Source organism: Vicia villosa, linkage group LG6 (assembly GCF_029867415.1).
Source record: "Vicia villosa cultivar HV-30 ecotype Madison, WI linkage group LG6, Vvil1.0, whole genome shotgun sequence".
Lineage (NCBI taxonomy): Eukaryota > Viridiplantae > Streptophyta > Magnoliopsida > Fabales > Fabaceae > Vicia > Vicia villosa.
Window position 1 is genome coordinate 36,459,582 of NC_081185.1, and position 72,089 is coordinate 36,531,670.

The 72,089-nt window shown below is 33.4% G+C and overlaps 3 protein-coding genes across 3 annotated transcripts; 1 reads left to right on the plus strand and 2 right to left on the minus strand.

Moving 5' to 3' along the window:
- Positions 1-14,114: 14,114 nt before the first annotated feature.
- LOC131613536 (uncharacterized) lies at positions 14,115-15,074 on the minus strand. The gene has a single exon (XM_058885196.1). The coding sequence runs from the start codon at positions 15,072-15,074 to the stop codon at positions 14,115-14,117; it is 960 nt and encodes a 319-aa protein (XP_058741179.1).
- A 17,236-nt stretch (positions 15,075-32,310) lies between these two features.
- Positions 32,311-34,020, plus strand: LOC131613537 (uncharacterized). Its single transcript, XM_058885198.1, has 2 exons — positions 32,311-33,400; positions 33,515-34,020. Exons 1-2 carry the CDS (start codon positions 32,311-32,313, stop codon positions 34,018-34,020), a joined length of 1,596 nt encoding a protein of 531 aa, XP_058741181.1.
- A 12,645-nt stretch (positions 34,021-46,665) lies between these two features.
- Positions 46,666-50,828, minus strand: LOC131609108 (monodehydroascorbate reductase 4, peroxisomal-like). The gene is made up of 7 exons (XM_058880764.1): positions 50,576-50,828; positions 49,863-49,914; positions 49,234-49,314; positions 48,526-48,644; positions 47,940-48,159; positions 47,668-47,786; positions 46,666-47,585 (listed from the first exon to the last, which is right to left on the minus strand). Exons 1-7 carry the CDS (start codon positions 50,693-50,695, stop codon positions 46,845-46,847), a joined length of 1,452 nt encoding a protein of 483 aa, XP_058736747.1. The 5' UTR covers positions 50,696-50,828; the 3' UTR covers positions 46,666-46,844.
- Between the last annotated feature and the right edge of the window lie 21,261 nt (positions 50,829-72,089).

Genomic DNA, 72,089 nt, shown 5'->3' on the forward strand with positions numbered 1-72,089 from the left:
TGACTCAATCCCTAAACCTATCATATGACTCAATCGACCCGAATTCTACATCTATTCAGCATTATCAACCCCCTAGCCCGATAATAGATGATAATCAGACAAGTCCCCCCTTACCTTAAATTTTCTTGATTCTTGGTCTCTCCCTCTACCGTTCTCCTTCACGTTCCTCGTTCTTCAGACTTCTGTTCTTTCACGTTCTTTCTTTGCTTTTCCCAAACCAAATGTTTTATGAAAACAAATAATAAAATTAGTAAAAAGGATTATTAAATCACCCCTCCTTCTTTTACTATTTCCTCATATGGCCCAAATGCCAAAACCATTATTTATTCATTATTTTCACAAAATCCTTAATAATTCTAATTATTAATTCAATATTCCTATTAAATTAATATTAAAATTATACGGGCGTTACAACTCTCCCCCACTAAAAGAGTTTTCGTCCTCGAAAACATACCTCAAGCAAAGAGTTCCGGATAGGAATCTTTCATCTGGCTTTCTAACTCCCAGGTGACGTTTCCATCAGCTGGTCCTCCCCAAGCTACTTTGACTAAAGCTATTTCTTTACCCCGCAATTGCTTCAGTCTTCTATCTTCAATCCTCACAGGCAACGATTCAACCGTTAAGTTGTCTTTAACCTGTACATCATCCACTTGGATCACATGGGACGGATCTGAAATGTATTTCCTCAACTGAGACACATGAAACACATCGTGCAAGTTTGCAAGCACCGGCGGTAAAGCGACACAATATGCCACTTCTCCCACTTTTTCAGAAATTTGGAATGGTCCAATAAAACGTGGAGTCAACTTCTTTGACTTCAATGCCCGACCAATACCCGTCATAGGAGTAACCTTCATAAACACATGATCTCCCTCTTGAAACTCAAGTGTCTTTCTTCTTCTATCATAATAACTCTTCTGACGACTCTGAGAAGCTCTCATCTTCTCTTGAATCATCTTAATCTTCTCTGTAGTCTGTTGTACAATTTCTGGTCCAATTACAGCACTCTCACCAGCTTCGTACCAACACAATGGTGTTCTACATCTCCTACCATACAATGCCTCAAACGGAGCCATACCTATACTCGAATGAAAACTGTTGTTGTAGGTAAATTCAATCAAAGGCAGATAACTATCCCAAGTACCTCCTTTTTCTAGCACACAAGCTCTCAACAAATCCTCTAATGACTGAATCGTCCTCTCAGTCTGTCCATCAGTCTGCGGATGATAAGCAGAACTCAGTCTTAGCTTAGTACCCAAAGCCTTCTGCAAACCTTCCCAGAACTTAGACGTAAACCTCGGATCTCTGTCTGACACGATACTTGAAGGAATACCATGTAGACTAACTATCTTCTCAATATACAACTGAGCTAGCTTCTCCATCGGATAGTCCATCCTCATCGGTATAAAATGTGCAGACTTCGTCAACCTATCTACCACGACCCAGATAGCTTCACAATTTCTGACAGTTCTCGGTAAACCCGACACAAAATCCATTGATATGCTATCCCACTTCCACTCAGGAATAAACATCGGTTGCATTAATCCAGACGGTTTCTGATGCTCAATCTTCGACTTCTGGCAAATCAAACAAGAGTACACAAACTCGGCAATTTCCTTCTTCATTCCCGGCCACCAGAACAACTTTTTCAAGTCATGATACATCTTGGTGGCACCAGGATGAATACTCAATCCACTACGGTGTCCTTCCTCTAAAATGCGTTTTCGGAGTTCAGCAATATCAGGGACACAAACTCGGTCATTAAACCTCAGTATACCATTCTCGTCAATTCTGAATTCACCACTCTTGCCTTGATTAATCAAAGTCAACTTATCAATCAATCCAACATCGGCTTTCTGACCTTCTCTGATTTCTTCAAGAATACCACTAGTCAGCTTCAGCATACCCAACTTAACACTAGCAGGACCTTCGCACACTAAACTCAAGTCTCTAAATTGTTCAATCAAATCCAATTCCTTCACCATCATCATAGACATATATAAGGTCTTCCTACTCAATGCATCAGCAACTACATTTGCTTTACCCGGATGATAATTCAAACCAAAATCATAATCTTTCAAAAATTCTAACCACCTTCTCTGCCTCATATTCAACTCTTTCTGATCAAAGAGATACTTCAGGCTCTTATGATCACTGAATACCTCAAATCTCGAGCCATACAAATAGTGCCGCCACAACTTCAAAACAAAAACTACAGCTGCCAACTCCAAATCATGAGTCGGATAATTCTTTTCATGTGCTTTGAGTTGTCTCGACGCATAAGCGACTACTTGTTGATTTTGCATCAATACGCCACCTAAACCCATCAGTGATGCATCACAATAAACCACAAATGATTCTGTCGGATTTGGCAAAATCAATATAGGAGCACTAGTCAACCTCCTCTTCAGCTCTTGGAATCCTTCTTCACACTTTGCATCCCAAATAAAAGCTTGTCCCTTCCTGGTTAGTTTAGTTAACGGCAATGCTAACTTTGCAAATCCTTCAATAAACTTTCTATAGTAACCTGCAAGGCCGAGAAAACTACGAATCTCTGACACTGACTTCAGAGCTTCCCACTGTGACACAGCTTCTATCTTTGCAGGATCAACAGCGATACCATTCTTAGAAATCACATGTCCAAGAAAACTGACTTCCTCTAACCAGAATTCACACTTCAATAGTTTGGCAAAAAGTTGCTTCTCTTTTAACAGTTCTAATACCGTTCTGAGATGTTCAGCATGTTCTTCCTCATTCTTAGAGTATATTAGGATGTCATCTATAAACACCACCACGAACTTATCGAGATAAGGATGAAAGATCCTGTTCATATACTCCATAAAAACACCAGGTGCATTAGTAACTCCAAACGGCATTACAGAATACTCATAATGTCCATACCTTGTTCTAAAAGCAGTCTTCTGAATATCGTCATCTTTCACACGTATCTGATGATACCCAGACCTCAGATCAATTTTGCTAAACACACTCGCTCCAACCAACTGATCCATCAAATCATCAATCCTCGGCAAAGGATACCGATTCTTGATAGTAACCTTGTTCAATTGTCTGTAATCCACACACAACCTCATCGAACCCTCTTTCTTCTTTACTAGTAACACAGGCGCACCCCACGGAGAAACACTAGGACGAATGAATTTCTTCTCCAGCAATTCTTCTAACTGCTTCTTCAGTTCGGCCAACTCAGATGGCGACATACGATACGGTGCCATCGACACTGGGCTAGTTCCCGGAATTAAATCAATAGAAAACTCCACTTCTCTTTCCGGTGGTAATTCATTCACATCTTCTGGAAAAACTTCTGGAAATTCACACACAACAGGTAATTCGCTACTCGCCACTTTTTCTTTCACATTCATCAATGCGAACAACATAAACACTGTTGCACCATCCCCAATAGCCTCATTCACCTGTCTAGCTGTCGTTTCCAGACTATCAGTACTAACCTCTTCAGGAAAATTTACCGTCTTCGCAAAACAATTGATATGAACACGGTTGAATTCTAACCAGTTCATTCCCAGGATTACATCGAGTTGTTTCAATGGAAGGCACACTAAGATTCTGGTCACAACGACCGACTATGCTCTGATACCACTATTGTAACACCCCTCTAATAACCCGCGACAAATAAACAATTATTAAATCAGAGTAACATGTAGAGAGGTATCACAATTCATAAATAATGAAAAAAGCACACGTCAGTATAAGTCATGCATTCACTGAAACACCTGAGATCATAACTCATTAATCAAATTCATGTGTTACACAGCGGAAATACTTCATCAAGTCAACATTATATCCCTAATGTATCAGACTTCAACCAAAACAAATAAATATAGAGTTACAATCAAAACTCCAAAACAAGCGTTCTCAGTGTTACAACTATCAGAGCATGACACCTGACGCTAACTAAAACACTGACTCATGAGCTAATCCTCACCGAGTCGAACAACCGCTATCCTCAATCTGAAAATGACAACATGTAAGGGTGAGTCTCTTCAAAATTAACAAATGTTATAAGTTTATAAAGCAATAAAACGTCACAGTTGCATCATTCACCCAATTGTTTCATAACAGACATTCAAAACAAGTCAAACAACAACCAACGCTACAACACTGGAATACATCCAATCATGTCATAAATTATGCATATGAATGAACTGACACTATGCATGTGGTACCAACATCATCCAATGGGAATAACCCATTACCGATCCAACATCATCCAGATACGGCCCTGTCAGCACAGATTCCACACAATGGGAATCATGCCCTTTACTGATCCAACACACCCTTATGGATACAGTATCGTCAATGAATATGAATGAATGCAACATATATAACATACTTATACCATCATCACCATCATCATCATCAATATCATCATCATCATCAAGTATGTTCATATATATTAACATCATTCAATCACAATTCTATCATCATCATATAGAAAACATACACGTATTTGCACCAATCATCATCATCAATAAAAAATAGCATACATGTATTCTCATCATTCTAAGATCAATCAATCATTATCATATAGATTATTCTATAAGGTTCGTTTAGCTCAAAACGGCACATTAAACGGACCAACAGTTAAAAAATTATGCATCTTTGAATTTTTCAAATATCTCAAAACAATCAACAGCACGCGGCGCCATCTCAGTTCACGGCGCGAACTGAACGTCCCAGAAATCCTTGGCTCTCTGCCAAGCTATTCGCGGCACAAACATCTACACGCGGCGCGAAGCGAGGAAAAGTTACGCCTTCGCGGCGCCAACACGGGTACGCGGCGCGACCTGTGCGTATCACAAATTCCTGGCATTCTGTCCAATTGTTCGCGGCGCACCCTATGTACGCGGCGCGAACCGGTAATTTCAGAAACCCCAACCTGCAGAAAACAGCATTCTACACATTCCAAACTCACCCAATTCATACCAGTACGAACCTAGGGAAATAGAATGCTCAAACAACACGAAAAACACCTCATAATACATCAATCACGCATCAATTGAGACCATAACAACATAGATATCATGGATTCCAAATATAAGGATCAAACATCACACAATTTGACTCAATCCCTAAACCTATCATATGACTCAATCGACCCGAATTCTACATCTATTCAGCATTATCAACCCCCTAACCCGATAATAGATGATAATCAGACAAGTCCCCCCTTACCTTAGACAATTTTCTTGATTCTTGGTCTCTCCCTCTACCGTTCTCCTTCACGTTCCTCGTTCTTCAGACTTCTGTTCTTTCACGTTCTTTCTTTGCTTTTCCCAAACCAAATGTTTTATGAAAACAAATAATAAAATTAGTAAAAAGGATTATTAAATCACCCCTCCTTCTTTTACTATTTCCTCATATGGCCCAAATGCCAAAACCATTATTTATTCATTATTTTCACAAAATCCTTAATAATTCTAATTATTAATTCAATATTCCGATTAAATTAATATTAAAATTATACGGGCGTTACAGTTGTGGTGAATGTTATTGTGTTGATTGGTAAAATGATCATTTGGTGATTTGTGTGTTAAGTTGAGTAAGATGCTTATGACGTGTATGTTGAGTGATAATGTGACTTTGATGAATACTTGAATGATGATGCCATTTTGACTAGCCGGGGTTGTTGACTTTTGTGAAGTTGAGTATCATGCATTCATAGCAAAATTGTAGGACGAAAGTATAGTGATGTTGTAGGACCTTGGTATGTTAAATGAAGTTCATGTCATTCTATAGATGTAAGTTGTGAATTCCGCTGCGAGATAATTTGTTTTGTGTTGCTATGTTAAATGAAGTTCAGTTTTAAATAAATGTTGAGAACTCGTGTTACGGAGTAGGACTATTGATTGTGAAGTTTATAAGATGATGTGACACCCTTATTGGTGATTTGTATTTGATGTAATTCATATTATCTTACGAATATTCTTTGTGGGTTAGAAGGGTGTTACATCAAAGACAAAATTCAATCCAAGACTAAGCTGGAGAGAGACATCCAAACAAGGCATTTCCCAATGAGAAATAAGCTCAAATGGAGGTTCATCCTATCCAATTATGGATGAAGAAGTTGAAACAAAATTTTTCCACGAGAAACAAACTCAGTGGGGAAACACAAAGATATAGGTCTTTTTGCCTAAAGCTGACACTTTAATGGAGGGAGTAAAGCCATCACTTAGGGAATAAGAACAATCATAATAAAGGGTTTCTCATATGTCAAGGGAATGCAAATTTGCATGTATAGAGAAAATATGAATGGATAAATGGATTTTATGCATATGTTAAAAAACATACTCATAAATTAACAGATATGACAACACTTGGGACGACAAAACAACACCGGGGTACAACCAAGTACTCAGCCAATCATCGGTAGCATCTTCTGTAGAGGCATATACCTCACTGGGGATAGATTACACTCTCTCATATCAATCGTCATGTAAAAAGGATTCATTCCGAGAAGAAAACCTGTTTGAAAGGATACATTCCGAGAAGAAAACCTGCACTTAGCCAGAGACAATCGCATCAAGACTTAGTCGCTTCACAGAGGATACCACTCTTCAATGCTTGGTTTCACATTTCAAAGTTTAATTTCCCTTGGAACAAATGTCAACATTTCCTTTTGTACTCACGAGTTTTAAGAAAATATTCTATTATTTATTTTGAAAGTGGAATTTTAACTTTGTTTCAGACATTATTTCAAAAGCATTTTTGCAATATATAGAATAAAAGTAAGAATTCCAACAATTGGATAAGGCTCAAATTTTATAGATAGAATGGTAGTCCGCAAATGGCGTCACTCCATGGATCATTACAAAGTTTTGAAAAATGGTAACTTAAAGGGAAAATGTTACATCAAAATACAATAATCATTATTTTCCCTAACAACTTTGAATATCGACCGTATACTATTGTCAGTTGAAAGTCCTTAGAAGGCATTTCTTCAATATGGCCAGGTCATATCAGATGTGGTTTACTTGCCATAATCCCTAACTTTTGCATAGATTGCCTTTACATGCGTATTTCTTTTGATTATATGTATGTGAACAAGTTTATAATCAATATATATATATATATATATATATATATATATATATATATATATGTGTGTGTGTGTGTGTGTGTGTGTGTGTGTGTGTGTGTGTGTGTGTGTGTGTGTGTGTGTGTGTGTGTGTGTGTGTGTGTGTGTGTTAATCTTTTGCTTTTATGGTTGTCTTTTTGTCTTGGATCATTATTGAGAAATAAGTTCAAGTTTTGACCTAAGTTTTTCATCTATCAACAATCAATTCTAGAGATAGTTTTGTGAGTTGATATTCACTTGTATTAAGATTTCAAAGTTACCATATTGATAGTTAGGATGAGATTTCCTCTAAGGATCAATATGGTAAAACTCACAATATCGCTTTAGAGAAAAACGGTATTGATAGGATATGTGATTGTATTGATTATTGATAAGTTCACATGCTAGAGCATTAGAATACATATGAAATAGGTTAATGAACTTTAATCTTGACATGCTTTTTAATCCGTTAAAACTTAATCTTTTTCACCATTGTTAACTAAATCTCATGCAAACGAAACTTTCTATTACCGAAACCTCTTATGAAACCTTACTCAAATCACATTAATCTATAGAACGGCGGTAATATCACATCAATCCCTATGGAAATGATAAAACAAATACTTGTCCTATAAAGTATTTTAAAAAATGGCATGTTGCTGGGGATTAGCGTTTAGATATTACAAGCATTGAAATAGTTTTATTGTTTGGAGAGTTACTTGTATTATTACTATTAAAATTTGATTCCTAGTCTTTGCTCACTTGTTTGGTTAGTGTTTCAGCTTTTTGTTTATGTGAGGAAGTGTACCTGTAGATCAACTCCCTTTTTATCCTGAGATTGAAAGGACTGTTCGTAGACTTAATAGAAAAACCAGGATGAGGAGACAACTAGACAAGGAAAGGAGACTAAGACGAGAAGCTGCTATCGGGATATGAAATGAATCTGTCAATCGGGCTATGAGTATGAGAATCTCATGAATCAAGACCTAAAGATAGTATCTGATATATTGGAACTAGGGAGAGTTACCTAGAAAAGTTCATAATCAGGATATCTGATCTTTACCAACTCTTTAACTCAGGGGGGGTATCTCTACAAAGGATAAGCACCCCTTATCTTTTCGTTTCTGATACTTGTATGATTATGTGCAAAATTGTGTCATCAAAATACATAGTTTTGTCATCATCAAAAAGGGGAAGATTGTTAGAACAAGATTTGGTTCTGCAATATGTCTTTGAGTTTTGATGATAACAAATGTGTATGAGCAATTTTGTTATACTAACGTTTATTATTGTTGAGTACTTAACAAACAGGTTTGATTCTGATTAGAAGGCGTGGCCAAAACATCAAAAGCCATCAGGTTATATTTCCGCACTACAAGGTTCTACTGAACAGTAGTAATAACTTCAGAAGCATAAGCATATGAAGTAATCACTTTGATAGAAGTTCTGAAGACTAAGTGCTGAAACACTCTGAAGACGTTGAAGACTTAAAGATATGAAGAATCAAGTTTCTGAAGACAAAAGGATTCTGAAGACCAAGTGTTGAAGACTCTGAAGACGCGGTTTTTAAGACTCTGAAGACTTGAAGTTCTGAAGAATTCAAAGATCTTTCTTTTTCTTCCAACTCATGCTGAGAGTCTCTGAAGTTCAAGAAGAAAAAGTTAACGTTATACTATAGTACATAGTATAAGGTACAGACGAATGTTTCGCTCCATTTCAAGAAAAAGGATGGACGTTGCGTACTATCTTGTCTCCCACTACAAGCAAGCCACCAACATTCAATAAGATTTAGTATGTGCCCTCCAAGAGTTATATTTTTCATTGGCTATAAAAAGGGCTTGAAGACTCAAAGAAGAAGTTGAACCTTAACGAACAAACTCACTCTGTATAGATTGTTAATAGCTTCATTTTTCTTTTAGTCTTAGATTTGAAAAAGAAAGTTTACATCCTGCTTGTGTAGAAGCATTTATACTATAAACAAATCGTGATCAAAGTTTGTTTGATCGTTCGTTGAAAGACCGAATGAAGCTCAATTGTCTCAAGAAGTCTAGGACTAGAGAGTCTTAAAGGTTGTTAGTCACAAGGGTTGCCTGTGTAGGTTGTTAGTCACAGGGGTTGCCTGTGCAAGTCGTTAGTAACAGGTGTTGTCTGTGCAAACGTTAGACACTGGCTATTGCCCGTGCAATTTTAATCGGTTCGGTTATAGTGGATTAAGTTCTCGGTTGAGAGAGGCAAAATCACCTCAGAAGGGTGGACTGGACTAGCTTGAAGGTTTCTCAAGTGAACAAGTATAAAAATAACCTGTTCTTTCCTTTCTGCATCTTTAGTTATTATCAATAGCAAAGAACTTGTTATTTCAAGGAAAGGGGAAATGTTTTTATAAAAACCTTTGTGTTTTAAAAACCCTATTCAAACCCCCCCCCTTTCTAGTATTTTTTGCACCTTCATTTAGAAGATTAATCCATGCATGATTGATTTAACATTCCTAGATCAGTTCTTTGAAAAGAAGTTTTCTTTAAAAAGTGGTTTTTTTTAAATATCTACCAGTTGATTTGATGAGGATATAAAAACAATTACACAATCCCCTTTCTTGATATTATCCCTAATAAAATGGTGCCTAATCTCAATGTGTTTAGTTCGAGAATGAGGTATCAAATTTTTCATTAGATTTATGGCATTAGTGTTCTCTCATTTTATCGGTCCAGTTTCCAGATTAACTCCAAAATTACTTAACTGTTATTTCGTCCAAATAAATTGAACACAACAACTACCTACAATAACGTATTCTTCTTCGGTTGTGGAATAAAGTAATACTTGCTTGCTTCTTTCTATGCCAAAAGACGAGTGAGTTTCCAATAAAATGACACGTGTATCGGGTACTTTTCCTATCCAATTTGCACCTAAAAATATTGAAGTTACATTACCTAAATAAAGTACAATTCATATCTTTGGGGCATTATAAACCTATACATGGTGTGCTAGTGAGATACATCATGATGCATTTGATTGCAATAAGGTGTGATTCTTTGGGGTTTTCTTGAAACTATGCACACAATTAACAGTAAACATAATATCAGAAGGAAATGAAGTAAGATAAAAGACAAAGCCTATCATGCCTCGAGATTTTCTCTTGTCTATCGATTTTCTTTCTTTGTCCTTGTCTAAACACGATAACATGCTTATTGGGCTTGAGATTGGCTTTGCTTTATCCATTTCAAATCATTTTAGCAACTAGTTGCACTATTTTGCTTTATTGATGAAGGTTCCTTCCTTTGATTGATGAATTTGCAATCCAAGAAAGTACCACATCTCATCATAAACAATTTGAATTCACTCTACAAGATATTAGAAAATTCCTTGCACAAATATTATTTATTAGCACCGAAAATGATATCATCGACATAAATTTACACAAGTCAAATGTTATGCTTAATTTTCTTAATAAAGATGGTTGTATCAACATTCCCTATTTTAAAATTGTTTTCAAGATGAAACTTGTTCAACTAATCGTACCAAGCCCAATGGGCTTGTTTCAAACCATATAGAGTCTTTTTAGCTTGAAAACATGACTAGGAATAGAAGAATTTAAAACCAGGTAGTTTGATCAACATACACTTCCTCTCGGATGTAAATGTTCAAGAACACGTTCTTTACATCTATTGTAAGAGTTTAAATCCAAAATGGCTGAGAAGGATAAAAGCATTCATATGGCCTATAATCTAGCTATAGGAGTATAGGTTTCACCGAAATGTATAGCTTCTTATTGATAGTAACATTTTGCAATGAGTCTCACTTTTTTTTTAATAATTCGATTTTCATCAAGCTTGTTGCGAAATACCCTTTTGGCTAAATTAGGTGAAGATTTTGGAATAAGTTTCAAAATATTGTTTCTCGGAATTGATAACTCTTATTTCATAGAAAGATATCAATGTTCCTCATTGAGAGCTTCATTGACGTTCTTTGGCTCAATTTAGGAAACTAAAGCCATACGGTTACATATCTGGTTAAAGTAGTGTCGAGTTGTGACTCTCTTAGAAATATCTCCAATGAAATTATAGATTGCATGATTTCTTGTGATCTTCCATTCTCAGGGATGATCTTGATGATGAATGTTTGAATCTTCACGTTTATGATCTTCTAATTTATTCTAATCATTATCTTGTCTTGGGGAAGAATATGGGCTCAAATAATCTACAAAATAGGTGATAGACCTTTCCTAAAAAGAGAAAACAAGATTGTTTACTTTTTGAAAATCAGAGTTCGATAAAAATCAGTCAATATAGTAGAATTTGGTACAAAATATGTGTCTTTGGATCGATCATAATATACACTTAATTAGAAACAAAATGGGTGATGGATGAATAGACTAAATTAGTCAAGGGTGTGTAAATAAAACTTTTCAATTGAAAATTAAATCTAATATTACAGTTTTCAAGCTTAATCAAAAGTAAGACTATTTAGGATCTCAATCTAACACAGACCTAAATGTTATACACAAATCTCTACTAATGCAGTAAAGTATAACATCTTGATTCTAAGAAAACATTAAACCTAAACATACAATTCTAAGCAAAATATAAAAAGAGAGAGAAGGAAATATAGTACGCCGAATTTATAGTGGTTTGGCTCATTTTCCTTGCATGTGCCTACTCCATTCTTTAATGGTTTTCATTGAAATTTTTGTATTCTTCCATTATAGTTTTGACAATATTTCACTGAATCTTTTAATGTAATCACAGTTCAAGATAATGCTAAAAATAAACAATATCATATCTAAATCCTATTTGACTGTATACAACTTCTAATACTGGATTACACGAAATATTTACTCGATCTCGACTTCTATCTTTCATATTCAAGAATTCGGATCCAAGTGTTTGTTCTGCAGCGACTGTTACTCAATCCTAATGGTTCCTTCTCTAAGCCTTAAACAGTTCGAAGATGAAAAAAATATAGCTTTGTTTGTAATATCTTCCATACAACTCCACTAAAGCAATCTTGGAGAAAAGAACCTCCTTATTTTTCACATATGGATTGTCAATATCAGCCACAACCTCACAAAGATTCTAATATGAAATCTTAAAAACTTCATTACAAAACGTTAATCGCAAAACAATTCTCCTTACACATATCACACACCGTAGGTTTAAAATCTAATCTAAGCAACAATAGAAGAAGCTAATAGTTGAAGATGAAGATATATTCAGTTGCAAACTCAAAAATACACTCAAAATAATTTTTGAAAGTCTGAGAAAAAAATGATGTGTGTAGCGGTGAAATTTGTGAGACTAAAGCCATTGAATTGACTTAGCTCGTATGTTTTAAACAGAGTCGCCACCGCGCTTTATCGTTTCCAAGGGAAATGGGAGAAAGAGTGAATAAAACCCACAGAAGCTTTTAAAATTAAAACTAAAAAAATAAATAGAGATTTGGGTAAGGGGGTTTGTTATGCAAGGGGAAGGTTTTAAGCACCCCTCACATCTATGGTACTCCATAGGAACTCTTTGAAAATATTATTATTATTGTTGTTATTATTATAAAATGTCTTTGTATGTTTTTTTTAAATAAAGTGGGGGGATGAGAAAAGAAGGTTTTTAAAAGTGAGCTCGATAAGATATCGCATCTTAGGCCTACATACCCTTGTAAGTGCAACAGGGAAGTCAGAGTTTTTGTAGTTCCTCTTAAAAGGAAAAATAAAGAGCCAAGTGGCAAAATCCTTTTGGGTGTTGAGCTTTAACAATATTCAATGGGTTTTAAAAATGTTAGGCTTTAACATTATTTAACAAGTTTTAATAAAAGAGCCAAGCTTTAACAATACGGGGCTAGAGTTTAAAAGAAGTTGGTTAAGCTTTAAGAATACAAAACCAAGGGTTGATTTAAAAAGGTTGAGCTTTAACAATACAAAATCATTTTCAAAACAAGTGGGGTGCAAAGTTTTAACAATACTAAGCACAAAGATAAAGAGTTTGGAAGAGAGATTGAGTACCTTTACAATTTTAGTCAATACCATTCCAATTCCTTTGGATATTTAGTAACAACTCAAGAAATCAATAAATGATGAATATATCAAGTGATTTGTGTGATAATATGTGTACCATGGATGTAAAAAAGTGAGTATAATAAAGATATCAATGTAGAATACTCAAGTATAAGAGATGATGGATAAAAGGATGTCATACCTCAAGATCATTTCATGTATGTATGAATTTTTTGTGATGAATGACGGATAACATCTTATGTATGTGGGTTAGTAAACAATGTATGTATATATATATAATGATAATACTATAAACAAGGTATAAATGTACATATGAAGGGACAAGGTTTATCGAGGGACAATCGAGGGTCATCGAGGGACAATCGAGGGTCATCAAAGTACCAATTTTCTCAATAGTTTACAAAGGGCAAAGGGACGTCCAAGATACAAAATACTTTCAAGAGTTAAAAGATAGAAATAATAAAGAAAGCTAGTAAGATCCTATAGTAATCATAAGAGCTCAATGTGAAGTATCCATGTCATCTTGAGTCTTCTTCTTCAGCTTAACCTTTTCTAGTTTCTCAATGATACTCTTCCATGCATTTTCTTCAGGAGAGGGTACTTATTCTTGCTTCCTTTTCTTTTATTTTGCATACTTAGCAATGGTAGCATCCTTTTCCATAAGCCATCTATCTTGGAGGAAAATTAAGTCTTCTTTCTCTTTCATTTGCTCATCAAAGATATCTTTCATTATACCTTTCTCACATTCTGAGTACTCAAACTTTTTCTTCCAATGGTCACTTGATTTCTTCATCTCCTTCAAACCTAATTGGAGATATTCCATTGTTGGAGGAGAAAAAATAGGTGCAACAGGCTTTTCAATAGGGGGTGGAGATGTCTTAGGGAGATAAGGCATCATGAGTTCAGCAGCTCTCGAACTAATCCATTCCATAAAAGGTTCAAGTGAGAGATCCCCTTTGGTCTTCCAATCTTTAATTTCTCTTCTATGAATTGGATTCCAAGCATTACAATCCTTTCTCTAAACTATTTGTTTGCAATTCCCTCCTCGAGGAAAAATCCATCCAATAAGATATTCCTTGGTCTTTTGTCCATAGGTAACCCAAATTGACGACGAGCTAACACAGGGTTATAACTGATTCCTCTTTTTGTACCAAGAAGGGGCACATTAGGGAAATCACCACAACTATCCAAAGTCTTCATCCTACAAAAGTAGTTGTTGGTCCAATCAATATCAGTGTTGGTGAGAGTCATAATCTTTTGTGACCATCTTTGTCCTTCTTGGAGGTTCCAAAAATCACTGGTATTTGGAAAATGAGAGATGTACCACTTGTATAGCAAAGGAGTACAGTAAGTAATCATTCTCTTTCCATAGGAATTCCTCAAATGGGTGAAGTAGTAAGTGTCCCCTAGCAAGGTAGGAATAGGGTTTCCTTTCATAAAGATCTTGCTGGCATTCATATCAACAAAGTTGTCAATATTTGGGAACAAGAACAATCCATATACAAGAAAGGAAAAGACAGCTTCAAAGTCATCTTCCTTTCTTTCTTGTGACGAGGAGATAGCTTTCTCTATTAAAAACAGAGCAGGTAGTCCAACTAATCCTCCTTTGGTAACCATATTCTTCTCAATCTCATCCTTCTTTAAGTGGGTAAACTTTGCAATGTCATGAGACTTGGGATCTTCTTCTAACCCAGTAAAGGGAATCCTTCCAGTAATGGGCAACCCTGTGATACTTGAATATTCTTCCAATGTTGGCAATAGTTGATAATCAGGAAAGGTGAAACAATGATACAAGGGATCATATAATTGGATAAATGTAGAGAGAATTCCTTCCTTCATATTTGTTTTGAGGAGATACAATATCCTTCCATACTTGTTACAGAACTTATCTTGATCAACAATCAAGGATCCTAGCTTTCTCAACTCTTCTACCTTTAAACTCTTGAAAGTATACTTCTTGGTCTTTCTTCTTTCAAGTTCCATTCTTATAATGTTTACAAAAATGGTTTCTTTTAATTCCTTGAATGATGTTTTGGTTTTAAAATGCATGGATGCATGAATGCAAACATAGTAAAAACATGGGGTTCAAGGGTTCAACGTCACAAGCATGGAGCCAAAGGTCTACCCATCCCAAAGGTGTGTATTATGGTTATTTTGTACCTTTAGAACAAGGTTCTAAAAAGTTTCCAGACTTAAACAGTTCAACTTGGAAATTATAAAAGTAGCAATTAACTCGCTTATTTGAATAATATTCCAAGAGATCCTCATCTGAGTGTAGTATCATGTAACAACCATTCTAGAATTGAATCCAAATACAGTTTCCATACTACGTCCTAATGGCCAAGATTGGTTAAGGTGTTTCTAGGTCCCCAGCTTCTACAACCAAGTTGAACGTAATGATGTTTTTCCAATTAACTTGGTCAACAACGATTACTTTCAAAGTGGTCTCCACTGAGTGATGGATCTCAAATTGACTTCTTTGAGATTACTCGCTCGAGATCAAAATGACTATACTATATCCTATCATAAGTGAACTCAAACCCAAGTTAGGATTTATCTCACCACAAGGGGGAATCAAGCCTTTTCCCAGTACAACCTAGAAAACATAACAAGTATTCACATAGGAAGTTTATAATAACAGTATATACATCAATAACAATAATATAAACAAAGATAGGGTCAAACCTTCTTAGGAACAATGAATGTCCCCAGCAGAGTCGCCACTTTTCTATAGGGGTGAAATTTGTGAGACTAAAGCCATTAAATTGACTTAGCTCATATGTTTTAAACAGAGTCGTCACCATGCTTTATTGTTTCCAAAGGAAATGGGAGAAAGAGAGAATAAAACCCAGAGAAGTTTTTAAAATCAAAACTAATAAAATAAACAGATATTTGGGTAAGGGGGTTTGTTATGCAAGGGGAAGGTTTTAAGCACCCCTCACATCTATGGTACTCCATAGGAACCTCTTTGAAAATATTATTATTATTATTGTTGTTATTATTATAAAATTCCTTTGTGTGTTTTAGTTTAAATATAGTGGGGGGATGAGAAAATAAGGTTTTTAAAAGTGAGCTCGATAAGATATCGCATCTTAGGCCTACATACCCCTTTAAGTGCAATAGGGAAGTTAGAGCTTTTGTAGTTCCTCTTAAAAGGAAAAATAAAGAGCCAAGTGGAAAAATATTTTTGGGTGTTGAGCTTTAACAATATTCAACGGGTTTTTAAAATGTTAAGCTTTAACAATACTTAACAAGTTTTAATAAAAGAACCAAGCTTTTACAATACAAGGCTAGAGTTTAAAAGAAGTTGGTTGAGCTTTAACAATACAAAACCAAGGGTTGATTTAAAAATATTGAGATTTAAAAATACAAAACCATTTTCAAAATAAGTGGGGTGCAAAGCTTTAACAATACTAAGCACAAAGATAAAGAGTTTGGAAGAGAGATTGAGTACCTTGACAATTTTAGTCAATACCATTCCCATTCCTTTGGATATTTCAACAACAACTTAAGCAATCAATCATGGATGCGTAAAGTGTTTGTGTGTGTATGATAACATGTGTCACAAAAGTAAACAAGTGAGTATAACAAAGAGATCAATGTAAACTCAAATGATAATGGATAAAGGATGTTTGTACCTTTAGGATCATTTCGTGTATGAATGAATATGATAGCTGATGGATGGATAAATATCTCATGCATATGGTTAGTAAACAAAGTATATATACAATGATAATACCATAAAATAATGTACAAGGGTACAAGGATAAAAATCAACAAGTATATGTACAAAGACAAAGAAAGAGATCAAAGCAACAAGTTGTATCAACATGGTGAAGTAAAAAGTTGTATCAACAAGTATATGTACAAAGACAAAGAAAGAGATCAAATATTCAAATTAGGGTTTTCAAATATTAGGGATTTTAGAACCAGACCTAAACCTAATTTATTTTAAAATGATTTAAATACCAAACTCTAAAGGAGAGTGGTTTTAACTGTACATGGTATCATTCAAGAGATTTTCACCTAACCTTAAATAAATTCACACAAAAATAACAAGAGTTTACTTGGTATGATTCAATGAATTGGATAGCTTTTATATGTTGTATAGAAGGTATCTGGATTGGTAGTTTGGACAATGTGTGAACAAAATGAAAGTTTGATGGTTAAGGTTCAAGAATGCTCATTAATTGAGGTTTAATGGTGATGTATGGTTTGGGGTGATTTTGAGGGTTGTGATTATGATGAACAGCTTCTAAATGATGTATAGAAGCTACCTCAAAGGTTGTTTGACACTCAAAAACTCTAGAACTTGAAATGGCTCAAAAAGTGCAAATGGCTAAAAATGAGAATCTCAAGTGAGGGGAGAGGCAATGCTCTCCTTTTATAGGCCAAAATTAGGGTTTGTGGGTGAAAGAATCACAGAATTTGGAGTTCACATATGAGTTATGTTACTTTGCTTCATGGTGAAGTTATTTTGCAAACATGGTTCCAATGCAAAGTACAAGCAAGCTTGGTCTAGACTTTACGTTGAGTGTATGCAGAAAGAACAAGTTGGGAGCTCATGGAGAGTGGAATTTATGATTAAAGCTTCTTTATGAAAATGGAAGTCACCACTTTTGGACATAAATGGAATGAATAATTGGACATAGCTTAGAACACTTGGATTATAGCTCAAAAGCAAGTGTAATCTTCTGATTATGGTGCTCCAAACAAGTTATAGGACCTATAATGCTTTGATTCTTGCAGATTTGGATAAGCTTGAAACTTTGTTCTTCATTTCCATGGCTTGAATTCAAGTGTTATGGTGCCCTATTCACAAATTCATAACTCATGGCTCAAGTGTTAAAATTTCATGCTAATGGTCTCTTTGGAAAGCCCTTGCTACATACTTCAATCCAGTTGATGGAAGTTTTCTCAAAATCATTTTGGGTCTTTGTGAAAAATGGCCACAAATTTGGAAAAAAAAATCTAGGTTAAAACATTTAGAAAATTTCTAAGTCTTTTGTTGGAAATTTCATGATCCCATAACTCTCAAATGATTCATTTTTTGGGAAAATTTTATATTTGAAAAAGTTATTCATTGGATCAAGATCTACAACTTTAATGTTGGAAGTTGTTTCAGTTGCATACTTGAAATTTGAAGTTATTTTCCCGTGAAGTTATGACTAAAACACTTCAAAATACTTAGAATTTTTCTAAGTCTTGAAATTTTCCAACTTTGACTTTTGTTGACTTTTTGATTCTTGATTGATTTTCTTGATTTTATTTGATCAAATGACTTGAATAGTCATATGTTGATGATTTTGATCTTCAAAAGTCCATAGTTGACCAAATTTCTCAAAAGTCAAAGGTTGACCTGCACAACTGACTTTTCCAAATGAACTACAATCTTGTGGATTTCAATAGAATCAAGCTCTTCTCTTCAAATGGATAATGTGAGTGGATTATAATGTTGAACTGAAGATCCTTGAATCATAGTTTGATCCATGGAGCCATGTCCTAATTAAAAGTCAACTCCCTAGATGAATTTTGTCAAAACCCTAATTTGTGCACCAGATGAATATGGAAGTTGTTGATTTTAAAGGGAGACATTCTTGGACTTTGATTTTCATGGGTTTAATCATTTGATCATATGAGAATGCTTTAACTCCTTTGTGGGTTTCAAAACCCTAATTTTCTTAGTCTCCTTGTGACTAGTCTCCTGTCTTGGAACACAAGCAACAAGCAATAGTATTTTTGGTATTTTAGTTAGCAAATAACATATGCATGATGATAATGATAATGATGATGATCCTACTATTTAAAATGGGGTGCGATTTTGGTGGTCAAAAATTGGGGTACAACAGTGTGTTATAAATCAAATAATGTTTTTAGACTAATTTGGAAGAATCATCTATATATGTGTTGGAGATAAGGCACAAAAATAAGAGAAAATACATATTTTCTCCGAGTAAAGAGAAAATGATGAGTCTGATCAAGAGAGAGAATAATTTCAGTTAAGCATCAAGAACCAAGAACAATACTCATATGATTTGAATCAAACTTTTTATGATTCGAGTCATGTGATTTAAAATATGTCAAATCATGGTTCAAATCAAGATTATAAAACCAAAATCCAAAATTTTCAACCAAATTTTGATTCTAGTCATGCCTTTTCATGATACGATCACAGTACTCTCTATGATTCGAGTCATGTTTTATCCTGATTTAAATTAAACTCACGGAAGAAAAATCATATTTTTTAGAACCAAATTTGAAGGTGATAAAAATATACAAGAATGGGGGGTTGAATTGTGTATGGTGGAATATTATGCCTCTTTAAAAAAAATAGCTTCTGAAACTGAATAAGTTCATAATCAAACCAAGAATAGATAGTAGCGGAAATAGTTAAAGAACACGCATAATCCTGGTTCCTCTACAACCGAGAGTAGTCCAGACCCCTTGTCGCACAAGATATTTTCCACTATAATCAAAACCTGGTTAGAACCTGCTTAAGCAAAACAACTTAAGACTTTCTTGCTCAATCAACCTAGAAAGAGACTTCCGCTCAATCAACCTTGCAAGAGACTTCCTTTGCTCAAGAAACCTAGCAAGAGACATCCACTAAACCTCTAAACAAATAGTTTAGATGAATAGACAACAAAAAGCACTTGATATATAATCAGAGGTGCACAAAGAATACAAGACAAATAAAGATTATGTTACTTGAGATTTTTAAGATATACAAAAATAAGAAATCTCAAGAGTATGTGCAATAAACAAATATATATAAAAGCTTAGTGATCATATCAGTTCTTGTTCTTGTTGTAATATCTTGTTATATTTTTTCTTGAATCTCTAGCCCTTTATGCAGAGGAAGTAAAAGATTCGTTGGAGATGACTTGAACAAGTTTCTATGCTGATAAGAAGTTTCCAAGAAAGGGACATTGGAGGTTGATATTGTGAAGATCTTCAAGTTCTGAGTAAAAGCTTTATCTATGGTGTCTTTCTCAAACATGGCGACCATAAGGATGTTAGACAGACTAAAATGGTCATGTCAAAATGCCTTGAGCCTTGCACTAGAAATCCTGGTTGAATTTCTCCATAACTAGATTTTGCCAAGATAGAACTGCTTAGCACACATAGTTGATAAGTGCCAAAATTTCATTATTTTCACTATTGATTTGTGGCACTTATCGATTCGTTTGTATTGTATTCTTTGAATAAATCCCCCACTTTTTGTATAATTATGTATAAATAGGATTTAATCAAGTTTTAATGTATTTGTGTACCGTTTGGTAGTTTTCTATTCATTTTGTAGGTATTGATGTTGTAGCAACCTGCTTAAAAATTTACGTTCAAACGAGAGTCGCCACCCACTTTATTTGGGCAAGTGAGAAACCCTTAAAAATTATAAGAGATTTGGGTAAGTAGGTTAATTAGGCAAAGGGAAGGTGTTAGGCACCCCTTGCCTCCCTTGTACTCAAGGGGACCCATTTAGCCTTTAGGTTTTTATAAAAAAGGTTTTTATAATTGTCGACTAATAGATTTTAAAAAAAGGTAGACCTTTGGCCAGGGGGCAAAACCTTAAAGGTTTTGATAGAGCCATTGTCAGTTCGAGACAACAATGACTATAGGCCAAAGACCATGTATGGAAAAGAGGGCAAAACCTCAAAGGTTTTGATAAGGCCATTAAAAGGCAAAACCTCAAAGGTTTTGATAAGGTCATTGTCAGATCGAGACGACAATGACCATGGCTAAACCAAAATACGTGTATAGTATATAAAAATACGGCCTCAATGCATCATTGGCCAAAAAACCTTTAAAAGATAAAAAAACGTTAAAATTCAACAGAAACCTCAGATGTTCATCATTGGCCAAAACAAAGATTTTTAAAAGGGGGGCCTCATATTAAATCATTGGCCAAAAGTTTTAAAAAAAAGTTTTAAGAGAGGGAGACCTCATAGATTAATCATCGGCCAAAAATGTTTGAGTTTGTGATTGAGTTTGAATGATTTGAAATCGTGTTTGAGTGGTTTGAAAATTACGTTTGAAAGGCGAAAGGGTTTGTCGGCTCTTGTCAGTTAATCGACAATGGCGGATTAGGGATGTTCAAGACAAACCCTCAAAGGGAGAAGAGAAAAAGTGTAGAAGACAAGTACGTGAAATTGAAAAAAAAAAACCTCAATAGGATTGTCAAACGTCCTATTTATAATGTTAGAAATTAGGTTAAAAATCCCAAAAGGGAAATAACCCAATAAAAAAAGCCCAAAAAACTATCTTGGTCATCAAGATTACGAACCTGGACATAATTGTGTCCAGGTACAAAGGGTTTAAGAAAAAAGCCAAAAAAATAACCAAAGTGCACCAAGCAAGATTCGAACCCGTAACCTTTTGTTTGCAAGCCTTGCTTCCTTACCAATTGTGCTATCTTATTTATTTGAAATAAAAAGTCAATTGAAAGTGTATGAAGCATAGGCAAATATTTTCTATTTATTAAAATATAAATAGTTTAAGAGTAAACTATTATACTTTTAATAATTATAAAATCCAAAATATTGTAAATAAACCAGGAAATTTTATAAAACCCAAGTTTAAAAATAATTTTGAATTTTGAAATTGGGCCTTATATTTTATGAATAATAAGCCCAATTAAATACACCCCTTTATGTAATGTATACCCCCATCTTTAATTGAAAAAATGGTTTATAAAAGAATGGGTTTAACAATAGAGATGTTAAACCCCATGACCCTTATTTTAATACCCCTGATGACGTAGATTTGATTGGACAAATTTTGGGGTATGACAGCTGCCCCTGTTCAATCTTCTTAAACCTGAAGAGTCAGATAGGCACGTCTGCCTATCGTGATCTAAAGGTAGAAGATGATTGAACATTGAAATGCCTTAAAATTTGCATGCGATTGGGAAGAAATTCCGTGGGAGATGGGCTTAAAGATTCCATCCAAGGTAAATACCCCTTCTTTTAGAATGTGAAGCAGATGCTCTTTTTTTTTTTTGGAAGGAACCACATGTTTTGGTTGTAGCATGGCCTGAAAAGGCAACCTTAATTTTATGCAATGTCATGATGCATGTGATGTATGATGCAGTGAGCTTCTCAAAATAAATGAGGGCTATGTATGAATATGCATTATGTATGAATGAGGTATGCAATTGAATGATGCATGACTGTTAGTTATGTTAGTTGAAGTATGTTAGTAAATTTGGAAAAGAAAAATACAACCCTTGCTTGTTATTGATGAAGTTTTGGAGAACATCGCTGCCGAGGGACTAACGTGATAAACTCAATTGAGGAACCCTTTGAAAAACCTTGTTGTAAAACCCTTTGTATTTTCGAAGAAGATCACTGCCGAGGGACTAACGTGAATTACCCGATTGAAGAACCCTTTGTAAAAATCCTTTGTAAAACCCTTTGTAATTTGTGAAAACCCTTTGTAATTTGTGAAACCCCACTTACTATAGTTCTAGTAAGTTCTCGTAGTTTGTGTAACACCAAAAAAGATCACTTCCTATAGTTCTAGCAAGTTCACCTGCACCAATAGGATCACTTGTCCTGGTTCGGACAAATTTACCTGCACCAATAGGATCCCTTGTCCTGGTTCAGACAAGTTCACCTGCACCAATATGAGTCATTTTCCCTGGTTCGGACAAATTTACCTGCACCAATAGGATCCCTTGCACTAGTTCTGACAAGTTCACCTGCTCCAATAAGAGTCACTTGCCCTGGTTCGAACAAGTTTACCTGCACCAATAGGATCCCTCGCCCGGGTTCGGACAAGTTCACCTGCACCAATAGGATCCCTTGCCCTGGTTCGGACAAGTTCACCTGCACCAATAGGGTCCCTCGCCCGGGTTCGGACGAGTTCATCTGCACCAATAGGAGTCGCTTTCCCTGGTTCAGACAAGTTCACCTGCACCAATAGGATCCCTCGCCCGGGTTCGGACGAGTTCACCTGCACCAATAGGAGTCGCTTGCCCTTGTTCGGACAAGTTTACCTGCACCAATAGGAGTCACTTGCCCTTGTTCGGACAAGCTTACCTGCACCAATAGGAGTCACTTGCCCTGGTTCGGACAAGCTTACCTGCACCAATAGGAGTCACTTTCCCTGGTTCGGACAAGCTTACGTGCACCAATAGGAGTCACTTGCCCTGGTTCGGACAAGCTTACCTGCACCAATAGGAGTCACTTGCCCTGGTTCGGACAAGCTTACCTGCACCAATAGGAGTCACTTTCCCTGGTTCGGACAAGCTTACCTGCACCAATAGGAGTCACTTGCCCTGGTTCGGACAAGCTTACCTGCACCAATAGGAGTCACTTGCCCTGGTTCGGACAAGCTTACCTGCACCAATAGGAGTCACTTGCCCTTGTTCGGACAAGCTTACCTGCACTAATAGGAGTCACTTGCCCTTGTTCGGACAAGCTTACCTACACCAATAGGAGTCACTTGCCCTTGTTCGGACAAGCTTACCTGCACCAATAGGAGTCACTTGCCCTTGTTCGGACAAGCTTACCTGCACCAATAGGAGTCACTTGCCCTTGTTCGGACAAGCTTACCTGCACCAATAGGAGTCAATTAACCTTGTTCGGGCAAGCTTACCTGCATGAAAAAGATTCACTTGCTATAGCGCTAGCAAGTTTATCCGCATAAAGTCCTTGACGGTATCCTGTAGATGTATGAAGATGATGCTCGCGACTCGAGGGTCGGAAAGAAAACAATATGTTTAGAAACTCACGATTTGAGGGTCTGGCATTCACGACTCGAGGGTCGGAAAACAAACCAATCACAACACGAGGGTTGGAAACTCACGACTCGAGGGTCGAAAAACAAACCAATCACAACACGAGGGTTGGAAACTCATGACTCGAGGGACGGAAACTGGGCTTTGATAGTATGTGAATGCACTAGATGATATGTATATGCCAATGCGTATGTATGTATGCTGATGCAATCCCGAGAATTTTATCTCCTTAAGCCCCTTGAACCTGTTTAAACCATATTTGCACCTATGTCACGGCTATGCTTATGACGGCTTGGTAATAATTTATGTATGTGGATAATGCTTATGCTTATGTATATGTTGATTGATGTAACGAGTGGAACGAAATAATGTCTTCTATAAGACTACCTGAAAAGGTTTCTAGAATGGATGTGAAAATTTGTCTTAAAGAAGACTTCCTGAAGAGGTTCTTAGAAAGGATAAAATTTGTCTTAAAGAAGACTACCTGAAAAGGTTTTTTTTAGCAAAGGATAAGGAATGTCTTAAAGAAGACTACCTGGAAAGGCTGAAAGATGTCTTAAAAAGACTACCTAAAAAGGTTCTTGGAAATGACAATAAATGTCTTATAAAAGACTACCTAGAAAGGTTCTTAGAAAAATAATGTCTTAAAGAAGACTACCTGGAGAGGTTCCTGGAAAGGATGACAATTTGTCTTAGATAAGACTGTCTAAAGAGGTTCCTAGAAAGGATCGTAAGAATTGTCCTAAAGAAGACTACCTAAAAAAAGGTGTGGTGTAATGTATCAACCAATGTGTGTAATGCATTATTTATATGTATTTGCATGATGCTCCAATGATAGGTTGTTGATAACCAAAGCGTATATAACTTGCTAATGTTGGATGGTTTGTTTGATAAGGTGGGGTGTGATGCTAGCGCGACTTCCCAATCCCTGTTTTTTTGAATTTTGAAGATCATAGTTAGGAGAAAGATTTGTTCGATGTTGTAAAGTGTGAGAACGCCTTTTCCTTATGTTGTGCGCCTTGCCCCAGTTTGGCCCTTTGAATTACTCCACGCCTTTGAATTTTCGGAGTCCTCCATGTCTTTCACCTTTTGCAATTCGCACCTTTAACCTTTCCGAGATTCTCCACACCTTTAACCTTTTGAGGTTCTCCACACTTTTAACCTTTTGAATTGTTTACCTTATAGATTTGATATCCAATGCCCCAATGTTTAGTGGAAAAGATGCCTATGATCTCCAAGCCATGAAGGAAGTTCCCCGAGAAATAACCTTGTCATATGCTTCGACGTTTAGATTGAAGGGTATGCCCTTGATCTCCAGGATATGGAGGGCTATCCATAGTGTTCTATCCTTTTGAATTTGAATTCGTCCCGTGTTTGACATGCCCCTGGTTGTTATTTCTTTGAGATGTGACCCAAGTCGATTGAACCTTTAGGATGAATGCCCCTAGTTAATAGGATCCTTGATCGCATGCCCCTGTAATCCTTGAAATTTTGCCCCTGTTTAGGAGAACCCTCTGGATGTGGTTCCCCCATTCCAGAGTCTTTATAAGTATACTCTTGTTGGTGAATGTTGGCTAAACATGTTGATCTCGGATTAGCTCTTTAATTACAAATCTTCTCTTTTCAACTTGCGTATCCAATATTCACCAACTTTCTCTTTTTGTATGATAATAGTTGTATGTGTTCATACTTGTACATTTATGTTTTCTTTTATGTTTGTGTAATTGTTGTATATATTTGTATCCATAACGTTTGTTAAGTGTGTGGTTAGGACACTTTTTTAGGTTTGCGCGGTGAGACCTCACCATGGCATGACGAGAGGAAGCTATTTGCTAAACACCGAAACAATAAAGGCGTCGAGCTAATGACATAAAACAAGTGCTTGTTGGGAGACACCCAAAGGTTTTGACTTTTGTAAATTCTGTTAGTTGTGTAAAATGAGATGTGTAGGTGTTAAGTGGAGGCTACACCAGTTGTGAAGTCTTCTGGATTGGTTTATGTTTTTCTAGTGTAGCACTAACCGTGCTTAGCGCGCTCTGCTATGTTCAGCCTGTGACTTTTATTGTATGTCACTTGGCTCCCCTCATTTTTCTCGCTTACACCTAGGCTCTTTAGTAGTAATCAATAGTAATATGTTTAATTCTTTTTGTCATTTATTGGACTCAAATTTTGGCCCGATCGCTTGAAGTAGCATTTGGTGATTCTCCGAATTTAATTATTTCAACATGCCAATTGTATGGTAATTATATTGTTCAAAGTTGTACGTGCAAGGTACTCGTTTATCTCTAATTATATTGTTCAAAGTTTTACTTGTCATTTGTACATTTTTCATGTCATTCATTCTTTCTGCATTACTTGTTCATGATTGAATCACTTTAGTCCCTTTTTCCACCTTTTGTGAGGAAGCTTTCCGTTGTTCATATATGTAGGAGACCAACAATTCTTGTTTTAACTGGATATTATTATGTTGAATCTTTTGTTTGTATTGATTTTGTGAAAGTATGAAAGTGATCAAGGAATTTGTTTGATTTTGAGCACAACAACCCTAGCCAAATAGTCAATTCACCTTGTGAGTGTGTGATTTTTTGTATCCCTTTTGAGCCTTTTTATCAATGTACATGTTGTTTTTGTTAAATGCTTACTTATAAGTGTTCGGTTTTCAATTTTTGCATGGAAATTGATTCTTTGTTTTCTTGAACCCTCAACCTTGTGTTGATGTATGAGTTTTCACCTTGCCTTAGAAAGAAGGGAGCATTCACACATTAATGTTGGTTGAATTCAAGTTAGGGAGAGATTGGTTACTTGCTTATCTGGTTGGTTACTTTGAGGTTGAGAAAAGAAACGAAAAGAAAAAGAAGAAAAAAGAGAAAAGAAAAAAAGAGTATGGAATAAAAGTGTGCAATAAGTATTGTGATTGGTGTGAAACTCGGAACGAAAGAAGAAGTTGATTCAAATTCCATTGTTTGAAACTTTGTGAAAGTAATTACTCCCTTAGGTTTAAGCAATTTTTTGTTTTGATTAGCTTTAGAACTTATCCCTTGTTTGTTAACCAAGCCACATTACAACCTTGAAAAGCTCTTGTGATTCTTACTTTTGTAGTTTCAATATGATTTTTAGATGAATGCTTATTTTGTCTATTGTTTGCAAGATTGTTGAATGAGTGAAAATACCTCATTTTTTTGTGTTCTTCATCTATTGTTTGCATAATTTTGTCGGTGTTGCAGAAATGGACATTGATGTGAGGGATATGTGGTGATTCTAATGAGTATTATAGATTGAGTGCGGCAGAGTGATAAATCTAAGTTTGTGAGGGGTAGTTTAGATTCAAACCAAATAATTTGTTCTCTATCAAGAATGTATGTATTTTCTGTTTATAGTTTAAATCCTGCATTTACCGTTTTAACCCATTTAACCCGAGCTCGAAAACTTAGAAATTGTTGAATGGCATTCTACACCACTCTCTGTGGACATGATAAATTCCCAGATAAATATTCCAAAGCTTTTGTTGCTTGCCGTTATTCGGCTTCAACAATAGTACGTACCAGAGGTGCATTATCATGATTTCTAGGTCACCTAAATTTGAGTTGTCATCAGAAGTTGAGATTCCAAGAGCAGAGTTATCAGATTTTGATCCTGCAGAATATGAGATATTTTCTTCTCTTTATAAGCTATTTAACAGGGTTAGAACCAAGTTAATTTAGGCTTATGATCTTGAACACTTGAACAAATGTTAGTATGCCCTATTGTTCCTTAAATACTTTGTTATCATCAAATCCCAAGGAGTATGAACATATTTTTTCCAACAATCTCCCCCTTTTTGATGATGACAAATAAATGTATTTGAGAACAATGGTTGGTCAGTTTAACTAACTTGACAACATCATAGTCTGAGGTTTGTAAGCTCCCCTGAGTCTAATAGACCAAAGATTGAGTTTTGTAAGCTCCCCCTAAGTCATATCCAAGTTATTTAAACTTGTTTTGATTAACAAATTAATAAATAAAATTAAGCACATAACATAATATATGGGTTCATGTGCTAATAAAAACATCTAAAAGTGTTTTTATTGTTCTCTTTACATACTCTCATTTTCTCTCCCTTTTGTCATCAATAAAAAATAATAAATGAAAAGATATATATATATATATATATATATATATATATATATATATATATAGAGAGAGAGAGAGAGAGAGAGAGAGAGAGAGAGAGAGAGAGAGAGAAATACTGAAAGATACGATAATTAAAGAAAAAGTTAAAAAAAGATAATGGAAAATAAGGTTCTAGATCCTAATCTTAGGGTTTCTTCGGAATCTCCATAATAGTCTTTAGATCAGAGCACATTTCCTCTTGCTTAGCAGCCATAGAACTCTGTTGAGCATCCACCGTATCTCTATGATCTGAAAGATTGGATATCTGAGATCTCATCTTGAATCTGAGTGACCATATGCACTTGAGAATTTTCTATAAAAGCTAATATAGCCTCAAGATGAATCCTCGTCTGACTTGCTGAAGCAACAACTTCGATGAGAAACTCTTCAAATTCTATATGACAGAGTCAATAGAGAGTTTGAAATCAACCAACCTTGTAGAATAGGCTACAATATTCGAGGTACAAATTCTATCAAAGATAAGTCATTTGACCTTGTTATAGAATTCATCTCTGAATTTGAAGGTGTTTGCATGTTGGCTGCATTATTGGTAAAACATGCCTGGTTGATTGTGTATGTGCAGGTTGCATATTTGTGTGGAGCTAATATACGTTTTGTAGTGAATGTCATGATCTATGTCATGACATCCGTGTGTGACAACAAGAGCTGTTATTGTTTATTAATTGTGTTTCCTGATTTATCCCTTTTATTAGTTTAGGAAACTTTTTATTGAGTGCTGCAAATTTCGTTAAGAATATCCTACTGACAGCACATTGTGTAACAGACAGTTAGCGTGTGAATTAGGTTAACTTTGTTAACCTTAATGTGTTTCTTAAAAAGCCCAAGGCCCAAGACTGCATATAAAAAGACCTGCAATCCTAATTTGGAATGCAGACAGAAGATTGTGTATTGTGAAGAACTGTTGTTCTGTAACTGTCTCGTGTGATCCACGCTATTATCTTTGATGATTGTGTTGGAATTAGTTTGTGTTTTTGTTATGTCACTCTAAGGTTTTAAGCACGAGTGTGTGTCTCTTGATTGAAGCTTTTAAGCAGATCAAGGTGTGTTTTTGAAGTGTGTATTCTATCTGTAATTGTTTATTGTTTATGTGTAATCACTGTTGTGATTGAGGGGGAGTGGAATGGAGATATTCCATATCTAGGTAGAACCTAGGTAGAAGGGTCATTGGGTAGTGATTAAGTGAGAAGTTGTAAACGAAGGAGCTTAGCTTTGAATTGATACTACTGATAGTGGACTTCATCCTTGGCTTGGTAGCCGCCAGAGTAGGTTGTTTGAACCGAACTGGGTAAACAATTCTGTGTGTTCTTTACTGTTTTATGTTGTTTTGTTATTATTGTTTGTGCTGCATAATTATGGATGTCATAACATCCATTTTGACATCGTGCGTGTGTTACTAGAATTTTCAATTGGCATCAGAGCAGGCACCCTACCTGTTTACATCTGGGTGAGATCTAGGGATAACAAAATTCTGGTACTATGGAGAAGGAACTGTTAGTGTTTGGAAATATACCACCTATCTCGGATGGCTCTAACTATGACTACTGGAAACCTCGTATGGTAGCAGTCATTAAGTCAGTGGACAGCAAGGCCTAGAGAGCTGTTGAAAGTGGATGGAAACATCCTGAGAAAATTCTGGAAGATGGGACCACTGTTCTAATTCCTGAAACTCAATGGAGCAAATCTGAAGAAGATTTAGCGTTGGGAAATTCCAAGGCCCTAAGTGCACGGTTCAATGGTATTGACAAAAACATCTTCAGACTTGTACAACACTGTGAGATGGCTAAAGAAGCTTGGGATATTCTCAAAACAACACATGAAGGCACGTCCAAGGTAAAGATGTCGAGACTTTAAATACTTACCACTAAGTTTGAAAATCTCAAGATGAAAGAGGATGAAACCATTTATGAGTTTTACATGAATGTCCGCAAGATTTCAAACAACTCTGCAGCCTTAGGTGAGAAAATGACTGAAGAAAAACTGGTAAGGAAGATCCTCAGATCACTGCCTAAGCAATTTGATATGAAGGTAACTGCCATAGAGGAAGCTCAAGACATCAGCAACATGAAGCTGGACGAACTTCTTGGTTCTCTCCAAACCTTTGAGTCAAGCATCTGTGAGCCTGTTGAAAAGAAGAGCAAAAGCATTGCGTTTGTCACCAACACAGGTGATAATTCAAAAGAAAGCAATGGTGTAAGTGATGAGAATTTATCCGATGCTATAGCTATAGCCATGCTTGGAAAGCAATTCAACAGACTTATTAAAAGGGTTGATCAGAAGTCTAGACCCAATGTCAAGAACACTTCCTATGACATCAGTCATACATATGACTCAAGAAAAAGGTTCAAAGATGAGGAGAAACCCTATCTAGGGAAAGGGGTTCAATGTCATGGATGTGAAGGATTCGGACACATTAGAGCTGAATGTCCTACCTACCACAAGGAGCAAAAGAAAGGACTGACTGTTACTTGGTCTGACGAAGACTCAGATTCAGAAAAGTAAACTGCAAAGCATGTCACCGTTTCAACAAGAATCTATGAATCCTGATGATGATTCCAGTGATGATGAGCTAACCTTTGATGAACTAGCTGCATCGTACGAGAAGTTGTGTAGGGAGAATGCTGAAGTCTGCAAACAAGTGGAGAAGCAAGAGGTGATCATAAGAGAACTAGAAAATGAGAAGATTAAACATCTTGCAACCATAGACTCCCTCAGTAGTGAAGTAAGCATGTTTAACCACAAACTTGATCAAATGACCAAGTCATTCAAAATGCTGAACAATGGATCTGATACTCTAGAAGAAATTCTAGAATCTGGACAAAGATCAGGAGACATGTCTGGAGTGGGATTTGTGGATAAAGAGGAATTAATCTCTAGACTCAGGAGGATAGAATCCAAGAAGTGTGTGACTAACCAGATGTCAATCCAAATGTCACAACATCAAGGAAACATAAGAAGGAGGCACTCAAAGAAAAGGTTCCAGAAGTGGAGGTGTCATCACTGTGGAAGATTTGGTCACATAAAACCATTCTGTTTCAGACTATTTGGATATCTAGACCAAACTCAACAAGTCAAACTTAATCATGATACTTGTAACAGGAAGCAATCTGGGATAGCTAAGAATGTTGCTCTGATAGCACACACCGCTCTAAGAATGCCCACCAAAGAAGATTGGTACCTTGACAGTGGCTGCTCAAACCATATGACTGGTAGCACGAACTCACTAGTAAACCTCAAACCCGAGGGATCCAACTATGTGACTCTTGGTGATGGAGATGTAAGATAAATCAAAGGTGTTGGCATGATAGAATGTCAGGGTGATCCTAACTTACATAATGTTCTACTTGTGCAAGGACTGGCCACAAACCTTATAAGCATCAGTCAGTTGTGTGATGAAGGATTCAATTCTAGGTTCACCAAAGATGAGTGTATCATCACTAATGAAGCAAATGAGGAAGTCATGAAGGTATTTAGATCTAAGGATAATTGCTATCTACGTAAGCCTGACACACCTGTCCACCCCTCTGACTACTCCATGATCAAAGAAGAATTAAAAATGTACCATCACGAATTTGATCAATCGGATAAAGAATCCTATGTTGGTGATCTCACTATAAGTGAACTGTCTACTGGTTTTTCTGAGACATGTGTAATGAATGAGAAACTGTATGCAAAAGTAAGGGAGTACAGAAGTATCAATAGATTTCTGCTAGAAGAAAGAGTAAGCCTTGTGATGGACATTACAGATCGGGAGAGAAAACTGGAAAAGTCAAATGTGAGCAATAATCCTAAAGGACTGTCTGAAAGCAATGTCACAGAGAATGTTACAACAACATCTAAAGACAATGTGACAGAAAAGGGTGTGTTGGGTATCTGCTACCAAAACTTATTATAGCAATTAACCAATGTGAGGGAATACTATTTGGGCTTTGTAAAACTCCATGTTTTGAAATTTCCCTCAGTGTGCATATAAAACTCCCTCGATCCCCTAGTATTCTAAAAATGGCAAACCTTCCTAGTAGTTTTGCTAGCTACTCTCTGAGGTTGATCTACTTCTATTGCTCTCATAAGTGTGAAACAAGTTCTGGTTCTCTAAGGTTCAGAATGTCTCTGCAATAAAATGATGAATCTCCCGCTTCAGACTCAACAACACCGGAAGAGTCCTCTAACCCTAATAGGGTCCTTAAGGTTGTCCCTTTAAGGACGATTAGCAGTGACGAAGTAAAGGCAACAAAGCCTAAAACGACTCATGCAAAATGACCTAATGAGGGTATTCACAACAAGGGTACCAAATCCTCAGCATCTGCTACCATGGAGGAACTTACTAAAGAAGGATCCAAATATGTCGATAGCGCAATTACCAGGATTGTTACTCGTATTCTGAAGGAGAATCATCAAGTTATTGGAATATCTATTCCTCTTCAAACCATAATGGCTGATCCCCTCAATAACACCAGTAAGGCTGAGGTTGTTCACACGGTTGATAGTGACCTAGAAATCAACAAGGATGAACAAGGGGTTACTAAGAATACCAATGTCACCAAGGATGTCAATGACATTGACAATAATGAGCACCCTAAGGCCAATACTGAAACTAATACTAATGTGGTAGACTTAGATGAGTACTCTGACGACGAATTACTTACCTCCTTGAATCCGAGTGTAGCCAACAGGCTAATGACAAGAAGAAAAGGCAAAGTTGTTGTTCAAGGATCACCAAAAGGGAGCACTCAAGTGAACAACCCTGCCAAAGACACTGTCAGGAAGAAGAGTACTTCTGCAGGTCCTGTCAAGAGCAAAGCTGTTACCAAGAGTAAAGGGGTTGGTCCTTCAAAATCTTGGAGCAGGGTCATTCCAAAGAAAAGAAAAGAGCGGGAAATTGTTGAACCTGAATCTGATGTTGAAGTAAATGTCCCTAACATTCCATCAAGGAAGAAGCCTACAACCAGTAAGCTTGCTGCTAGCATCCCTGAAGTTATCTTTGATAATGTGTCCTTCCACTATGCCTCTAGTGTCAGCAGATGGAAATATGTTCTCCAAAAGAGATTGGTTGTTGAAAGGGAATTGGCTCCAAATGCTCTTGAAAACAAGGAGGTCTTAGAGCTGATTCAAGAAGCTGGACTGCTAAAAACTGTGTGCAATCTTCCCAAATGTTATGAGAAGCTGGTCAAAGAATTTGTGGTAAACCTATCTAAAGATTGTGGCAATAGCAGAAGTGCAGACTATAGAAAGGTGTTTGTAAGAGGGAAGTGTGTATCGTTCTCTCCTTCTGTGATTAATAAATTCTTGGGAAGAACAGATGAAGCTCAAACCGAGCTGGAAGTAACAGACAACCAAGTCTGTCAAGTGATCATAGCCAAGCAGGTAAAAAGCTGGTCCATGAAAGAGAAGCTAACTGCAAGTAAGCTGAGCATCAAGTATGCAATGCTTCACAAAATAGGAGCACCTAATTAGGTTCCAACAAATCACAAGTCCACTATCTCAATTGTGCTTGGTAGATTTCTGTATGCTGTAGGAACAAAGGAAAAGTTTGATTATGGAGCATATATTTTTGACCAAACCATGAAGCATGCTGGAAGCTTCAGTATTAAGGGTCCAATCGCCTTTCCATCCCTCTTGAGTGGTATAATTCTGGATCAATATTCAAACATTCTCAATGAACATGATGTAGTGTGCAAAAGAGAAAGTCCCTTGGCTTTCCATTACAAACTGTTTCAAGGAAAGCATGTTCCAGACATTGTCATGACATCAGCTGAAACTTCCAAATCTGGAGCATCAGTCAGTAAAGCAGAAGTCATAGCAATACTAAAAGAGAATTGCAAAGAACTGGAATCTAGAAAAATGTCTCTTGAACAAATGATACGTACTCTGGAAATGGATGAGAATGAGGAGTTTGCAGATACTGAAAAGATGGAAGATAAAGATGATCAAGAATTGGAAGAAGAAAGTGCTAGTCCTGCTCATGACTCTGAGAAAGAAAGTTCTTCAGACACCTCAGCTAGATCTGACACTAAGCAGTAATTGCAACTAGAGTCTAGTGTGTTTATTTTTGTTTTGTTTGATTTGTTCTTTTGCATTTAGTTCCGTCTTTTTTTTTTACGGTCAGTTTAAATTTTTGGACTTGTTTAAACTCGTTGAGCGAGGAGTTTTCTTTTGGTTTTGTCAACATTTGTGGCCAAACAGAGGGAGAAGTATTATGTGTCACCCCATAACAACAAGAATGGTGGTTGTGTGTGATCAACAATTCTATCTGCTTATCTTTGTGTTGATTTGTTTGTGCTTGTGCTACTCTTGTGGCTGTCTGTCTGTTTTTTTCTGAGCACTATGAGCATACTGGTGATGTATGCTGTTTGTTTGTATTAGCTTGTGTTATTGTGTTTTGGATATTCGCTGCAAGTTTTTCTCTGGTATGGTGTGACAGGATGTTTTAGCCAAATATTTGCCAAAGGGGGAGATTGAAGGTGTTTGCATGTTGGTTGCATTATTGGTAAAACATACCTGGTTGATTGTGTATATGCAGGTTGCATATTTGTGTGGAGCTAATACATGTTTTGTAGTGAATTTCATGATCGATGTCATGACATCCGTGTGTGATAGCAGGAGCTGTTATTGTTTATTAATTGTGTTTCCTGATTTATCCCTTTTATCAGTTTAGGAAACTTTTTATTGAGTGCTGCAAATTTCGTTCAGAAGATCCTACTGACAGCACATTATGTAACAGACAGTTGGCGTATGAATTAGGTTAACTTTGTTAACCCTAATGTGTTTCTTAAAAAGCCCAAGGCCCAAAACTGCAAATAAAAAGATCTACAATCCTAATTTGGAACGCAGACAGAAGATTGTGTATTGTGAAGAACTGTTGTTCTGTAACTGTCTTGTGTGGTCCATGCTATTATCTTTGATGATTGCGTTGGAATTAGTTTGTGTTTTTGTTGTGTCACTCTAAGCTTTTAAGCACGAGTGTGTGTCTCTTGATTGAAGCTTTTAAGCAGATCAAGGTGTGTTTTTGAAGTGTGTCTTCTATCTTTAATTGTTTATTGTTTATGTGTAATTACTGCTGTGATTGAGGGGGAGTGGAATGGAGATATTCCATATCTAGGTAGAACCTAGGTAGAAGGGTCATTGGGTAGTGATTAAGTGAGAAGTTGTAAACGGGGGTGTTTAGCTTTAAATTGATACTACTGATAATGGACCTCATCCCTGGCTTGGTAGCCCCCAGAGTAGGTTGTTTGAACCGATCTGGGTAAACAATTCTGTGTGTTCTTTACTATTTTATGCTGTTTTGTTTTACTGTCTGTGCTACATAATTGTGGATGTCATAACATCCAGTTTGACATCGTGTGTGTGTTACTAGAATTTTCAGAATTGTTCCCTTTGAGAAAGGATATGGGGAGGAGTAGATTGATTTAAGTTATCCACATATGAGCTAGATGGAGGGATGAGGGCAACAACTGTATGAGCATGATTATTTCTAGTCCCAAATGATTGTTTTGTGTCAGCTTGTGTCACGTGAGAGCTTCTCTCTTTAGAGATGGATGGTGAGATGTAGTTTGGTTCAGATTCAGGTTATTTCCTGGTTGAGTTTCTGGCTGGTTTTCATATGACAAAATGCATTCAGATTTAGCAATATGATGATTCTGAGTTTGTTATGCTAACGAACTAGAGGTTTAGGATTTTGAGATGGTGGTTAGCCGAGTAAATTTTTAGGAGTGTAACCAGAAGAGGTGGTAAAAAGGTTTGGTTAGAAGGTAATTCACTTGCTAGATGCTCTGAAGAAGCTTCCAGCATGGTGAAAGGTTCAAAGGTTTTCTAAAACTGTGTAATATCAATTGTTTCAAGTGAGGGAAAGAAATTATGGTTAATAAGTTATTATAGCTAGGTTATTTGATGATGAAGGGGGAGATATATGGTCTTAGTCAGGAGAAGTAAAGGGTTGGGTATTTTCTCCATAATATAGAGGAGTTCAAATTTGGATCAAACAGAGGGTCAAAGGAAATATCTCTGAAACATGATTAGACATAGGCACTTTTGTAGTGAAACCTTCTTCGACAACATGATCTTCAAGATCCAAATCTTCTGCTACATGCTCCTCAATACATACTTCAGCTTCCACACAAACCTCAGCCATTTGATCAGAAACTGAATAATCATACCAGAAGAAATCTTTTCCGACCTTTTAAGAGCATGATGCTCAACTCTAAAAGCAAATTCTTGAACCAATTGAACATCCTTAGAAGATGTAGTCACAAATTCAAGTGTTGTTCCCAACTGTTCCCTCTGAATTTCATCAAGATATTGGTTGATCTCATCAGTACGATGTGCAGAGGCAAATGCAATTTTGGCACCGGCAACAATAGCAGATGACATAATATTGTCTATATGATGTTTAGTTTTCCTTATCATGGGATCTTATTCAAATTATTCCTCTTCATGAAGAATCATTAACCTTGGTTTATTTTGCTTGGCCTTCTGAGCATCACTTAGAAGCTTCTTTTTAGCAGGTGAATACTCTGACACCCAAGTCACTAACTATCAGATATGAAAGATATAAAGTTTATGAAATTTATGTGTACCTTGATTTGAAATTTATGTGGTTCGTGCGAATACTCTACCACCCAAGTCACTGACTATCAGATTATGAAAGATATAAAGTTTATGAAATTTGTGTGTACCTTGATTCGACCTTTGAGACTATTGAATATAAGGGTTTTACTAGGTTTCTAAACACCTATAAATTTTGGTTAAATCATCAACGTCCATACAGAAATATGTGGAAATATAATTTGTTTTATCATTTGAAGGTTATGCTCCATTCATTTTCTTGAATAATGTGCTTTTCTAGAGCAGGTCCATGCTTTCTCTCTAGATCCCAGAACATTCCTTTGGGATAACAGTTGTGACATTGATATTTCGTCCTTTGAATTCATTGGTTTAACTTCATTATAAAATACCATCAAAAACATTTGTTATTGGACTTTATATTCTTAGACCTCATTCATTTTTGGGATGAAATGCGGGTTTGGATCGGGTATGAAAATATTCAACACCGAGGTTTAGTAAAAAGGGGTTGCTCGTTCCATCCTTATATGTGCTCCCACACCACAGTGAAATGTCAAAAATGTCCATAGAATTCGGAGATGTATCTCCGTACGCACCTTTTATACACACATTTTAGCACTATGTAAGTGAGACGTCATTATGTTATCCAAAATCTTTGTCAGAAAATACATCTCCGAAATCCAAAAATACACTTCTGTAAAAATGCCACCCTTAAAATTCTGCAGTGCAATATGCTATCTTTGTCTTTCATAATTTTGATTTTTATTCTAGTGTTTCATAAAATAAATTGGCTAGAATTAAACGTTGGCAACTAAAAAATAAATTGGCAACAAATATCAACACCAATAGATAATCAGAAGAAATATTAATTGGAATTGAAAACTACCATTTCATTTTGGCAATCGAACTGGACGTATCTAGGTATTTTAAAAGATCATTTTCCTTTGATTTATTTGTTGGAAATTAAAAAATAATAATTACCATAGTATGTTCCAATGTGACAAAAATGGTAATATATTTTTGGTTGTTGCATAAAATTTGTTTTTTGAATTCAAATTTACAACACTTCATGAAGGGGTGCCTTGTGTCATTATAGATGAACCATTGCAATATATGGTGAAAAGGTGTTGTTTCATCAAGAGTTGCAAACTTATGAAACAACACATGCATGACCTATTAATACACATTTATGAATCCAAAATGAAACACACAAAAAATCATAAATCCTCTTCATCATTCCAGACACTCTTCCTTGTATTCGAGTTCTTCATCGGTCTTGTGCAGACTCGAGTAAGGCTGACATTATCCTGGGTATTCTTGCTTTCCAAACTCTAAGGCAATTAAGAGAGTTCTTGAAATACCTTTAAGGAAAGTGACTCCATTCACGATTCAGCCTGGATCTTTTTGATCTTTCCGATATTTCTAACAATCTTAAAAGTATTTATTCTTCAATGGCTTCCGATGCTGCAGTTTCAAGCATCAAAGTTATGAACCAGGATCTTGTCAAATTGGATCATTTTGATGGAACTAACTACACCAGATGGCAAGACAAGATGACATTCCTACTGACTGCCTTGAAGGTTCATTATATCTTGGATCTCGACTTAACACCAATTCTTGAATCAACCGAAAATGATTCTGAAGAAGTCAAGAAGGAGCGCATGAAACATAAGGAGGACGAACTGCTATGTCGTGGACATATTTTGAACACGCTATCTGATCGTCTCTATGACCTCTATATGGATAATCTGTCGGCAACAGAAATCTGGAAAGCACTCGAATTCAAATTCAAGGCTGAAGAGGAAGGTGCGAAGAAGTTCTTAATTTCTAAATATTTTGATTTTAAATTCATAGACTCTAAGCCCATTCTTCCCCAAGTGCATGAATCGCAAGTCCTTGTGAATAAAATAAAAGCAGTAAAAATAGACATCCCTGAGACCTTTCAAGTTGGTGCAATCATTGCAAAATTACCACCTTATTAGAAAGGCTACAGAAAGAAATTGTTGCACAGTTCTGAGGACTTCTCTTTGGAGAAAATCTAAAAACATCTTCGAATCGAGGAGGAATCGGATGAAAGGGAGAAATAAGAATCTGCGGGTCTTTCTAAAGCAAATGTTGTGACCACCAAAGGAAAGAAGAAACATGATGACATGAAGATTCATTGTGGACCAAAGAAGGAACATAACAAGTTCAAGAATTCTGGAAGTCCTAAAGGTCCAAAAAATAGATGTTACGTGAGCGGTAAACCTGGATACTTTGCTCGAGATTGCAGGCACAAGTCAAAAAATGAGATCAATGCAGTTCGAGTCAATGATGACATAATTGCTACGGTGAGCGAAATTATCCAAATCAAAGGGAAAGTTCAAGGTTGGTGGTATGATACATGTGCTACGGTACATGTCTCCTATGACAAGGCTGCATTCAAAACCTATTCTGAGGAAAATGATGGATCTAACACCCCAATTCTATCCCAAGCATTTATGCGGAAAATATTAGAGTATAAAAATTCTCAACAAAATCAGGATGTCACATATTCAACATAAACACACACATGTCATGCTTTTTAAACCAATACATAACACGTTCAGGATTGGAATGAACATAACTCACAAACACATACTTCATAACATATTCTCAACTTCTGAATAAACATGCAGCGGATTCACAATGATTCATCAAATAAGACATAACATCTTTTGAATCATAAAAAGCAACCATACAAACAAACTCCTCAAATACAACGTAAGTTTCAATAAACCAAAGACAACATAAAGTAAGTGTTCAGTTCCCCCTGAGTGCTACGTATCAGAGCAAATGACACCAAAAATCGAATATAAGCGGAAACAGCTACTCATCTGGATTACCTACACGTTACCCACGTGGAGGCAACATTCAAACAAAAAGGGTGAGATATCGAACTATATAAATAGGATCATGATAAATTATATATTAGGTAAAGAATATAAACGAATCTCCGCTTCCCACAACATTAACATCAAGCAACACAAATAACATCATCAATGAATAGTCATGATATCAACACACAAGCATCTTCAACAAGTCAACATATAAGCATCACAATGCATAAACAACAACTTCAACCAACAACAACTGACAACGACTCAAATGCGACTCAACTGTGCATATGCATGTGGTACCATTGGAGTAAAACTCCCAACTTAGAACAATGCCAGTAATTCCGAGGCATAAGGCAAAGCCTTCAACTTAGAACGTGCCAATCTAGGCCAACTTTAATGAGCATTAGCTCCAACTTAGAACATTGCCAATCCAGGCCAACTTTATGTTATGCTATGGTATGCAACAACATACAACAATCACAACTCGATAACGAAACAACGACATAACCACGACACAACAACAGTCACATATCAACAATCACACCGTTCAACTTTAGCCAAAGGCTCACAACGCAACTTAACAACGAGATTATCAACTTCATAGAAACATATTTACAATATCAAAATTCGCTAGGATTCATGCCATAAGGCTACCGGCAGAACAATGCATAATAATAATATCATCGGCAATCACAACATTATTCGCAACAAAGGCATCCAAACCAAAACCACAATTTCAGTTAAATTCGCAAAGTAACCGCAATTTGCCAACATATCAAGTAAACCAAACCGACTTCGAATCATCATCTAACTCAGTTAGAAATAATGTTAATTATCAAAACAACATCATTGACATAGCAATATATTATTCTCAACTTAAATATTCAACCAAAACACAGTTACGGTCAAATTCTCAAAATACCGTAAATTACCGACAAACCGAGTAATTGATACACACACATGGAACAAACATACACACACATGGAACATCAACGCAAGCAACCAAAACCGCATACATTGCGATAGCATAAGAACGCAAATAATATGGCCTAAGTGGCACCTGTCGCCCGTCACAGCACCTGCCGACCGGCAAGCTTGCTTTTCTTTGATTTCTTGCGTTTGCAAATACGCACAGAATCTTAATCAATTTTTTTCCAAATTAAATGAACAGCAACATCAATTTCAAACAGTGACAGAAAACAAAATTAACACAACACAATGACCAATCTATACCCTAACCCACATACAATCCATCATATTCCCATTTAGGTAGAAAGAATCCCACCCTTATCTTGGATTGAGTGAAGCTCTAAGGAAAATCAATGGAAGTTTGGGCAATTGGCACTTGTGAGCAACACTTTGGTCTCCTTCTTCTCCTCTTTAGAAAACCCTATTTTTTCTCCTCTTTTGTTTTTCCGATATCTCTCCTTGCTTCTCACCTTCTATTTTCAAAATAAGACTATTCTTAGTCACTTAACCACACAAATGGGCCTAATAAAATATACCCCTTATTACTTTGCAATACCGTTATTTAAGCCCAATATCGTTTCTACACTTAATGTAAAAATAATACTTCCGCTTAAATTCTATTGAAATAAAATCCGATTATTTTAGTATATTGACTTAATAAAATAATTCTGAATTCGACGATAAAATTCCAATTAATTAAAAACATTCCAAAATATTTAATTAAATAAATAATTAAATATCGGGGCGTTACAATGGACAAGAAGTACAAGTGGGAAATGAAGTCCGCTCTAAGGTTGTTGGAACCAGATCGGTCGAACTTAACTTCACTTCCGGAAAAAAATTTACTCTTGTCAATGTGCTTCATGTCCCCGTCATGAATAGGAATCTTGTTAGTGGAGATTTATTGGGAAAATCGGGTATTAAATCTGTTTATGAATCAGGCAAACTTATTTTGACCCGTAATGGAGTGTTTGTTGGAAAAGGATATTCCGCTGAGGGAATGATCAAATTATGTATTACCGACAATATTATTAATGAAATTTCTAATTCTGCTTACATGCTTGAGTCTATTTCTTTATGGCACAATAGATTAGCACATTCTGGTATTAGTTCTATGAAGAGACTAATTAAATCTGAATTGATTTCATGCGATATAAATGAGTTCAAAAAATGTGAATTATGTGTCAAATCAAAAATGATTAAGAAACCTTTCAAAAGTGTTGAAAGAAATACAAATCTACTTGATCTTGTACATTCATATTTGTGTGAATTTAATGTTAACACGCGGAGGAAATAGATACTTTATTACATTCATCGAAGATTCCTCTAGATACACTCATGTATATCTCTTAAAGCATAAAGATGATGCTTTTAATGCCTTTAAGATTTATAAACCAGAAGTGGAAAATCAATTAAGTAGAAGTATAAAAGTTCTTAGGAGTGATAGGGGCGGTGAATACTTTTCTACTGAATTTTATATGTTTTGTGAAGAACATGGCATAATACATGAATGTTCGGCACCTCGCATACCGCAACAAAATGGAATGCCGAAAGAAAGAATCGAACATATCAAAAGATGATGAATGCCATGTTGATGCATTCCTAACTACCTTTCAATTTATGGGGTGAGGCCCTACTATCCACTTGCCACATAATCAATAGAATTCCTTTAAAGAAAACCGATATTTCTCCATGTGAAGCATGGAAAGGAAGGGCGCCAAATATCAGTTACATTAAAGTGTGGGGGTGCGTGGCTTACTACAAAAACATGGATCCTAAGAGAACCAAGTTGGGTCCTCGAGGGATAAGATGTGCCTTTGTTGGATATGCACAAAATAGTAAGGCATATAGACTGTTAAATTTAGAGTCTAATGTAATTGTAGAATCCCGAGATGTGGAATTCTTTGTAAATCTTATCACCAAGGATAAAGAATCAGAATCGGTCGTGAATAAAGAATCTTGTGAAGAATAATCTTCTCAAATTGTAGATATACAACCTGAAGGCACTCCTCGAGTCATTGAATCACAACCCGAGCCTAGGATAAGCAAGAGAGTCCAGAAAACAAGGAATCTAGGACCAGATGAAATCGGTCCTCAATTTATCTCATATCATCTGGTTGAAGGAAATTGTAAGAATTTCGTTCAAAGTATTTCGGTCATTCTCCAAGTAGGGGATGATCCTAAAACATACAAGGAAGCAATAACTTCAAGGGACTCTTCCTTTTGGAAGGACGCTATCCAAGATGAAATGGATTCAATCGTGTCAAACCACACTTGGGAACTTGTTGACTTACCAAATGGATCAAGGCCCATTGGATGCAAGTGGGTGTTTAAAAGAAAATACCATAGTGATGGTACTTTAAACACTTATAAGGCCAAACTAGTGGCAAAAAGATTTAGACAAAAGGAAGACATAGATTACTTTGACACCTATGCACCGGTAGTAAGGACAACCACAATTAGATTGTTGTTTTCCTTAGCTTCTTTGAATGACCTTATAGTTCATCAGATGGATGTCAAAACAGCCTTCCTAAATGGAGATCTCGATGAGGAAATATACATGGAACAACCAGAAGACATGCTTCCTGGAAACGAACAAAAGATGTGTAAGCTTATCAAATCCTTATATGGCTTAAAACAAGCACCAAAACAATGGCATCAAAAGTTTGATTCTGTGATACTCTCTAATGGATTTATTCCTAATTCTTGTGACAAGTGTTTATACACAAAGGTGTGCAAAAACACTGTAATATTCCTTTGTCTCTATACCGATGACATGGTGATAATTAGTAATGATTTGAATGGAATTTTAGAAACAAAGAGGTTTCTAACTTCCACTTTCAAGATGAAAGATCTTGAACTTGTTGACACAATTCTAGGGATCAAAGTTAAGAGAAATAGTGGGGGTTATGAACTTAGTCAAACACATTATATTAAGAAAATGCTTGATAAGTTCAAACACCTACAATTTAAGGAAGTAACCACTCCTTTTGATCATGTCGTCAAACTTCAAAAGAACAATGGAAGAGCAGTGGCTCAATTGGAATATGCAAATGCAATAGGGTGTCTCATGTACTTAATGAAATGTATCAGACCCGATATATCATTTGCAGTTAGTAAAATGAGTAGATTTACCAGTAATCCAAGTACTAAACATCGGAAGGCAATCACGAGGATTTTTGGCTATCTATTGAAAACCAAAGATCTTGGCCTTCACTATGGTAGGTTCTCTGCCATACTAGAAGGATATACCGATGCGAGTTGGATATCTAATGTTGGAGATCATAAATATACAAATGGGTGGATATTTACACTAGCTGGATGAGCAATTTCTTGGAAGAACAAGAAACAAACATGCATTACTCTTTCGACCATGGAATTATAGTGTGTGGCTCTCGCTTCCGCTTGTCAATAAGCAGAATGGTTGAGGGATCTTATGTTGAAAGTTCCATTGGCTAAGGACAATGTCTCAAAGGTGATGATACACTGCGATAGCCAAGCCACTTTAGCAAGAGCGTTCAGCGAAGTGTATAATGGAAATTCCAGGCATATTGGACTTAGACATTCATTCATGAGAAAATTGATTAATGATGGAATCATTTCATTCACCTATATACGGACAAGCTATAATTTGGCAGATCCGTTTACTAAGTCATTGGCCAGAGACTTAGTAAAAACAACCTCGAGAGGGATAGGGTTGAAACTCCTTAAATAAGAGTTCGGACAGCGGCAACAACCCAATCTTATGTTAACAGAACATTAACTTCAAGATTCAATGGGTAACAACAAGTCGTTAAATTGGATGTAAGTCAGACATTTGGGTAACGATGTTGACTATTTTCAGTAGAGGGTTGAGGTTTTCAAAACCTCTTAATGAAGTTCATAAACGAAGAAACGTATCTCATGGAAAAGGATACAACATGAACTTCACCTATGCAAATTTCGAGATGGTGCCATCTCAAGGTGAGAGTTGGAGTTTCTCTCATGAAAAATTCATGAAACGGGATAGCATATGGCCATAAATAAGTGCTAAGCGAGATATGTAGAGGAAGAACCTGTAAAGAGTATGTGTAAGGTAACACCGATCTAATCATATGGATTAATGGTTTAAAAGTATTGCTACCTAATATTCCGATTAAATTTTGTGTTATGCTCACTAATGTTAAGTTTTAAATCGAAAGATACCTAACTATATTAACATTCTTTATATCTTTATTTCTAGAATGAGTTTTTTTCATTATTAGAACAAGTGGGGGATTGTTGGAAATTATAAAATAATAATTACCATAGTATGTTCCAATGTGACAAAAATGGGAATAGATTTTTGGTTGTTGCATAAATTTTGTTTTTTGAATTCAAATTTACAACACTTCATGAAGGGGTGCCTTGTGTCATTATAGATGAACCAATATATGGTGAAAAGGTGTTGTTTCATTAAGAGTTGCAAACTTATGAAACAACACATGCATGGCCTATAAATACACATTTATGAATCCAAAATGAAATACACAAAAAATCATAAATCCTCTTCATCATTCCAGACACTCTTCCTTGCATTCAAGTTCTTCACCGGTCTTGTGCAGAATCGAGTAAGGCTGACATTATCCTGGGTATTCTTGCTTTCCAAACTCTAAGACAATTAAGAGAGTGCTTGAAATACTTTTAAGGAAAGTGACTCCATTCACGATTCAGCCTGGATCCTTTTGATCTTTCCAATATTTCTAACATTATTCTGTCTCTATACTGCATGATATATCGGTGGCTCTTATGGGTGCATGGCGCAACGGAGTTTGGTCGTGGGGGATTTCGGTATCACCCGAATCTGGCTGGACAGTGCGGACATAGCAGGCAATATGGTGCTGCTGCAGCATGCCGTGCAATCTATCACGCCTGCTATTGACAACACTGATTCGGTGCAGTGGCTCACAGAAGCGGAAGGTATTTTCTCGGTTAAAAGTTGTGTAGCTATTGTCAATAGTGTGCCTATCCCTTTTGGCCCTTTTGGAAGATATGACACGGCGCTTAAAAGAGTTTGGAAGATGGAAGTCTTGATTAAGATAAAAGCCTTTGGTTGGAAATGTTTCATCAATAAACTTCCGACGAGAGACGCGTTATCTTTAAGAGGTATTTTTCCTTCTTCCAACTCTTGCATTTTTTGTAGTGTGAATGGAGAAACTCCGCTTCATTCTCTTTTGCTATGCCATATTTCGGTTTTAGTTTGGAAGGACATAGCCGAATGACTTGGTTTCGTTTATTATAAGGCGGAGGATTTTAAGACAAGCTTTTTGAAATGGTACATGTTTGAAAAGATAGAGAATGTTAGAAAGGGAAAGGAAGGAGTGGTGTGGTTGACGGTTTGTTGGACTATTTCGACATAGTTTGGGGTGTGAAAGCGTTGGTTTGGAGATGGGCTTACGTGGTGAAAATTATCCAACTCAATTGTAATTTTTATGAATTTAGTAGAAATCCTCTTTTTTACTTGTCGTAGATCGCAATTGGCGTGTAATTTTCCTCTTGAGTTATAGCTCGAGTGTTTTTTGTATCAAGTTTTGAGAACTTGGGTTCTCCTATCAATATATTTCTTGCTTACAAAAAAAATTCATCAACACCATTCCAAATTCACACCGACGAAAAAAAATATCAAATAATCTTTAAGATCCGGTAATTACACTTAGAAATACATCTTATACAAAAAAAAATATCATAAATCCATCTTGATATTATCTTGATAATTACAATTAAAAAATATCAGAAATCCATCTTGAAATTATCTTGATAATTATAATTATTGTTCTTCTGGATCTTTTGATATTGTCTCTGGTTCTTAGAATTGTTAGATTAGTTAGTATGCACAAGAACTGTCCAGAGATGCATCTTCAGACAAATATTTTAACAAAATAGAGTGGATCTCAGAATAACGCATTCTAGTATGATATGCATTCGAAGATGCATCTCCACAAACATGAAGGACATTTTTGAATTTTTAACGATGGAGGATACACATAAGGGTGAGAAGGGCAACCCTCTTAGTAAAAAGGAAGAAAACAGTAGAGAGCAAATAATGGAGGTGATGAACAAATCCGTATCCGAAAACGTATTGCAGAAAATGATTGTTGTGCAATAGGTTCAGGTTCATCAACCTTTACAATTGCAGCATAAAATACATTTAGTGCTCAATAGTAAAATAAAGTTTGCCTTGATCAATGGATTCATCAATGAAAAGAAATTTCATGTAATGCCCTCGATTTCCAAATAAATGGTATTAAGTTAAAGAGGGTAGTTTAGTTTAAATTTCTGAATGATGATCATTTGTATTTTTCTTTTGTTTTTAGTACAACAATCCTGTATATGAACAATACAACTGAAGAATTGTAATCCAAAAAGTTGGATAGATACAATATTGCAGTTTGTAAATCGGTCTAAACCCGGTTGAAACCATTAACCACGAATTTGGTAATCTTAAAATCTGCGACGCCTTTTTCCATAAAAATATGCAAATGCAGCTATTGATGCAGCAAGAACGACCCCAGCTGTAGCATGCCAAGCATATAATGGTTTTTCCAAAAGTAGGCCAGAAGCACCACGGCTAACCTCAATTGGTGGTGGTAATGCCACTGGTTTCTGGCTAACTGCCACTGCGAACCCCAAACCTAGCCGCTCCAACTCAGCCAAGTCTTCAACTGCTGGCCTTAACTTTGTAGTCTTGGCTATGGCTTCGTACTCTTCTTTAGTTCCTCCTTCAAGGAAAGCCCCAACAACATGACCCTTGTTTACCCAATATGCTCCAAATGTGCAACCTGAGTCTGAGGGATCTCCATAATAGACAACTTCCCCAGCATTGTCCCCGTAAAATTGCCATGACAAAGTGAAGACTCGGGAGTAGAAAAAAGGAATGTAGTCAAATTCGCCAGTTTTGTCCGGTTCCATTATGGAAGAAACGGCGTGCTTTGCAGATTTTCTTGCTGAATCAACATGCTCAAGTCTTCGCTTTTCCCCAAATGCTTTGACTGGAAATGCTGCAACATCTCCAATAGCATAGACTGAACTGTTGCTTGACTGGAACATTCCATTTACCTTGATTCCACCTTTCTCCAAAGTAAGTTGGCCTTCAAACAGACCTGTATTTGGTCGTATTCCGATTCCCACTACAACCATGTCTACGGATAGCTTTGTTCCATCTCTAAGAGTAACATCTGTAACCTGCAAAAGAGGTCAGTCAACTAAAGTTATAGGTTGAATTGATCAAGGCATGAAGCAACCATAACCAAATAGTTTGATGTACCTTTCCATCGGAATCAAAATCAAATGATGATAGCACAGTTCCTTTAATGAATTTTACACCTCTTGATTTATAATATTCTTCATAGTAGCTTGCAATCTTGGGGGTTAATAAACGAGCCACTGTAATATCAATCCAATATTGAAAGTACCCATCAGTTTTTCGAGTCATTATTATCCATAAAAGCATTTTTATTCAGATTAACGCACAAATAAATATTGATCCCATGAACTCTTTGAGTTGAGAGGCAATAAATTAAAAAATGAAGTACTTACTGCAATGTGCTTCTGGGAAGACCATTGTTACATTGATTTTATTAATCACTAAAGATGCTGCACACTCCATGCCAATGTATCCACCACCAATGACAACAGCATTCCCACCAGGAGAAGATTGAATAGCATTGACAAGCCTATCTGCATCTGCTATATCTCTTAAATAACATACATTTTCTGCATCTGATCCATTAACCCCAAATTCTTCCAGTTTCAAAGCCTACACATGACATTGCAAACAAGTTTGATAAATTTCTGTAAAGAAAGCTAAGAGCCCACTCACTATCTAGGTGCATTGGTGAATTTATCTTCAAATAACCCCACATATTACGTTCATGAGGACAGAAAAAAAAATCAGTTTCCATAGGATGTTCCTAGGGCCTAATAGTTTTCATGAAGTATAAGGGAAATGGTATTGAATTTCGAGAGATAAAAACCTATAAAAAAGAAAGCTACAAGAAATATCAAGGAAACTGCCAAAGTTTCGTTCATTTGTTTTCTAAAAAGCACGACACGCATGCAATATAACAAGATAAAATGATTCTTTTAAGCAGGAATATTCGAACTGAAAGATTTGCTTCAATACCCGGGCACCAGTAGCAATAATAAGATATTTGTAACTTATGGTCTCCCCAGTTGTTGTTAACAGTGTTTTACGTTTCACATCGGCAGACTTAACTCCAGTTCCAAGAACTAGTTCAACTCCTGAAAAGGAAATAGCAATTTCAAGAATTAGAGATTCAGCATATGAACCTCCTTTGATGTACGCATAAAAAGAGAAATAACTGATAAAACACGGCATATATGTTGTTCAGAAGTAAACTTTAGCTTCTGCCATTAAATGCAGGACACTTATTATTGTCAAACCAGGAATTTCTTCTGGTCTTACCCACCTCACTGAATGCAACTGTAGATGATCAAACAAGATTAATTTAAGCGCATCAGTGGCTAAATTTCATGCCTTTGTGCATTAATTTTCAATTTTTCACCAATCAACATAGCTAGCTAGAGTAATAAGTATAAAAAAAAATTAGTAAACATATTTGTAAGTGCTTAACTCAGCAGTTCAACTTAAAACTCAGTAAAAAAATTCCAAATATTTAGAAATATTACTTGAGGGAACCATTGAATCTAAATAGCATCAACTACTAAACAAAATCAAAGCCGAACAAAAATGAATAAAACAGCCATCAAAAGCATTCAATACATTACATTGCAAAGGGGGAAAATAGAAGTAGCCTAGCTAAACTAATTCGTAGATAAATCAACTCATGATGTAAAATAGTCTAATTACCATGTTCTTTATACCATTTTGGAGTTAGCCTTTCCTCATTTGCTCCAACACATGTATGAAAGGATGGAAGCCGGGCAGCACCTGTAAGTTACAAATTTATTTCAGTAACCAGATATTCCAAAATCTTTGCAACCAAGAAAAAGAGAAATATGGAGGAAAGAGGGGAAATTTAGAAATTCTATATTCGAACTAAATGGAAATGAAGCAATAAATCCTCATAATGCAAGTCCCATCCTAAGCTCACAGTTAAATCTTTCAAATTTACAACATAATCATAATCACTGTGGTTTACTTCTTCAATTTTTCATTATTTAGGAAATTCAAAGGTAAAACAGAGCACCACATTGAAGTTTATAGGTTAGTCTCCCTAAGCAATATAACTTGGCCATGATATTCAAACTTCATAAGTAAATGGAGTTAAGATGGCCATTTGGTAACCACATAGCGAATTCAATTTGACTAAGTCTTTATTAAAGAACAAGTTGGTTGCAAAGAGGATAGAGCATGATGCAAAGAAACGGAGCAAGTAACATAAATAAGATTTAAAATCTGTCAAAGAAAGTCATTTTCATCAACCTAACACTCAAAATAAGCCGTTAATAAGGTTCATTAAGATGAACGGTTGATACCTTCTGGAAGCAAATATCCCTTGCTTAAAGCAGGTCTTTCATAAGGAGCAACCTGATACAAATATCAGAAATCAGACAGTGTCATGACTCAAATCATATTCACAAGAAAGATAGAAAGCATATTAATATTCATAGAGTAACATATTAAGAAACATAATTGAATCGATCAAAAAAGATAGGAGTTGTTTGGAAAAAAAACTTATAAAAACAGCTTAGGATATGTTCATTAGTTATTTTCAACTTACTTTCATAAGCTTTCTTAAATAGCTTATGAAATCAGCTTATAGAAAATACCAAAACAATTCAACTTCATTTTTTCTCGTATTCACGGACACCCGAACACAACTCTAACACTGACACGGCAACATCAGTAATAATTAGAAAAAATAAATAAATTAAACGTAATTACGAGTGTCGGTGCAGGTATCCGATACCAACACAGTCACACCATTTTTCATACATGACGGCTAGATATAAAGAGCTTATCAATCACTAACTACTTAACTACTACTAATAACCATTACCTACAAACTAATTCCTAACTCAATAATGAATCAATATTTTTGTTAACAAGCATTTATGAATCTTTATATTTTCCATTATTACTATCATTATGAAACAAAGAATGAGATCAAAATCAAATACTGTAAACTATTAAAAAATCTTAAATAAAAGACAGAAAAAGGAAAGAGAAGAAAAAATGGAAATCTTACTGATTCATTAGAAATGATACAGAGTTCACCATGGGAAACTCCTCGTCTAACGAATTCAAGAGCAGCGTAACCAGCAGATACACCCCCACCGAGAATCACGTACACGAACGCTCTTCCCATTCCTCAAAGAAAAAAACTGTTTCTTCCTTCCGCATACAACACAGACAAAAACACCTTATCTTGTTTATTTATCGTGAATTGAAAACCAAGGGTGCTGAATTATTTGGAAGCGTTTTCGTATAAGGAACTTCCAAAAATTTGAAGATCAGAAGATGGGCCCATCGGGATGGTAATGACGAAGACGGCGGTAATAAGTTGTATTTACTGGAATACCCTCCAACTGAGATTATCTACGTGTAGGTTTGGTATTTGTGTTTCCCATTGGATACAAACCACGTGGCTGTTTCATCTTGTTATGTAGGTTTGATCTCAATTTTTTTTTAAATTAACTAGATACTCATGCGTCAGCTTGGGTTATATTAATCTACTTTTAATATAATAAGGGTCATGCTAACATGTGCCCTCCCTAAGGGCACATGTTAAGGACACTATAATTAGAAAAAGTTAAATGTAATTAAATGCAATAAAGTCATATTTAAAGTTTCAATACATTGAATGCACGCGTTCCAAGAAAATATTTCTATAAATATCTCATTATCTTGTGCCTTTGGGGCACATGTTAGCTTTTCCCATATAATAAATACATGACATATGAAATTCTTTCATTATCCCTCTAATCACCAATTTGAGGGTGATATTCGGGGACATAACGGTAATTGGATCTCCTTTAATATTTTAATTAAAAATATATATTCCTTAATCATTGCATACCCTTTCAATTGTTCATTTTATTTTCCATCATTAATACTAACGTGAGGCCTTTGTATTGGAATTGTGCAAATCTTCTTGGATACAGCAAAACCTCCTCCACACTTTTTCTCTTTGTTTCTGAAAAACCCTTAAACTTTCTTTCACTGATCTATATATATTATGGCTTTTGATTTCAACCTGCAAACCCTAAATTACAAACCATTACATTTGGCTCATCTTCCTATTCTATTACCCCCATCGATTTTAACATGTCCCTTTCATTCCTTGATTTCATTCTCCACACATTGAAGGTTCGTCAAAATCCTGCATCTTCCATTCATAGTTTTTCTTTAATTTCTAAAATCATTATCAAGTTGCAAATCAAAAGGTATCTTCTTTTTTATTCGATAATAATAACAATCAATTATGTTATCAAACTACAAAATTCAATTGATAATTTTTTTCTTCAATTTTTCAACTTTAGGTTATCGTTCTTTATCTAACCCCCAATTTTATCATTTCTTTGAACATGGTTGTGGATTCAACAATTTCGGTAAAGACGCAAAAGCACTTCAATTCATAGAATAAATGACTCAAAAGGCCGGTGTCCTTCAATAAAGGGTACTGGGTGAGATTTAAACTTTGCATTTTTGGATTTTTCAGATCTGAATTCTAAACTTTACATGCTTGCATTTTTTGATTTTTTTTTTCAATTTTTCAGGTATATGCACGCTGTTAAAATATATATTGTATTGTTACATGTTGTTACAGTTTATTATTAATGTTGATCGTGTTTTCTGGATGGATTTGTGTTGCTGTCTTAATATTGGAGAGTTATTTTTCCAAGTTGCTGTCATGAATTTTAATCCAAAACTTTTATCAATATTATAGCAAGTCTGAATTACTTTAGGAAAATTTCCAGGTTTAATGTTCGATTTATTTTCGGTAAGATTTACTTTGTTTACTTTTTCATTTTCAATCTTTCTTTTCTCCTCCTTGAGATTCTTTGTTTTTTATTTGTCATTCGTTTTCTTTTCTTAGGTTTAATGCTTCAAATTAAGTTATGTTTGCTTATATGCAGTTTAAAAGGTTTTCACTTTGCTTAACAATTTTATAGATCGAAGAGATAGAGCACGGGGAAGACTGAAGATATTGTCTTATCTAAGATTTTTGAGTTCCCAAATTACTTATATTTTTCAACATTGATTGTTACCCATATGTTTTTCCTCTGTAGACATTGTTTAAAAAAGTTATGATTATTTTTTAAGGAAAGAGTTGGACTTTATATAGTGGTGTTTGCTAAAGGTTTGATTATTTTTTTGACAGAAAATAATTTTTGAATCAGGAGGGGAGCATTGTGGTTTTTGTTTATATCACTCCAGATTGTTTTTTCCATTACTCTGTTTGATATACACACAAGTAGAATGATTTAATTGTTTATTTATTTTTTTGGTGAGATATATGATTTTCACTACTATGTCATTCTATCTTTGTTGCTCTTTTTTATCTTATAATTTTTTGTATTGAAAATATTGGACTATTTAAGTTTTTTTTCATTTTTAATTTAATAAAGTCCTAATTTCCTGTTAATTACCTCCCTTTCCCAGTTCCGGCCGTTCCAATTCATTCTAAATAATTATATTGATATGTTGCTTACAAAGTTGGTTAAAGATATTTTGTTGATTTGGTATTACATTGAGATCTATGCAGTAATGCTATGGTACGGCTAGCCTAGGAAAAACGTGCCAGTCGTTTCTTTTGCATGCACTATTATTACTATTCATATGAAACAACTATTGCTTACAATTTCCAACACACATGTGTTACCCTTTAATCTACATATAACACTTAAGCCAAAAGATCTTGGTAAGAATAATTTCATAATTTCATCTATAATGCTATAAGTTCATTGGAAACTGCATGTAGTTTTGACTTTCATAATTGGATATGCATTACCTATAATACTTTAATAATTACAATTGATACACTCATTGTTGTTATTCACGTGAAAAAAATATTAGTAAAAAAAAATGTTGAACTATTCCACTTCCAATGCATTTTTGGTGGCTCACCATCACGTTTCATGTGCATAAACCAATTCCAACGCCATTTTGCTAATATGTTTTCAACACAACTCTCTAAATTACAAAACAACAAAATTTTGAGACCATGGTATAATCAAATCGATCATCATCAATAATAATGATAACTAATGAATTATAAAATAATATTTGTAATTTGACATAATAACTTAATAGTATATATATGCAAATTAAAATCTGAACTTTTAGTAATTGTAATTATAATTATAATTATAATATTTATTTAAGAAAAGAAAATATATTTATTTTTAACTATGACATTTACTATTATAATAACCTATGATACTCACAAAAAATGAGAGCATTTATAATAAATCTATTAATTGATTGCTATAATAAATCAATTCATGCCCTTCAAAGGACCCAATAGAGGTAGGTATTAGTTGTAGGTGATAATAATTAATCGTCTTTAATTCATTTTATAGATTCATTTTATAGGTAATTGTAGGTAATTATTAGTTGTATCAACAAAGCTAAATTCATTTTATAGAAAATTTTAAGAAAATATCATTGGGAATATGTAGTTTTAGGTGATAATAATTAATCAGTCTTTTTTAATATTTGCAATTGTTACTGTTTTTTAAGAAATTATTCATCTACTATTATAATAACTACTATCATAATATTATTTATCTATGTGATATGGGGCCAATAATGATATATTTATTTTGTATTAAATAGAGTGAGATCCTTTTGTGCCATATCTTTTTATTCCATTTGTTAATATAGTTTTTGTTTAATACTAATTATAAAATTATATTAGTCTACTTTTTTTTTGACAGAAAATAAATGATATTCATTCATTCAAATCGATAGAGTACATCATTGCAATACAAATTCAAAATCACCAAAAACAAAAAGGATGAATCTGCGAACAAATCCACAGCATCCATGTTAATAGCATAAAACGGCAAATTGCATATGCCTACAAATATTAATGTATTGACTGTATTGAGATGTCCGAAATATTCATGCTTCCGGATCTGTAGCGTTGACGGCACCAAAGTCATTGATTGAATCTGCACTAGATCGAAACTAATATTTCAACCTGAAACAAATGAACACCGCACAAAAACGTAAAAACAAAATACCCGCACAAAGACGAGAAATCAAAATACACCACAGAAATATGGGAAATCAAAACAAACAATGACCCACAAAATCACAAAAAGACAAAAAAAAAGGTGTGAAAATCACTTATTTAAGTAATAGATAAACAAAAACGATTTGGAGGGATGATTTTGGATCAAAATTGATCCTAAATCACCCCCTCTTTGAGAGAGGGGAAGGAAAAAGAAGAAAAGTCACTTATTAAAAAGAAAAAATCTCCACCTCACCCATAAAATATTATTAGTCTACTTTTAATATGGGTAATGGTAAATATATTTATTATAATAAATATATTTATTGTAATAAATTCATTATACCCATAATAAATTTATGGGTAATGGTAAATGAGACCTAAATAAACCAAATTTATCTTAAAAAATGATAAAATAATCTATTTATGAAATAACCATCTTATTTGTAAAAAAAATATTCTAAAATATATATGAAAAGAGAGAGTCCATTTTTTAAAAACTTACTCTTTATTATAAAATAACTATCTTATTTGTAAAAAAATTAAGAGAAATAATTATTTAATATAATATTAAATAATTTTTTTAATTATAATATTCATTTCAATTACATAAATTTTATTTTTTTCCCGAATTCAATTACAAATAAAAATATACTATGTCAACTAATATATTACAGGTAAAATATAAACAAGCCTATAATATAAAATTTCTTAAATTTTAAGATAGTATATTTATTTTCAAAGTAATCATTAAGAGGTAGTACCATAATTACCTATTATAAGTTTTACTAAAAAAAACCCTATTATACCTTTTACTAAAAACCCTATTTTAATAATTTTATTTATTGCAGATCATTCATTAACGTATTGATAAAACCAAATTCATTATGACCTGCCTCCACAACTTCTTGGGAAACCTATTCATTAACGTATTTATGTTCCAATTTTTTAATTTTTCTATTTACAATACTTCACTATTCTCTTTCATTGTGGTTCTATATATGCAATCATATTAATCACCTTCCCTTCAATTGTTATTCAAAAATTGCTATACTCTTGCTTATCAAGCATCCATTGAATCAACCGATTATTATATGCAAGACAACCACGATTAATAATTGTTTCGTTTGACCTACATTTATTTATTCACTACAGTTTGTCAGCTTTTTTATTATACTGTAGTTTATGATTTCTGTCTATAAAATTTAGTTTATGTTCCATATCAATTGGATAAGGAAAGTTTTATCGTCCAATATTAATCATTTAATTTTATTATTTTATCATAATCATTGTTGCTGTTTAATTTTTTTTTATTTGAAGTTATATCAATGAAATGAATATTTTTAATATTATTTATTTATTAACAAAATAACTAATTTTTTTCAATAAAATCTTAATCACCTTCTTTAATTAAAATATATTTATCTCTACCTTCCATACAGTACCTTGAAGTACCTTAGTACCTTGAGATAATTGGAGACCTAGAAAATTATATAATCAAAATTATAGAATGAATAAATTTTTATCGGCCAATATAATCATTTAATTTTATTATTTATTATAATCAATGTTGTTGTTTAATTTTTTTTATTTAAATGAATTATTTATTGATCAATAAATCAAATAATTAAATAATTACCAAATAATTATATATTTTAATGAATTATTTATTGATCAATAAATCAAATAATTAACTTATTGTCAGAATTGCTTCATTAATCTAAACTACTAACAATAATACTATATAATAATACTAAATATAGTTTTATCTATAAACACTATTTATTTTTTTATGTTATTTTTAAAAATATATATAATATATTAATTATAATTAAAGATACTATTAAAGTATAATAAAAGATATTAAAAACTCCAATTATCAAAAAAATGTTAGCAATTTTTTATGATAAAATTTAACATTTATACAAAAAAAATTGCTATTAATATTTTTTTTTACAAAAAAAAACATGATACAATTATGATGTATAAATACATAAATTTCTTATGAAAAACATACATTTTTCGATTGACCGAAACTACTTATAAAATTACATTTAACATCAGACAATTATGATTGATGAATACATAATTTCTTATATAAAAAAATTGTTATTCTTTTTGTATTTTATATACATTTTTAACTATCACTATATTATATTAATTTACTATTTATAATGATGAACCGTGTGAACGCACGGGTAAATGATTTCTTAATTATTTTCTTTATTTTTCTACTAAAATATACATTTTTCGACGGGACAAAGCTACTTAATGTATATATATTTTATTTACATTTTTAACCGTCATTATATTATATTTATTTACAACTGTGATAGATAAATACTTAATTATTTCTTTTATTTTTTCTATGTACATATTAACCTATAACTGATATTTTTGAAAAAATAAATCTATTAAATATATTGAAATTTTTATTTAAAATAAGTAAAAAGATTTCAAATGCTTATAATAAGATAGGGGTATGAGTGACAATAAACAAAATTTGGACAAAAAATTTTGGTACCTGCTACCAAATCAAATAAATATAATCACATATATTATATTTATTTATTATTTATAATATTGTGCAATACGTGCGAACGCACGAGTAGATGACTACTCACGATAGATTATAACTATATTGTATGATGTGTGCGAACGCACGGATAGATGACTACTTAATTATTTTATTTATTTTTTCTACTAAAGTATATATTTCTAACTAGATTAAATTAATATTTATTTGACAATTATAATTTCAAATGTTTTTTATTTTTAATTTGTGTATCTTTTATATATATATTTATTAATCATCGTTATATATTTATTATTTATATCGACTTTGCGTGACCCGTGCGAATGCACGGGTCCTTTACTAGTTTGATAAAATGTAAAAAGTATTTAGATATACCCTAGTAATAAACTCGTGCGTTCGCACAGATTCTCGTCGCGAAAAAATGATAATTAAATATATAGAAAAATGTCTGATACCTTTGAAAAAAATAAATTGAATGTATAGAAAGATATCTGATACGCGTGAAAAAATAATAAGAATGTAAAAGATAATAATTAAATGTATAGAAAAATGTCTGGTAGCAGTGAATTCAGTATTTTCATGTCCTGTTAATAATCAATATTTTGATCAATAAATTTATGTCTAGTTAATAATCAATATAATAAGAGTGTAAAAAAGAAAACAATATTATTTAATCGAAAGAGCTTATTAAAAAACATATTTTAATTTATATATGGATTAAAAAATAAAATTATTTGGATTAAAAAAATTGTTTCTATTTATTAAAAAAATATAAAAATTTAGTCATTAATCGTGACACAACTTTTTTTGAGATGACACAATTTTGGTCCTTGATTATTCATATACTTCATTTTCTGTACGAGATTATTAACATACATTTATTTTAAATTTTTTATTATAATTATAATAGTTAAGACTAAATTATAATTCTCTGTTTTAAAATATCCATACAACCCTTTTAAAACTTTTAAAATAAATTTTACTAAACATTACATTACAATACACCATTTAATTTCTATTATATTTTAATCTAAGTTTTATCAAAAGTTTTTTTTTTTGTAGACACTTTTTCAAACCAAAGCATGGTCATGCTTCCACAAATATCCATCAACAGTTTGGTGATATAATGACTTTGGTAAAAGTGTAGAAAAGGTGCAGACTAAATTCAAATCAATCAAATAATTAATTAGAATTAATTAGAATAAATTATAATAAATATGATAGGAAGAGTTGTAATATGTGTCACATTGTGTTGTAGTCATGTAGACATATAGCAGTAATAATTAAATACTCCTGTCGAGTTTAGTTTCTTGAAAAAAGACATAATATTATACCCATATAAATTAACTTGCAGATTCTTACTTCAAGAAAAAAATGTTTACACACTTCATATAATAAAAATTAAATATATTTTAGAATCACTTATTTTTTTTCAATTTTACCCTCAAAAACTCATATTAAGGACATTATTTTTTTTACTCAGTACATAGTATACACATTTGTTTACAATTAAGTGGCAGTTTAGAAAAAAATTGAGAAATGTTTGTCTTGATATAGCGTAATTTAATAATTATTATAATATAACAACAATGATTTTTAAACTTTAACATCAAGATTATGTAATAAATTATATAATATAACAATATTGAATAGTGATTGGTAATTATTACAAATATTATAACATTGACTCCACCTTTACTTGATAAATACCATAAAAAAAATCAGTATTAATAATAATAAACATAAAACAATTTAATAATAAAAATAAATGTCAAACATTAAAAAAAATGAATTCAATTTAATAATGACACGAAGGGATTATGGTGAAATTTTCATATTAATGTAAAAAATATATTTACATAAATATTTATAATCTCTATAAACAACTATAATTAACTCTCTATTTTGACTCAGGTAAAATGGTGAGACTAATGTTCTCAGATCCCTATAGACAATAAACAAAAACAATTACAACAATTTGTATGCAATAGTATATCACTTTTAAGATTTGTTAAAAACTTAACATCAATTATTTATGTTTATTGGTGTAGTAATAAAGTAATATATTTTCAATCTTTATTTTCGAATTTGTTACATTTTCTTGCATTGGAATGTGTTTTGAACCTTAAAATAAAATCATTTACTTTTGTTGGCTAAGTCTATGTTATCACAAAAAAAACTTTAGCATTAAAATTGTTTAATACAAAAATCATTAAAATGACTATTATGATAATGAATGATAGTGAATAATAAGAAATTAAATGATAATTAAATTAATCAAATTTATTGAAATTTATTAGCTACCATAAATTAATACAAAATATCATAATTTCTATTTGTATAAAAGCATATCGTTTTCTTGTAAGTATTACCTTTATATAATTTAATATTAAAACAAATCTTTTAAATTTTAAGCATATAAGAAGTTATTAAAAAATTCATAAACTCATTAAACATTTTTTTTTTCATAATGCTGTATGAACAGGATATTTAGCAAACAATGGAAGAAGGAAAACCATTTTTCGGTGCAACGTCAGAATGCATTAATTGTGGAGATGTGATTGAGTTGGGTCAAAAATAATAAAATAGACTGTATTGTGTTGCCCGAAAAATATTTGCATTGTCCAATGTCTCATGTTATCCATTATGGAAAAGATTAATTAAAATATAGTATATCCACTTGCAGGACAATTTATTTTCAAAGATAGTGGTTATATACAAAAGTTGTTTTTGTATGCAACCTGTTAATAGTAATATTAGATGGATAAATTTAGTGAATAATTAACCAAATTATATATACCTAAGTTTCTTTCTTTATCTTTTAATTCATTATATATAATATCTTATAAATAAATGTTTTTATATTAATAAATGATAATTTTTTATATTTTTTAGATTAATAGTTTACTTTTTTTTCATTATTATTTTTTTTTTGCTTTCAGTAAATACTTAAAAAAAAGTAATTTATTATATTATAGATAATGAGTGGATTTAAAAATGGTTAATCATAATAATAGATTTAAAAAAAAATATTTGACTTATCTTAGCATATGATATTCATGTTTTACTCCATTTCTCTTCTCTTTGCTATCAATATTTTATTCTTCAAACTTTTATACAAGATTCAGAATCAGATTTTTCAGTAGATGAACAATAAAAAATGAAATCTTTTGTAGAAGATAGCAGATCTGCAAGCTGAAAAAAAATGAAAAACAAATCACAAAAGTGTAGATGATACACATTTTAGTCAATAAAACGTAACCATTTCAAATCCGACCATAACCACTCTCGCCGTCGGAAACATTGTAAAAAAAACCAATAAATATTAACACAAAGACGAAACAGAATCAAAAATCAACACAAAGACTAATGATGATAAAAAAATGATAACTTTTTTAAAAATAATAACCATAATAATGATAACTTTTTATGAAACAATAACCATAAAAATGATAACTTTTATCAAAATAACCATATAAATGATAACTTTTTTTGTTAACCTCATCAAACCATAACATAAAACTCGGAAGCATCACATATTAGCTATGAGAAAGAAAAATAAAATGTTGATGAAGATGAATGAGTGAATTCAGTAATGTTGTGAGTAAAAACAGATCTGGAAAAAATATTACCTCCATTAAAAGGTCAAGAAGGTTGTAATGAATCCCAAAAAAGTTATTCATCTTCTCCATTGCTTGTCCTTGCATTAACCACAAACCTTAAACTCTTGCAAACGAAAGTAGGAGAACAATGGTAGATCGAAGTAGCCTTTTTTAATTGGTACCCTTTTCTTCATTTTTGTTATTTTTGTTTGTAAGAGGGATGATTTACATAGAGAAAAAGAAGAAAAATGGTTTCTTTTTATAAAAAAACAGAAGAAGGGAGAATCATGTTTGCATTTGTGTTAAAAGAAACATTGTTAGAAGAAAAGAAGAAGAAGAAGGAGGTAAGATCTGAGAAACAACAGTGGGAAAGAGAGAGGATAAACCAGGAAAGTTTATGGAGAAAGAAAGAGAAAATGCATAGAAAAGACTTTTGAGTAATAGTATGGGAAAGCAAATATTTGTGTTCTCAATGTAGCATAGGAATAGGAAGTAGAAAAGGAAATAGAAAAGGAAATCAAAGAAGGTATCCACGTGGCTCATCTAGGAAGCAAAGGGGCAGAATTGTATTTTCCAGACCATTAAACTTTCTTATATTCGGTAAAAAAAAACCAATAAATATTAACACAAAGACGAAACAGAATCAGAAAAATCAACACAAAGACTAATGATGATAAAAAAATGATAACTTTTTTGAAAATAATAACCATAAAAATGATAACTTTTTATGAAACAATAACCATAAAAATGATAACTTTTTTCAAAATAACCATAAAAATGGTAACTTTTTTTTGTTAACCTCATCAAACCATAACATAAAACTCAGAAGCATCACATATTAGCTATGAGAAAGAAAAATAAAATGTTGATGAAGATGAATGAGTGAAATCAGTAATGTTGTGAGTAAAAACAGATCTGGAAAAAATATTACCTCCATTAAAAGGTCAAGAAGGTTGTAATGAATCCCAAAAAAGTTATTCATCTTCTCCATTGCTTGTCCTTGCATTAACCACAAACCTTAAACTCTTGCAAACGAAAGTAGGAGAACAATGGTAGATCGAAGTAGCCTTTTTTAATTGGTACCCTTTTCTTCATTTTCGTTATTTTTGTTTGTAAGAGGGATGATTTACATAGAGAAAAAGAAGAAAAATGGTTTCTTTTTATAAAAAAACAGAAGAAGGGAGAATCATGTTTGCATTTGTGTTAAAAGAAACATTGTTAGAAGAAAAGAAGAAGAAGAAGGAGGTAAGATCTGAGAAACAACAGTGGGAAAGAGAGAGGATAAACCAGGAAAGTTTATGGAGAAAGAAAGAGAAAATGCATAGAAAAGACTTTTGAGTAATAGTATGGGAAAGCAAATATTTGTGTTCTCAATGTAGCATAGGAATAGGAAGTAGAAAAGGAAATAGAAAAGGAAATCAAAGAAGGTATCCACGTGGCTCATCTAGGAAGCAAAGGGGCAGAATTGTATTTTCCAGACCATTAAACTTTCTTATATTCGGTAAAAAAAACCAATAAATATTAACACAAAGACGAAACACAATCAGAAAAATCAACACAAAGACTAATGATGATAAAAAAATGATAACTTTTTTGAAAATAATAACCATAAAAATGATAACTTTTTATGAAACCATAACCATAAAAATGATAACTTTTTTCAAAATAACCATAAAAATGATAACTTTTTTTGTTAACCTCATCAAACCATAACATAAAACTCAGAAGCATCACATATTAGCTATGAGAAAGAAAAATAAAATGTTGATGAAGATGAATGAGTGAAATCAGTAATGTTGTGAGTAAAAACAGATCTGGAAAAAATATTACCTCCATTAAAAGGTCAAGAAGGTTGTAATGAATCCCAAAAAAGTTATTCATCTTCTCCATTGCTTGTCCTTGCATTAACCACAAACCTTAAACTCTTGCAAACGAAAGTAGGAGAACAATCGTAGATCGAAGTAGCCTTTTTTAATTGGTACCCTTTTGTTCATTTTCGTTATTTTTGTTTGTAAGAGGGATGATTTACATAGAGAAAAAGAAGAAAAATGGTTTCTTTTTATAAAAAAACAGAAGAAGGGAGAATCATGTTTGCATTTGTGTTAAAAGAAACATTGTTAGAAGAAAAGAAGAAGAAGAAGGAGGTACGATCTGAGAAACAACAGTGGGAAAGAGAGAGGATAAACCAGGAAAGTTTATGGAGAAAGAAAGAGAAAATGCATAGAAAAGACTTTTGAGTAATAGTATGGGAAAGCAAATATTTGTGTTCTCAATGTAGCATAGGAATAGGAAGTAGAAAAGGAAATAGAAAAGGAAATCAAAGAAGGTATCCACGTGGCTCATCTAGGAAGCAAAGGGGCAGAATTGTATTTTCCAGACCATTAAACTTTCTTATATTCGGTAAAAAAAACCAATAAATATTAACACAAAGACGAAACACAATCAGAAAAATCAACACAAAGACTAATGATGATAAAAAAATGATAACTTTTTTGAAAATAATAACCATAAAAATGATAACTTTTTATGAAACCATAACCATAAAAATGATAACTTTTTTCAAAATAACCATAAAAATGATAACTTTTTTTGTTAACCTCATCAAACCATAACATAAAACTCAGAAGCATCACATATTAGCTATGAGAAAGAAAAATAAAATGTTGATGAAGATGAATGAGTGAAATCAGTAATGTTGTGAGTAAAAACAGATCTGGAAAAAATATTACCTCCATTAAAAGGTCAAGAAGGTTGTAATGAATCCCAAAAAAGTTATTCATCTTCTCCATTGCTTGTCCTTGCATTAACCACAAACCTTAAACTCTTGCAAACGAAAGTAGGAGAACAATCGTAGATCGAAGTAGCCTTTTTTAATTGGTACCCTTTTGTTCATTTTCGTTATTTTTGTTTGTAAGAGGGATGATTTACATAGAGAAAAAGAAGAAAAATGGTTTCTTTTTATAAAAAAACAGAAGAAGGGAGAATCATGTTTGCATTTGTGTTAAAAGAAACATTGTTAGAAGAAAAGAAGAAGAAGAAGGAGGTAAGATCTGAGAAACAACAGTGGGAAAGAGAGAGGATAAACCAGGAAAGTTTATGGAGAAAGAAAGAGAAAATGCATAGAAAAGACTTTTGAGTAATAGTATGGGAAAGCAAATATTTGTGTTCTCAATGTAGCATAGGAATAGGAAGTAGAAAAGGAAATAGAAAAGGAAATCAAAGAAGGTATCCACGTGGCTCATCTAGGAAGCAAAGGGGCAGAATTGTATTTTCCAGACCATTAAACTTTCTTATATTCGGTAAAAAAAACCAATAAATATTAACACAAAGACGAAACACAATCAGAAAAATCAACACAAAGACTAATGATGATAAAAAAATGATAACTTTTTTGAAAATAATAACCATAAAAATGATAACTTTTTATGAAACCATAACCATAAAAATGATAACTTTTTTCAAAATAACCATAAAAATGATAACTTTTTTTGTTAACCTCATCAAACCATAACATAAAACTCAGAAGCATCACATATTAGCTATGAGAAAGAAAAATAAAATGTTGATGAAGATGAATGAGTGAAATCAGTAATGTTGTGAGTAAAAACAGATCTGGAAAAAATATTACCTCCATTAAAAGGTCAAGAAGGTTGTAATGAATCCCAAAAAAGTTATTCATCTTCTCCATTGCTTGTCCTTGCATTAACCACAAACCTTAAACTCTTGCAAACGAAAGTAGGAGAACAATCGTAGATCGAAGTAGCCTTTTTTAATTGGTACCCTTTTGTTCATTTTCGTTATTTTTGTTTGTAAGAGGGATGATTTACATAGAGAAAAAGAAGAAAAATGGTTTCTTTTTATAAAAAAACAGAAGAAGGGAGAATCATGTTTGCATTTGTGTTAAAAGAAACATTGTTAGAAGAAAAGAAGAAGAAGAAGGAGGTAAGATCTGAGAAACAACAGTGGGAAAGAGAGAGGATAAACCAGGAAAGTTTATGGAGAAAGAAAGAGAAAATGCATAGAAAAGACTTTTGAGTAATAGTATGGGAAAGCAAATATTTGTGTTCTCAATGTAGCATAGGAATAGGAAGTAGAAAAGGAAATAGAAAAGGAAATCAAAGAAGGTATCCACGTGGCTCATCTAGGAAGCAAAGGGGCAGAATTGTATTTTCCAGACCATTAAACTTTCTTATATTCGGTAAAAAAAACCAATAAATATTAACACAAAGACGAAACACAATCAGAAAAATCAACACAAAGACTAATGATGATAAAAAAATGATAACTTTTTTGAAAATAATAACCATAAAAATGATAACTTTTTATGAAACCATAACCATAAAAATGATAACTTTTTTCAAAATAACCATAAAAATGATAACTTTTTTTGTTAACCTCATCAAACCATAACATAAAACTCAGAAGCATCACATATTAGCTATGAGAAAGAAAAATAAAATGTTGATGAAGATGAATGAGTGAAATCAGTAATGTTGTGAGTAAAAACAGATCTGGAAAAAATATTACCTCCATTAAAAGGTCAAGAAGGTTGTAATGAATCCCAAAAAAGTTATTCATCTTCTCCATTGCTTGTCCTTGCATTAACCACAAACCTTAAACTCTTGCAAACGAAAGTAGGAGAACAATCGTAGATCGAAGTAGCCTTTTTTAATTGGTACCCTTTTGTTCATTTTCGTTATTTTTGTTTGTAAGAGGGATGATTTACATAGAGAAAAAGAAGAAAAATGGTTTCTTTTTATAAAAAAACAGAAGAAGGGAGAATCATGTTTGCATTTGTGTTAAAAGAAACATTGTTAGAAGAAAAGAAGAAGAAGAAGGAGGTAAGATCTGAGAAACAACAGTGGGAAAGAGAGAGGATAAACCAGGAAAGTTTATGGAGAAAGAAAGAGAAAATGCATAGAAAAGACTTTTGAGTAATAGTATGGGAAAGCAAATATTTGTGTTCTCAATGTAGCATAGGAATAGGAAGTAGAAAAGGAAATAGAAAAGGAAATCAAAGAAGGTATCCACGTGGCTCATCTAGGAAGCAAAGGGGCAGAATTGTATTTTCCAGACCATTAAACTTTCTTATATTCGGTAAAAAAAACCAATAAATATTAACACAAAGACGAAACACAATCAGAAAAATCAACACAAAGACTAATGATGATAAAAAAATGATAACTTTTTTGAAAATAATAACCATAAAAATGATAACTTTTTATGAAACCATAACCATAAAAATGATAACTTTTTTCAAAATAACCATAAAAATGATAACTTTTTTTGTTAACCTCATCAAACCATAACATAAAACTCAGAAGCATCACATATTAGCTATGAGAAAGAAAAATAAAATGTTGATGAAGATGAATGAGTGAAATCAGTAATGTTGTGAGTAAAAACAGATCTGGAAAAAATATTACCTCCATTAAAAGGTCAAGAAGGTTGTAATGAATCCCAAAAAAGTTATTCATCTTCTCCATTGCTTGTCCTTGCATTAACCACAAACCTTAAACTCTTGCAAACGAAAGTAGGAGAACAATCGTAGATCGAAGTAGCCTTTTTTAATTGGTACCCTTTTGTTCATTTTCGTTATTTTTGTTTGTAAGAGGGATGATTTACATAGAGAAAAAGAAGAAAAATGGTTTCTTTTTATAAAAAAACAGAAGAAGGGAGAATCATGTTTGCATTTGTGTTAAAAGAAACATTGTTAGAAGAAAAGAAGAAGAAGAAGGAGGTAAGATCTGAGAAACAACAGTGGGAAAGAGAGAGGATAAACCAGGAAAGTTTATGGAGAAAGAAAGAGAAAATGCATAGAAAAGACTTTTGAGTAATAGTATGGGAAAGCAAATATTTGTGTTCTCAATGTAGCATAGGAATAGGAAGTAGAAAAGGAAATAGAAAAGGAAATCAAAGAAGGTATCCACGTGGCTCATCTAGGAAGCAAAGGGGCAGAATTGTATTTTCCAGACCATTAAACTTTCTTATATTCGGTAAAAAAAACCAATAAATATTAACACAAAGACGAAACACAATCAGAAAAATCAACACAAAGACTAATGATGATAAAAAAATGATAACTTTTTTGAAAATAATAACCATAAAAATGATAACTTTTTATGAAACCATAACCATAAAAATGATAACTTTTTTCAAAATAACCATAAAAATGATAACTTTTTTTGTTAACCTCATCAAACCATAACATAAAACTCAGAAGCATCACATATTAGCTATGAGAAAGAAAAATAAAATGTTGATGAAGATGAATGAGTGAAATCAGTAATGTTGTGAGTAAAAACAGATCTGGAAAAAATATTACCTCCATTAAAAGGTCAAGAAGGTTGTAATGAATCCCAAAAAAGTTATTCATCTTCTCCATTGCTTGTCCTTGCATTAACCACAAACCTTAAACTCTTGCAAACGAAAGTAGGAGAACAATCGTAGATCGAAGTAGCCTTTTTTAATTGGTACCCTTTTGTTCATTTTCGTTATTTTTGTTTGTAAGAGGGATGATTTACATAGAGAAAAAGAAGAAAAATGGTTTCTTTTTATAAAAAAACAGAAGAAGGGAGAATCATGTTTGCATTTGTGTTAAAAGAAACATTGTTAGAAGAAAAGAAGAAGAAGAAGGAGGTAAGATCTGAGAAACAACAGTGGGAAAGAGAGAGGATAAACCAGGAAAGTTTATGGAGAAAGAAAGAGAAAATGCATAGAAAAGACTTTTGAGTAATAGTATGGGAAAGCAAATATTTGTGTTCTCAATGTAGCATAGGAATAGGAAGTAGAAAAGGAAATAGAAAAGGAAATCAAAGAAGGTATCCACGTGGCTCATCTAGGAAGCAAAGGGGCAGAATTGTATTTTCCAGACCATTAAACTTTCTTATATTCGGTAAAAAAAACCAATAAATATTAACACAAAGACGAAACACAATCAGAAAAATCAACACAAAGACTAATGATGATAAAAAAATGATAACTTTTTTGAAAATAATAACCATAAAAATGATAACTTTTTATGAAACCATAACCATAAAAATGATAACTTTTTTCAAAATAACCATAAAAATGATAACTTTTTTTGTTAACCTCATCAAACCATAACATAAAACTCAGAAGCATCACATATTAGCTATGAGAAAGAAAAATAAAATGTTGATGAAGATGAATGAGTGAAATCAGTAATGTTGTGAGTAAAAACAGATCTGGAAAAAATATTACCTCCATTAAAAGGTCAAGAAGGTTGTAATGAATCCCAAAAAAGTTATTCATCTTCTCCATTGCTTGTCCTTGCATTAACCACAAACCTTAAACTCTTGCAAACGAAAGTAGGAGAACAATCGTAGATCGAAGTAGCCTTTTTTAATTGGTACCCTTTTGTTCATTTTCGTTATTTTTGTTTGTAAGAGGGATGATTTACATAGAGAAAAAGAAGAAAAATGGTTTCTTTTTATAAAAAAACAGAAGAAGGGAGAATCATGTTTGCATTTGTGTTAAAAGAAACATTGTTAGAAGAAAAGAAGAAGAAGAAGGAGGTAAGATCTGAGAAACAACAGTGGGAAAGAGAGAGGATAAACCAGGAAAGTTTATGGAGAAAGAAAGAGAAAATGCATAGAAAAGACTTTTGAGTAATAGTATGGGAAAGCAAATATTTGTGTTCTCAATGTAGCATAGGAATAGGAAGTAGAAAAGGAAATAGAAAAGGAAATCAAAGAAGGTATCCACGTGGCTCATCTAGGAAGCAAAGGGGCAGAATTGTATTTTCCAGACCATTAAACTTTCTTATATTCGGTAAAAAAAACCAATAAATATTAACACAAAGACGAAACACAATCAGAAAAATCAACACAAAGACTAATGATGATAAAAAAATGATAACTTTTTTGAAAATAATAACCATAAAAATGATAACTTTTTATGAAACCATAACCATAAAAATGATAACTTTTTTCAAAATAACCATAAAAATGATAACTTTTTTTGTTAACCTCATCAAACCATAACATAAAACTCAGAAGCATCACATATTAGCTATGAGAAAGAAAAATAAAATGTTGATGAAGATGAATGAGTGAAATCAGTAATGTTGTGAGTAAAAACAGATCTGGAAAAAATATTACCTCCATTAAAAGGTCAAGAAGGTTGTAATGAATCCCAAAAAAGTTATTCATCTTCTCCATTGCTTGTCCTTGCATTAACCACAAACCTTAAACTCTTGCAAACGAAAGTAGGAGAACAATCGTAGATCGAAGTAGCCTTTTTTAATTGGTACCCTTTTGTTCATTTTCGTTATTTTTGTTTGTAAGAGGGATGATTTACATAGAGAAAAAGAAGAAAAATGGTTTCTTTTTATAAAAAAACAGAAGAAGGGAGAATCATGTTTGCATTTGTGTTAAAAGAAACATTGTTAGAAGAAAAGAAGAAGAAGAAGGAGGTAAGATCTGAGAAACAACAGTGGGAAAGAGAGAGGATAAACCAGGAAAGTTTATGGAGAAAGAAAGAGAAAATGCATAGAAAAGACTTTTGAGTAATAGTATGGGAAAGCAAATATTTGTGTTCTCAATGTAGCATAGGAATAGGAAGTAGAAAAGGAAATAGAAAAGGAAATCAAAGAAGGTATCCACGTGGCTCATCTAGGAAGCAAAGGGGCAGAATTGTATTTTCCAGACCATTAAACTTTCTTATATTCGGTAAAAAAAACCAATAAATATTAACACAAAGACGAAACACAATCAGAAAAATCAACACAAAGACTAATGATGATAAAAAAATGATAACTTTTTTGAAAATAATAACCATAAAAATGATAACTTTTTATGAAACCATAACCATAAAAATGATAACTTTTTTCAAAATAACCATAAAAATGATAACTTTTTTTGTTAACCTCATCAAACCATAACATAAAACTCAGAAGCATCACATATTAGCTATGAGAAAGAAAAATAAAATGTTGATGAAGATGAATGAGTGAAATCAGTAATGTTGTGAGTAAAAACAGATCTGGAAAAAATATTACCTCCATTAAAAGGTCAAGAAGGTTGTAATGAATCCCAAAAAAGTTATTCATCTTCTCCATTGCTTGTCCTTGCATTAACCACAAACCTTAAACTCTTGCAAACGAAAGTAGGAGAACAATCGTAGATCGAAGTAGCCTTTTTTAATTGGTACCCTTTTGTTCATTTTCGTTATTTTTGTTTGTAAGAGGGATGATTTACATAGAGAAAAAGAAGAAAAATGGTTTCTTTTTATAAAAAAAAGTTTCTTTTTATAAAAAAACAGAAGAAGGGAGAATCATGTTTGCATTTGTGTTAAAAGAAACATTGTTAGAAGAAAAGAAGAAGAAGAAGGAGGTAAGATCTGAGAAACAACAGTGGGAAAGAGAGAGGATAAACCAGGAAAGTTTATGGAGAAAGAAAGAGAAAATGCATAGAAAAGACTTTTGAGTAATAGTATGGGAAAGCAAATATTTGTGTTCTCAATGTAGCATAGGAATAGGAAGTAGAAAAGGAAATAGAAAAGGAAATCAAAGAAGGTATCCACGTGGCTCATCTAGGAAGCAAAGGGGCAGAATTGTATTTTCCAGACCATTAAACTTTCTTATATTCGGTAAAAAAAACCAATAAATATTAACACAAAGACGAAACACAATCAGAAAAATCAACACAAAGACTAATGATGATAAAAAAATGATAACTTTTTTGAAAATAATAACCATAAAAATGATAACTTTTTATGAAACCATAACCATAAAAATGATAACTTTTTTCAAAATAACCATAAAAATGATAACTTTTTTTGTTAACCTCATCAAACCATAACATAAAACTCAGAAGCATCACATATTAGCTATGAGAAAGAAAAATAAAATGTTGATGAAGATGAATGAGTGAAATCAGTAATGTTGTGAGTAAAAACAGATCTGGAAAAAATATTACCTCCATTAAAAGGTCAAGAAGGTTGTAATGAATCCCAAAAAAGTTATTCATCTTCTCCATTGCTTGTCCTTGCATTAACCACAAACCTTAAACTCTTGCAAACGAAAGTAGGAGAACAATCGTAGATCGAAGTAGCCTTTTTTAATTGGTACCCTTTTGTTCATTTTCGTTATTTTTGTTTGTAAGAGGGATGATTTACATAGAGAAAAAGAAGAAAAATGGTTTCTTTTTATAAAAAAACAGAAGAAGGGAGAATCATGTTTGCATTTGTGTTAAAAGAAACATTGTTAGAAGAAAAGAAGAAGAAGAAGGAGGTAAGATCTGAGAAACAACAGTGGGAAAGAGAGAGGATAAACCAGGAAAGTTTATGGAGAAAGAAAGAGAAAATGCATAGAAAAGACTTTTGAGTAATAGTATGGGAAAGCAAATATTTGTGTTCTCAATGTAGCATAGGAATAGGAAGTAGAAAAGGAAATAGAAAAGGAAATCAAAGAAGGTATCCACGTGGCTCATCTAGGAAGCAAAGGGGCAGAATTGTATTTTCCAGACCATTAAACTTTCTTATATTCGGTAAAAAAAACCAATAAATATTAACACAAAGACGAAACACAATCAGAAAAATCAACACAAAGACTAATGATGATAAAAAAATGATAACTTTTTTGAAAATAATAACCATAAAAATGATAACTTTTTATGAAACCATAACCATAAAAATGATAACTTTTTTCAAAATAACCATAAAAATGATAACTTTTTTTGTTAACCTCATCAAACCATAACATAAAACTCAGAAGCATCACATATTAGCTATGAGAAAGAAAAATAAAATGTTGATGAAGATGAATGAGTGAAATCAGTAATGTTGTGAGTAAAAACAGATCTGGAAAAAATATTACCTCCATTAAAAGGTCAAGAAGGTTGTAATGAATCCCAAAAAAGTTATTCATCTTCTCCATTGCTTGTCCTTGCATTAACCACAAACCTTAAACTCTTGCAAACGAAAGTAGGAGAACAATCGTAGATCGAAGTAGCCTTTTTTAATTGGTACCCTTTTGTTCATTTTCGTTATTTTTGTTTGTAAGAGGGATGATTTACATAGAGAAAAAGAAGAAAAATGGTTTCTTTTTATAAAAAAACAGAAGAAGGGAGAATCATGTTTGCATTTGTGTTAAAAGAAACATTGTTAGAAGAAAAGAAGAAGAAGAAGGAGGTAAGATCTGAGAAACAACAGTGGGAAAGAGAGAGGATAAACCAGGAAAGTTTATGGAGAAAGAAAGAGAAAATGCATAGAAAAGACTTTTGAGTAATAGTATGGGAAAGCAAATATTTGTGTTCTCAATGTAGCATAGGAATAGGAAGTAGAAAAGGAAATAGAAAAGGAAATCAAAGAAGGTATCCACGTGGCTCATCTAGGAAGCAAAGGGGCAGAATTGTATTTT

What these genes read in the sequence shown, in the direction of transcription:
- LOC131613536 (XM_058885196.1), bottom strand. Translation starts at nt 15,074, where the DNA reads ATGGAACTTGAAAGAAGAAAGACCAAGAAGTATACTTTCAAGAGTTTA.
- LOC131613537 (XM_058885198.1), top strand. Translation starts at nt 32,311, where the DNA reads ATGGAGGAACTTACTAAAGAAGGATCCAAATATGTCGATAGCGCAATT. An exon ending in GAAAGAGAAGCTAACTGCAA is followed by an intron (nt 33,401 to 33,514) that starts GTAAGCTGAGCA and finishes TGTATGCTGTAG; the next exon opens with GAACAAAGGAAAAGTTTGAT.
- LOC131609108 (XM_058880764.1), bottom strand. Translation starts at nt 50,695, where the DNA reads ATGGGAAGAGCGTTCGTGTACGTGATTCTCGGTGGGGGTGTATCTGCT. An exon ending in GGGATATTTGCTTCCAGAAG is followed by an intron (nt 49,315 to 49,862) that starts GTATCAACCGTT and finishes TGTAACTTACAG; the next exon opens with GTGCTGCCCGGCTTCCATCC. An exon ending in AAAATGGTATAAAGAACATG is followed by an intron (nt 48,645 to 49,233) that starts GTAATTAGACTA and finishes TTTCCTTTTCAG; the next exon opens with GAGTTGAACTAGTTCTTGGA.